The sequence below is a fragment of the Staurois parvus genome, unplaced genomic scaffold (assembly GCF_062004578.1).
Source record: "Staurois parvus isolate SC_StPar_1 unplaced genomic scaffold, SC_StPar_1.0 ptg000340l, whole genome shotgun sequence".
Lineage (NCBI taxonomy): Eukaryota > Metazoa > Chordata > Amphibia > Anura > Ranidae > Staurois > Staurois parvus.
Genome location: NW_028318136.1, coordinates 3,530,003 through 3,602,091, shown reverse-complemented (window position 1 = coordinate 3,602,091; position 72,089 = coordinate 3,530,003). Strand labels below are relative to the sequence as shown.

Sequence of the window (72,089 nt, the reverse complement as noted above, 5' to 3'; positions counted from 1 at the left end):
ACTCCACTTCCTCAAATTAAACCTTTCCAAAACTGAACTCCTAGTTTTCCCCCCCAGCCTGCCCCCCCCCTCCCCCCCCCGACTTCTTCATCGCGACCAACAACGCCACAATCCGTCCCACCCCACAAGCCAGAGTACTAGGTGTCATCCTAGACTCCAGTCTGTCTTTCCAGGTCCAATTGCTGATAAACTCATGTAGACTCCACCTCCGCAACATGTCCAAAATACGTCCGTTCCTAACCCCAGACACTACTAAGCAACTCATTCACTCCCTTCACGACATATCACGACGTGACTACTGTAACTCCCTCCGGGTTACCTCACCGCAGACTATCCCCGCTTCAGTCTATCCTGAATACTGCAGCCAGACTCATCCACCTTACTAACTGCTCCGTATCCGCCACCCCCCTCTGCCAATCCCTCCACTGGCTTCCGATTGTCCAACGGATAAAATTCAAAATGCTAACACTGACGTACAAAGCTGTCCATAACACTGCCCCGAACTACATCACCGACCTGATATCCAAATACCACCCAAAACGCACTCTCCGCTCCTCACAAGACCTCCTACTCTCTAGTTCCCTGGTCTCCTCCTCCCATGACCGTCTCCAGGATTTCTCCAGGGCTTCCCCCATCCTCTGGAACTCCCTACCCCAATCCATCAGACTATCACCTACTCTCTTCTCCTTTAGGCGCACCCTGAAAACCCATCTCTTCAGGGAAGCCTACCCCGCCCTCAGCTAATTTCCGATCTCCTCCACTCTTCCTACCACTCCATCCCCCACAGCTATTTCCTCCTGTACCACTATCCCCTCCCTCCTAGATTGTAAGCTTCAAGGAGCAGGGCCTTCAAAACCCTCGTGTATCGTATTGTATTGTTATTGTACTGTCTAATGTATTGTCTCCCATTGTAATGTACGGCGCTGAGCAAACTGTTGGCACTATATAAATACTGTATAATAATAATTATTATTGCGGATGGTAAAAAAGGTGTAAATTTCCAGTATAGGGTAAATTTTTTTCTGTCTTTAAAGCTAGCCATACATTTTGAGATTTCTCTTGTTCAGCCTTCAGGCTGAAAGAGAAGAAATCTACAGATTTCTCCATCCATGCCAAACTGGGAATAGGAATCTGCACTGCCAGCTATTCTATTCACGCAGGCAGCACCCTTAGCTACCTGAATACCCAAACAGTGACTGCATCTGATAAGATGTAGTCACTGTTGAGCTGGAAATTCTCCACCCAGCTCAGTCAATTCAGTAGTAATTAGACCAAATCTGAACCATGTTTGGCTAGCCTATGGCTTTGCTTTTCTTTGTAGTAGACAGGGGCGTAACTTGCAGCTTGTGGGCCCCCGATGCAAAAGTTGACTTGGGGCCCTCCCACTATCACCCACTACTTCCAACGTGTGCCAAGATGCTCCAAGTTGCTGCCGGCTGCACGTACACACAAGGTGGGGCCATGCAGGCCACACTCTGAGCTGCGGTGTGCTTGTATTTAAAAAAGGAAACTCAGAAGGCCCTCTGACTTCCCGATTCACTTACAAGTCCACTATTTTTCAGCTAGCAGTTCAGAATGTGGCCTGCCTTCCCCATCTTGTGTGTGCACATGTATGGTTGACCTGGGCGGGGAGGAGTTGGACGGGGTGGCTGAGCAAAGAGTGCGCCACTGGGGAAAGGGCTTGCCCCATCACCCTGTATAGGTGTAACCGGAAGTGGAGAAGGGTTAAAGTGTCACTGACTACCGATGATAATGGGATTTTTTTCTTTTTATAGGTGTGTGGGGGGCTGGATTTCAAGTTTCCTAAAACACTTTTATACAGAGTCTGTCAGTTAATGTACTCCATCAGTCACTGACATATCCAGCCAGGTGATTGGAGCACTGCCTCCACCCTGCTCTGCACATTCACAACACTACATCTTGTGGACTGGGTGATGCAGCCATAGGGGCACACATAGAGCAATTCAGACAACTGTGCCCTTAGATCAGTCCAGTTTCTGCACCATCACACCTCAGTTCCTGCACCATCACACCTTAGATCACTCCAATTCCTGGACCTTCACAGGATTTGGGGCATCACCCCAAATCCTGCACCTTTTGGCATCTCCCTCTAGAGCCAGCTGGCCTCAACACTGCTTCAGTGTCAGCTGCAGGCATGCCAAGTTAGGGGGCCAGGAATGGAGGCAGGCAGCAAATGAAGTGAAGAACCAGCCATGCTCCCTCCTGTGTAGCCAGCCGCAACTGCCCATTGGCTGGGGCCCCCAGCCTTCCTTTGCCTGCCATAATAAATGCGGCTGTGTGTCTCCCCCTGAAGTAGATTGAAAGCCTAGCGACAGGGAGGCAACACGGGACCCCCCCGGAGCATGCGCAAGGTCGCAGTTGCGACCCCTGATGCTACGCCCAAGCTAGATTTGGTCCATGGCATACACAGAGAAGGCTTAAAAGATTCAGATTACCAAGGAGTACATTTTAGGAAGTAACCAGTTATAACGTTTGATTTTATTCCTTCTTCCAGATCCCTCAGGAGCAAGTACTTAAGTTCTACCACACTATGACCCTACTCAACACTATGGATAGGATCCTGTATGAGTCTCAAAGACAGGTACGTGATTCTTTAGCTTGAATTGGGTGGAGAAGACCATACCGTAGCGACCTTTATAGCTGCCTTGGCAGGAACAAACTCCATGTCTCATATAGTTCCCCTCTATGTGATCATGCAGTGGATAGAACAGACTTCATGTGTGTCCTTCCTTGTGCATCATCCTGCAATGGGAAGTGAAGAAATGTCACCCGCACATTATTTTTCCTCAAAATGGGTCCAATGCTTTATTTCATGGTAACATGATAAAGAGAAGGCAACGTTTCGGAGCCAAGCAGGGCCCCTTCGTCAGGCATGTGACAAAGTGCTCTTCAAGTCAAGACATATTTAACAGACCATCCACCAATCAGTGAAGGCATTTGAGGCCTAACCATGCCCCCTGACGTCTTAATGATGGTGGTTTGTTTACAGGTTGGTTAGCAGCATGGAGGCATGAGATCTGGCCTCCAATGCTGTGCATGCTGGCGCGCCTGCGCAGTACACGCAATTCACTGCAGTGGGCTGTCAGACTTTGCCGCAGCAACACTGAATGCTGAAGTGGCCTCCAGTGGGTCACAAATATGAGGAGGTGGCAGAGCCCTCTAGTGTGGACAGTGAGCCAGTGCAAGGGAAATGGGATAGGAGAAACTCTAAAGAGACCAAAAAGTAAGAAAAAAAGGGGAAAGAAGGGGAGAAAAGAAAAAAGGACCTGAAGAAAAAAGAGGAAAACATAAAAGGGAAAGAAGAAACATTAAAAAATTAAAATTGTATAAGAAAATAAAAGGAAACAAATTTTAAAATATAATGAAGGAAAAATAGAGAGAAAATAAAGTAAATAAAAAAAATTGAAAAATTAAGGAAAAACAACCAAACAAAAAAATTAAAAATAATATAATATAAATAAGTAATAATAAAGAAATGCAAAGAAGAAAAACAAACATTGAAAAAAAAGGCAAAACCAAAAATGGAAAAAATTAAAAAGCAAATGAAGAGAGAAAGGAGAAAGAAAAATTGAAAAAACAATAAAGGACAAAAAATTAGAAGAAGATTGGGAAAGAGAGGAAAAGAGAAAAGGACAGAAGAGGAAGAAACAAGGAAAAGAGAAAATGAAAAAATGTGAAAAATGACCACCATGTACATTCAGTCATGAACGCATCCAATATCATCATCATCTCTCGTCAAGGAAGCAGGTGAAAGATAAGTTAGGGTTAAGGCCGCCCTCGGGCTGTACAGTGTTTAGTTTATAAATCCAGTACGCCTCCCTGTGTAGGAGGAGACCATCACGGTCATCACTGCTCGCAGAACAATCACATGTTCAATTACATGCCCCTAAGTTCATGTACCTGATGTTTTTCTGTGACAAAATGTACAGCCACAGGTTTGGTGAGGTCTATAGAATCATTCTTGGTGGCCTTCACTAAGGCTGTCCTAATGTCACTCCTGTGCCTCTGGAATATCCATTTAAAGTGAACCGGTGAACATGGGCATTTTTTAAAATGTAAGCACAATATTCAGTGTTACAGTTCACATAATTATATATACGGAATATGCAGGTGTGTAAAGATTTCACCGCATATCAAGGAGTTACAGACATTACATTTTGGAACACTTGTAACAGCCCTGTTTCTGTGACAGCCTGGAAACTGATTTGGCATATTTCGGTCTAGGATCAGCCTGGACCAGCCTGGAGATAGGTAGACTATTTACAAGGTGCCTAGGGTGCAAATATTTTGCCAGGGAAAATCCCATTCAAGTAATCAACAAATGCAAAGAAATCAGGTCCCCCACCGTCCCAAATAAGCAAAATGTCATAAATGTTCAATTTTTCCATGTAGCCTACAATCAGCTTTGTGAATGAGGGGGCTGTAGAGCTGCCCATGGCTGTGCCTCATATTTAAGTGTATTTTGTTGAATGCAAAAATATTATTTTCCAACACAAAATTTAAACATTTGATCAGATAATCAGTTGGGAGGCTCTGGGCAGTCAATTTGGCTAAGAAATGTTTAACCACTGCTAAATCAGCTGTGTTGGGTATGCTGGTATACAAAGATGAGAGATCCATAGTTGTTTAGTTGTTAATTGTCAATTAGCATCAAACGTTGCGAATTTCACAAATTTGACCAAAAAAATCACGTGTGTCTCTGACATATGCTGGTAAGCGGTTTACCAGAGTCTGAAGATGAAAATCAATCCATTGTACCAGGGCCTGTGATCGACCCAGACACTATGGGCCTGAATTTAAGAGGGTTGCTGCCCTTGTGGATTTTAGGTAACCTATAAATCACCGGTGATCTTGGATGTTCATTCATCAAAAACTCTGCCGTGTCCATGGAGACCCAACCATTCGAACACCCAATGTTGATCAAATAGTTCACATCATTTTTTTTATCCTGTGTGTAGGATCCTTAATGAGTTGCCAACATCAATAGCATGCCTTCCCTGTATTCCTTGTAATCCATGATACAAGATCCACCAATCTTTATCGGTGGAGGTTGGGGGCTGCATTCATGCAGAGTATTGGATAAGGGGCACGGAATCACCCTCCTTCTGGGCCTGATGATACAGGTTAACCACGGGTACACTCTACCTCCCTGGTAATCAAGATTCACCTGTTTGTTTGTCACATAGTGTATTCAGTGACAGTGCTCAGCATAAATGAGTACACCCCAAAAGATTTTTCAGAAAACCTTTACTTTCCTTTCAGAATCAACATTTTCTATGGAACACTACACTACACAATACTCCCACAAATGCGGGCCATTGATTGCAAATAAGATTTGTTAATTTGCACATACAAAAATGTACAAATTCATTCAAGACCATTTTGCAAAAATAAATACACCCCAATGAAAACCCCTTCCCATTTCATGCTGTCAGCAATGGCACCTCATGGATGAGAAATGTCACAAAGCCTGAGAAAATAATCTCTTTACACAAGAAAGGTGAAGGTTACAAGAAGATCAGCAAAGCTTCACTTATCAGTCACAATACTGTAGCAAAAGTGATATAAATTTTAACAGAAATGGAACTGCAACCATCTTACAGAGACATCCAGGCCGTCCATGGAAGTTGACATCTTGACAGGAGCTTCTTTTGATGAGAGGGGTTGAAGAAAATCACCATGCAAGTTCACTGCAGTTAGCTAAAGAAGTAGAAATCCAAACTGGGGTGATTGTTTCCTGTGATACAATATGACGTACACTGCAGAGGAATGACATACATGGATGTTGTCCACGAAGGAAGCTTCTTCTAAAGGCCATGCACAAAAAGCCTGCCTAAAATTTGCAGGGCCCATGCTGAAAAAGATTACTGGGGCTCTTTACTTTGGAATGATGAGACCAAGATAAACGTTTTTGGAACTGATGGCTTCAAAACTGTATGGCGTCACAAAGGTGAGTACAAAGAAAAATGCATGGTGCCTACAGTGAAACGTGGTGGTGGTGTCCTTCTGTGTGGCTGTGTGAGTGCTGCTGGTGTCGGGGAGCTGCATTTCAATGGTAGTATCATGAATTCACAGATGTACTGCTCTATATTGATCGAAAAGATGCTACCATTACTCTGTGCCCTTGGTTGTCGTGCACTTTTCCAACATGACAGTGATCCAAAACACACATCTAAGGCCACTGTTGCATTTATGAAGAAAAGCGAAAGTAATTCAGTAGCCAAGTATGTCTCCTGATCTGAACCCAATCGAACACCTATGGGGAATTTTGAAGAGACAAGTTGACATCACTCTCCATTCAGCATCCAGGTTCTAAAAGAAGTTGTTCTTGAAGAATGATAGATGTTTCAATATGTCGCCAACTTGCTCATTCCATGCCTAGAAGACTTGGTGCTGTCCTTACAAAAATGAATCCACCCCACAACAAAAACTACTCCATCTAGTATTTTGCATGACCTCCATGATTTGTATCAACTAATTTGAGTAAAACTGAAGATTTTGTAATCTAAGTTATATTATTAACCTTAATTTCATGTAATGAGCTAAACAAATGTTCTATAAAACTCAGTTTTGTCAAAATGTTGGAAATTGTTCTTGTGTTCATTTGAGATATTGTTTAAAATCTTACTTTTCAAAGGGGTGTACTCATTTTATGCTGAGCACTGTATCTCCTGGTTCATCTCTTGTAAAGCACTTGTTTGCTTGTCTTTATTGTGTAATGAAAGTTCCAGAACAGTCAGCTCGCAGTGGTCCTGGCACAACTGGACCTTCACTTCCTCAATGACCAGAGGCATATAGTTCTTTTACAAAGAATTTTATTATAGAATAGATAGGAGCAGAGAATCAGACAAAAACAGATGCATTGACCAACAGGAATAAAACATACAAGGTATTCGTTGAAAATTACAGAATACGTACTGATGGAGAAACATAGAAATAAACATCAGACTTAAGTGCCGAGTACAGAAAGAGAGGAAAAAAAAAAAAAGGAGAAAACAATAAGTTGCAAAAATGGGAAACGTTTATAGACCAATGAGAATATAAACTCAAAGGAAAAATTGTCACTATATCAGCATATAGAAAGCGGAGAACCTCTCGGAATAAAAACGGGCATTCCACACACAGGGCTCCCGATGGAGTCCAGCATAAGGATATAGTATTCTGGTGCGGCACTCAAAGCAATAATCACAATCAGTACACATAGCATGAAAACAGACTAGACAAAAGGAAAGAGAAGAACGAAGAGGAAGGAGACGAAAACAAAAAGGGCTCCAGGGGGATCGCAGCAGAAAAAAAAAGAAAAATAAACTGATATGTAAATTTTATATCGACAAAAGGGACTGGTCGAATCTCAATGGTTGGGCTATATCAAGCCAGGGACGCCATGTCTGCAGGAATTTTGTGTGGGTGTCTAACAGTATAGCCATCAGTTTTTCATTGACCATTATGAAGTTCATCTGGTTTTTGACAGCCTCGAAGCTGAGAAGGGGAGTCTTCCAAGCCCTTGCGATCGTTAGCTTGGTAGCCATAAACAGATGTGATGCCAGTTGCCATTCAGGACAAAGTCAGAAGCATATAGTTCAATGAGTTTTGGGTTGATACATTTCACCACTTCTCACAAAACTCACGGTTTTGTTCCTCTATAATATTCCAGTGAGATTTGTCCATGCAATTTGAGATCAACCTGTCTCTTCTTGAGAATGTTTAATTTCTCTCAATCGATTGCAGTGTCAGATCCAAAAGCCTTGTCAGTGTCTGGTGGAAAGAGGATATGCTGGTGACGTTTCTTCACTTGGATTGTCTATGGTTCCCAGCCTGTGGTCACTAGAGCACCCAACAATACCGAATAGCCATCTGCAGGAACGTGTGCATTAGGAATATTGCATCTGCAATGGGAGGGTTAGACTGCATTTTTCGTACCACCCTAGACAAGGGAAGTGGGAGTAGACTCCATGTTTTATAGCTTCCTCATAGCCACTTTCTGTCTGTCACCTAGCAGTGAGAGGTACAGAAACCATGTTTCATGCCTCGCTTCTGTTTGTGTCACCCTGCACTGGAGAGCACACAGTCCATGTCTCCTAGCTGTCCTCTATCTTTGTCACCCTGCAATGGGAGGGACAGACTGCATGTTCCATACCTTCCTTACATTTATGTCACTCTGCAGTGAGAGGGACAGACCACATGTCTCATAGGTCCCTTATGTCTGTCACTCTGCACTGGCAGGTACAGACTCCATGTCTGCTAACTCCCTTCCATTTGTGTTGCCCTATTGTAGAAATGCTTGTGCTGGTGAAATCAAATATTGTTATGTTACAGGGAAGAATTTCATTCTACATGACAAATTACGGTGAGGAGGGCACACATGTGGGTAGTGCAGCTGCTCTTACTGACACAGACTTGGTATTCGGACAGTATCGAGAGGCAGGTGAGCTACCATTTCTAAATATGCAATTAAAACATATAATATGCAGTCTTCTTGTAATGAGTTTCGCTGTATTTTTCTTTCTAGGAGTCCTGATGTACAGGGGGTATCCTCTGGATCTTTTTATGGCGCAGTGCTATGGTAATGCCTTAGACCCCGGAAAGGGGCGGCAAATGCCTGTACATTATGGTTGTAAAGATCGGAATTTTGTTACCATCTCTTCTCCATTAGCAACACAGATACCACAAGGTAAATTTAAGCTACCTGTTATTTCTACACGGAATTTCAGTACAACGAATACTGCATTCTTTTTGGGTTTTTTTGTGCGTAATCCCTTTTCACCAAAAAATAGAGAAAAGAAAGCATAAAGTGAAAAGACAGCATAAAAGAAAGCATAAAGGCTCAAGCAGCAGTGCTCACCCCCCCCCCACATCAATATTTACCTGAGCCCCATCTTGATCCAGGGATTGTCATGAGAGCCTCAATTGTCCTGGGTCTCTCCATCCTCATTGGCTGAGACAGCACCAAGAGCCATTGGCTTCCTTACCGTCATTCACAATCGGGTGCCCCATAGCGAGCTGCTTGCGCTTGGCAGGAGGGGAGGGGCCAGGAGCGCTGTCTGGGGACCCCAGAAGAGGAGAATTGGAGCTGCTCTGTGCAAATCCACTGCACAGCGCAAGCATGACAGGTTAGTTTATAAAAAAAAATAAAAAATTCTGCCTTTACAATCACTTTGCTATTGAAAACTAAGACAGAGGTTGGCTTGACCACAAAGAAAAAATGAGCACCTAAGTTCTGTGCCAAGAAATGATGTGTGTTGATCTGATAAATACCTACTAGGCTTCCCATTCTGACACCACTACGAATGGGTCCATAGAGTCGGCATGGCATTTACTTGGAGAGTGCAGGTGGTTGTCTGACTGCTTTAAAGCTAATCTTAGGGCTGGAGAAAAGTTCTACTTGAAGTGGGTCCCCTTTTGTACTGCAAAGAGATGATAAATACAGTGATTTACATACCATGACTGCTTGTCCTGCATTGCACATGATGATGTTGGAGAACTGTGACAGGTCTTACACCAAAAAGAAGCAGTTTCTCATGCAATGCGGAGGAAGCTTGCGGGAGCAAGGACTATGCACCTTTAATCCACTCCCTCTAGAAAAAACAAGATAACCATTGGCAATGCAAGGGTATCTTTTAAAAAAATAAAGATCCCTTTTTTTCTGGTGTTTAGATTTGTGATTTGTCTTTACCCAAATACACTCTTCACATTTTTATTTATTTATTTTTTAACACATCCACAAGCAATTCTATCACCAAAGCAGAAGCTCCACTATTTCCTGGTTCAACATTAAATTTGTTGTTTCATCTGCTTGTTTACTGGACAGTATATTGATGCTGTTTCATTGTTCGAGGACCTTCAGCCTACTCTCACCTTTTCATTTTTTTTTTTTTTTTTTTTTTTTAACCTATGTTGTAGGCACAGTTTGGATACTCATCCACCCAGCCATCAGATCCAGCATTGTCCCGTTGACATCCTTCTGTCAGCAGACACCGCTGGGTCCCGCACCACCATCTTGTGGCATCGAGAGGCCCGCTGACTCTTCTGGGTTCAGCCGGCGAGACCTCGCAATGATGCACCGCTAGGCCCACCCCTCCTCACTCAGTGAAAGACTAAAGGCCACCTGGGATATGTTGTGTGCATATCCCAGGAGGCCCAGCGTGCACTGTGCACGTCATTCATCTAGGCCAGTGTTTCTCAACTCCAGTCCTCATGGACCCCCAACAGGTCATGTTTTCAGGATTTCCCTCAGATGAAACAGCTGTGGTAATTACTAAGGCAGTGAAACTGATCAAATCACCTGTGCAAAATAATGGAAATCCTGAAAACATGACCTGTTGGGGGTCCATGAGGACTGGAGTTGAGAAACACTGATCTAGGCGAATGATGTGCATTTAGACTGGGTTCACACTAATACACCACATGTAATTCACACAGGATCTCACCGGATTCCTGTGTGAATTACATGCAATGTCTGTACTGTGCAATTTGAGCCATAGTTTGTATGGCTCAAATCATATCGCATCCTCACCAAAAAAGTGCAGGACCCCTTTTTTTTTTTTTTTTTTTTTTTTTTACCCGCACCCGAATTGCAATTCATGGGTGTTCTCACCCGTGCAATGCGACTTCTGGCAATTGCATCACGTTTTGCGATCTGTTTCAGGGTGTCATTAATTTAACATTGAAGCATGCACAAGATCACATGAATGCCATGCAAATGCAATGCGGTGCAGGAAATGCACAGGATTTGCAGCGTTTCCTGCAGCGCATCAGTGTGAGCCTGGTCTAAGGGGCGGGGGCCATGCTGTTTGCAAGGAAAAAAAGGTAAATAAAAAAAAAACCACTGCTTGATTCCTGGGGAGGAGTGGAGAAGGGGGGTACTTGATATAGAAGGTAAAGGTCCACTTTAAGTGGACCAGTGACAAAGGAAGCTGCAGTGCTGAACCTGAAATATGGGTGTTTCTTGGCTGTCTGTGCAGTGTGGCAGAGGTATGTAAAGGCAAGACTGAGTTAACAGAATTACAAATCCATTGTCTGCTAAATATTCACATAAATGTATGTCAGATGTATATTTAACAGCTTTTTTTCAGTTTTAAGACCTTGTCCTCCGCCCCCCCCCCCCCCCTCATATTTTTTGTTATAACCATCGTGTACATCACATCCTACTAGGTTATACAGCTTTTTCCTGTGTATGTTAATCTGTTATGATAATGTCTTTATAGCTGTGGGTGCAGCATATGCTATAAAACGTGAAAATGCAGATCGTGTCGTCATTTGCTACTTTGGTGAAGGTGCAGCAAGTGAAGGAGATGCCCATGCTGCTTTTAATTTTTCTGCAACATTGGAGTGTCCAGTGATCTTCTTCTGTAGGAATAATGGATATGCCATATCGACCCCAACCTCTGAGCAGTACCGTGGGGATGGCATTGGTGAGTATTACATGTAGACCATACTGTACACCTGGATCAAAATCTGATATATTGAATATATTAACTTTGTTTTGATTATTGTATTTTCTTGTTGTGCTGTTTTACTTTGTGCTCTGTAATGTGTATAACATACATGTTCCAAGTCGCAAATAAAGGAGAGTTGGTGGACTGCTAATGCTGCCTGTAAACACTGCAGCTATCTTAAAAGTTTAAAAACTTTTCTTTCCCATACTTTTTTTTTTTTTTTTTCTTTGCTCTTACCTTTTCTGCTGGGTTGTCCTCATAAAATATACTTTTGCCCCCAGTGAATCCAGCATTGTTTTGATGTTCTCCACTGGTCTGCTTTTGTATGTCAGGTCCTATGACCCCTTTCTTCTCTTACATCATCAGGGGGCTGTTTGTCTCTTCTTGGTTCCTGCAGCCATCCCCTTCATGATTCACTGCAACGCATAGGCAATGTAATGTAGATTGCCTTGAAGCCTTCTGAGATACATGATGTGAGTATCCCAGGCGGCTTCAGGCAACAAGGCTAGGCGAGAAAGTCGGGAGCACAGGGTGTGTTCCAAGAAAAAAAGTGCTGTGCCACGCTGTGAGGTGTGTGAGTTAACCAAACATTACCTGGTCTGCAGTTTTGACACAGAGAAAAAAGGATACTGACCGGACAAGTCCATAGATAAAGGCAGCTAGCTACACAGGATGAATGCCAGAATGATAAACCTGACAGGTATCTTATATATCCCCTCCTTCCCCTACCTTATTCTGTTCTGAATGTACAACAATGTACCTTAACGTTTATTCTATTATTGCAGCTGCTCGAGGTCCTGGTTATGGAATCCTGTCTATTCGAGTGGACGGAAATGATGTCTTCGCAGTGTACAATGCGACCAAAGAGGCAAGGCGCAGAGCAGTAGCAGAGAACCAGCCATTCCTCATAGAGGCTATGACGTACAGGTAATTTTAGGAATGCGCTGGATATGTGGGAGGGATGGTTGCTCAGGGAAAAGGGCTGACCCCTATGCGATTGTTATTTGAAGGATTGGACATCATAGCACCAGCGATGACAGTTCTGCCTACCGGTCAGTGGATGAAGTCAACTACTGGGACAAACAGGATCACCCCATTTCTCGGCTTCGTCACTACATGATGCACAAGGGCTGGTGGGATGATGAACAGGAGAAAGTATGGAGAAAAAAGTCCCGCAAACTGGTGAGATGATCTCCATATATAATAGTTAATGGTCATGACAACTTTCCACCTATTTTGATTTACTTTCTACATTTACAAGAACCATACTAACTTAAGTAGCTGGCTGTAAGTGAGCTAAAGCCCAATGGCACCAAACTATTACTATCAATTTTTTTTTGCATGCAGTGCTGGATGTGTGTACATAGCAGCGCACATTTTGTGTGTTTACAAGTAATCCTGCCGAGCTACATCCTTTTTCTTATTCCTCAGGAATATTTGCTAGCTTGTTTAACCATTAGCCGCCCGGCCAATGGCCGTTTGGCGGCTTCAAAAGTGCATCGGCATTCCGGGTGCACGCCATTTGGCGTGCGCCCGCACATGCGCAGTTTGCGCTAATGCAGAGCCTCGCAGCGGCGCGATCTGTCACCGGCCGTGTACCTCGGACACGGCCGATGACAGATCTGAGTACCGGCCCCCCGTTGCTGGTACCATGTGACCTGCTGTGACCAATCACAGCAGGTCACATGACAGTTGTATACAATGGATGGCTTCATTCATGCCATCCATTGTATACTAGTGCCTAGCTGTGAATGGTCACAGCTAATCACATGCACATGTCATGTGATTAGCTGTGACCAAATCACAGCTAAGCACAAAAAAAAAAAAACCTGAATGAATCGATTTCATTCAGGTAAATGCTTGCTTATAGCAAAGTAATTCTTTGCTATAAGCAAATTGTGTAAAAAAAAAAAAAAAAAAAAAAATACTGATCACTTCCCCAAAGTAGTACAGTGTTACTATGGTAACATTGTACTACTTTGGTCATAGAAAAATATGAAAAAAAATCTTAAAAAAAAATTTAAAAAATGTAATAAATTAAAAATAATAAAAAAATATATATATTTTTTTTCATACTGTCGCCAGTCAGTGTCCCTATTCACTGCCATGCCAGTTATATGATGACGCTGTACTGCACTGGTGACAGTATGTAAAAAAAAAAAAAAATTGTGAAAATAATTTTTTTAATTTTTTAATTTTCCGAAAAATGACAAAAAAAATACAACTTCAAAAAACTCGCCATTCCTCTTATGAAGTACGTCGGACTGTCTACTCTGCAAAAAGGGGTCATTTGGGGGTATCTGTACTGTTCTGACATTCTTAGACCTCAAGAAATTAGATTGGCTGTCAGTACTTCAGGATTGATCAATTTTCAGATCTATACCATAGTTTGTAAACGCTATAACTTTCCTACAGACTAAATAATACATCCTAATTTGGGTTTTTTTCACCAAAGACATGTAGCAGAATACATCTTGGCCTAAATTTATGAAGAACAATTATTTATTTGTAAACTTTTATAACAGAAACAAAGAAAAACATGTTTTTGTTTTTTTTTTCAAAATTTCTGTTTTTTTTTGTTAATTTAGCAAAAAATAAAAACCCCAGCGGTGATTAAATACCAGCAAAAGAAAGCTCTAGTTGTGTGAAGAAAATGATAAAATTTTAGTTTGGGTACAATGTTGTATGACCGCGCAATTGTCATTCAAAGTGTGAGAGCGCTGAAATGTGAAAAATGGCCTGGGCAGGAAGGGGTAAAATTGCACGGTATTGAAACTGTTAAAAAAAAATGTTTTCTGCACTCAAAAAACAGAGTAACCACTTTTCCTCTCCTAATGAAGAGAACAGCTACAGATCATTGTGGAACCTTGGAGAGTCTAAGGCAGTGATTATGTAAAAGGTCGTTTTTCATGCAAGACATCAGAAAGTAACTAGGGTAAGACTTAAAAGGCCACTTTTAAAGTGAGTCTGTGATAACACAGTGGCTAAATGGTTAGCACTTCCAGCTGGCAGTACAAGGGTCGTTGGTTCGAATCCCAGCCACTGCACCACCTGCCTGGAGTTTGCATGTTCTCCCTGTGCCTCCTTTTGGGTTTCCTCTAGGCACTCCAGTTTCCTCCAGGTACTCCAGCTACCTCCCACACTCCAAAAACATGCTGGTTAATTGGATCCTGTCTAAATTGTCCCTAGTATGTGTATGTATGAATGTAAGTTAGGGACCTTTAGACTGTACGCCCCTTGAGGGTTATGAACTGATGTGAATGTACAATAGTACAATATATATGTAAAGCGCTGCGTAAATTGATGGCGCACTATATGTACCTGAAATAGATAAATAACAGATGTAGGAGCTGCCAATGTTGGCTTATTAAAGTACAGGTTCTGTCAGCTGATTGTTCAATAATGAGTGACAGAATTGAAACTAGCAAAATAACACCCCTGGTCTCCTTGTTTATTCTACTCCCCTAATTTCATCCTGTAGAAGTTTAAAAGAAGTCTGGCAATCTATTTTTGCAGAAAAAGACTTCTCCAGCCCCCCCCCCCATGGCAGGTTCTATGACCAAATGTGTAGGCATTGGTTATGTGATCTTGACTAAAGAGGTTTAGCGAAATGCCATTCAGGCCCAAAATCTGATACTTCCTTCTAACAGAAATCTTACAATCAGTGGCCAGAAGTTTGGTGACACGACTTGTAGCTTTGGAGGAACATTTTTTCAGGACATGTATTTGAGGGTTTCCCTTTTCTTTGTTAAAAAAAAAAAAAAAAAAAAAAAAAAAAAAAACATTTAGAAGCACTTGCATTTTACCTGCATTTTTATGAGTTTTTTTTTTTTTTTTTAATCAAGTAATTTTTATTAAGGTGATTTAGCATTTTTATACAAACAAAACAGCAAACACTACATATAAACGTTACATGGAGCAATGTTATGCCAAAACCAGCTCACGTAAATCTGGAAATGATTTGAACAAGAATAAAAAACAGAGAAAATTATTACAACAGATGGGGCTATAGGCCTTCTAGCCAGAACTTATTTTTGTTCTAGATAGATATCGTGCAAAATTACGTCACTTATATGCAAGATACTCAGAGTCAGTATAGTCAAATACAACTCTTCTCCTATCTCACTATTCCAGACAAAACTAAAGACCTTTTAGAATAAGTAATACCGTATCTGATATACCAGATATCTAACTCTCCACAGCTGTCCCCATGGATAATGATGAAAATGTGGAATCATTAGACTCCAACCACAGAGACCAGACCATATTTTTCCTAAATTTTTTGGGACAGTTCCTATCCTTGTATGTTAGCTCCTCCCTCCTCAAATTAAAATTGAGAACGCCGCACCATTGACTATTATGATGGTGGCATAGGGGAGATTCATTTTTTGAAGGATAAGTTTACAGGCTAAACATAGGGATTTAATCCATAATAAGTACATCTCAATGGGGAGGATGTTCTCAGACACTATGCTCCCTAATGCAATTTTGTGATCAAACTGCACCTGCATGGAACAGATGGAAATAAGAGTGTTAAGGAGTTAAGGACCAAACACCAGTTTTGGTGAAGTTTAGGGCAGCGCCACAACATATGGATAAGTGTACTGTTATCTAAGTGACATTTTGAGGCACAATGGAGATTCTATCCTTCCCCAGGAGTGTAGCTTTAGTGGGGTATAATGCACTCTATGAATTATAAACAGTTGTGTCAGGTGTTGTGATGGGGATAAAGATACTTGTGAAAGGGATTTCAGTGTCTGAGCCCATTCCTCGTCCTCTATTATTCAAGATCTTGCCACTGCAATAAACTGTGTATCTGGGAGCGAGCACTAATAGACGTTTGTAGAGAGGAGTACAGATCCCCAATGAGACCTCTCTTTGGGCAAGATGTGGATACCGCCATAGTCAATGGTATGGAAGGGTTATATATAAATAGGAATGTTATGGCATAGAATAACTAACTGGAGATATTTAAAAAAAAATGTATTGGGTATATGATATTGGTCTATCATTGCTCTAAAGGGCAAAAATATAGCCTTATTATACAATTGATGGAGAAGCCAGAGCCCAGACTGTTTCCAAAGATCAAAACCCTCAAGCTTTGTCACTTCTGATAACTGGGGGTTATTCCAAATAGGCATATATTGAGTATACCCCTCATGCATGGCTATGGTTCAGACACAGTCCCATACCTTGTGTATGAAGTTAAAAGTAGGAAAGGAGTGTTTTTGATAAAAATTTATGAGAGAATAACAATTGTACCGGTGGGGCACTAATAAACTGAGATAGAATAATACACTGGATTTGGTCTGCGGGATCTAGCTTATTCCAGCCATACCAATTTTGCATCTGTGACACTATAAAAGTATAATCTGGCATTAGGTACAGCCAGGCCCCACCCCCATCCTTGGGCAATTGTAATGTGGAAAGCCATATTCTGGGATGTCTGCAAAAAAGAGCTGTGGAAGCAACACTGGGCAGTTATGTAAAATATAGAGCATCCTAATTAAATTAGCCCTGCTAGTGACCGTTGGAGGCAATTTACACCATGTTCCGCCCGTATGTTTTAACCTATGGAATAAGGGTTCCAAATTACATTCCATGTAGTCAGTCACCTGAGGGGTGACCAAAACTCCTAAATATTTGAAGGAGGGCACAACCGATATCTGCTTAGCAATTGAGGGTAGGCCTAATGGAAGGGGGGGGGTCCAGTGGTAAAAGAACTGACTTGTCTCAATAGTAAAACCTGAAAATGAACCATATATATTGATAAGAGACATTACTTCAATTAAAGAGGAGGAAATATCCCCCAAAAACTGTAAGCTGTCATCAGCACATAATGCTAGTTTGTCCTCCCCTGTAGACCTTTTGAATCCTATGATATTAGAGGATTGACTGATTGCTGCTGGCAAGGGTTCCAAAGCCAATGCAAAAAGGAGGGGATATAATAGACATCTTGTACCTCTATATAGTGGGAAAGAGTCCGAAACATGCCCATTAATTTGTACTCAAGCTCTCGGCACTATATAGAGAAGTTTGGGCCCAAATTTCTACAATTGATCCAAACACAAACTTCCTTTGACAATGCCATAAGAAACTCCATTCTATACTATCGAATGCTTTTGCTGCATCAAGTGATAATACTGCTCTATTGCCATCATTATTTGTAGGGATTTGCAAATTCAGGGACAATCTTCTAATATTTATGGAAGTCAATCTAGTTGGAATGAAGCCCGACTGATCTGGATGAACTATTTTGGAAGTTATATTCAATAATCAGATGGCCAACATTTTAGCCAGAAGCTTAATGTCTGAGTTAAGTAACGAAATCGGGCGATAAGAATCTGGAATGCTGGGGTCCTTGCCAGGTTTGGGTATTACAACAATGATAGCCTCATTCATAGATGGAGGCAAGGTCCCCAGCATCAAAAGCAGTATTGTATACCTCCAATAGTTCTGGTAAAAGGAAATCTCCATAAGTTTTATACACCTCACTCGGGAGGCCATCAATCCCTGGGGCCTTATTAGTAGACATACTAGTAGCAATGAATTGTAGCTCTTCTAAGGTCAGTGGCTCTCTCTCCAGAACAGACAGAGACAGTAATTTAATAGAATTAAGAAACGTCAAGTTGTCCTCAGAATAGGATACCTTACCACTGTACAGTGACCTAAAAAAAAAAAAATCACAAAAGACTCGAGATCTCTGGAGTGGAAGTTACTACAACAGCCAGGGGCCTCCAAAGCTCAGAAGCATAGGCTGGAGAACTCTGTGCTTTCACTATAGTAGCTAACAAGTGACCTGTACTTTCCCCCTCCTCAAAGTAGGGCTGTTGGAGAAAAAAAGCATTTCTGTTCTGCTTTCTTGAGGGAGACAGAGGCATAAGCCTTCTGCGATTGTTCCTATTCACGTTGGTTAACCATCGTGGGGTCAGTAATATATCTAACCTCGGCCTGTAGAACTGGAGTAGTTAAATCATGTTCCCGCTGCTTAGATCGCTGCTTGATACTAGAAATTTGTGCTATAAGGACACCTCTTGGGTAGGCTTTCAATGAATCCCAATATATTAAGGAGGGCACGGTTGGTTTGTTGATGACACTATATTCTTGGAGGTCAATCAGTATACCTTCTGGCAGGGGAAGGAGAGTCAACTAGTAAGGATTCACTTTCCAAAAGATCCGAATCAGATTTGACCTCAAACAGTTTTAGGACCAAAGGGGAGTGATCAGAAAGACCTCTAGCCGCATAGGCAATATCAGAGATCAAGGGCAGTAGTCAAAGCTGTCTATTCTTGACAGGGTTTTATGGGTATGTGAGAAGCACGCAAAGTGCTTCTAAGTATGGTGTCGTAGCCTCCAAATATCTACCAGTCCAGTCTCCTGATTATATTTAGCAAAGGTAGTGGTTTATGATGGCACTGGTCCCGCGACAGAGCCTATACTTATCCAGAGATGGGTCACCATAATTATTGAAGTCCCCTACTAACAACCAAGGGACATCTGACTTATCTGAAGTAAACTTTAGGAAGTCACCAAGGACGTCAGGTGAGTAGGGAGGAGGATATAGATATTAGCCACCAAATATGGTTTCCTAAATAATGTACAATCCAAATAAATATACCTCCCTTTTTGTATCCTGCTGGTCCTGACTGCAGGAGAAGTCCACCGCATTAGCTATTAAGATAGACCCTCCTCTAGAATAAGAGGTATAAGTAAAATGATATTGTGTACTATAAGTAGAGCGTTTCAGAGTATCTAAGCAAAGGTGGGTCTCCTGCAAACAGATCACAGAAGGAGAATGACATTTTAGAGTAGCAAACACAGTCCTCTCACATTCCAGGATATTAAAGTGTCAGTCAAGGTACCCATAACCGTTAGCAAAAATCAAAGTATGATAGAACGGGGGGCGCTCGTGAGCAGCAACCAGGATGGCTGCTTTTTAAAATCCCACCTCGGCCGCCGGACACATCGGCCGATCTTCGCCCTCCAGGGGGGGTCCCCCTGTCTCCTCTCTGGCCCCCTGTCTCCCTGGTGCCCTGATGGGCAAAAAAACGCCGGCCGCCCGTGCCTCCAGCTCCCGGCGGGCCGCTCCGGAGTTTGCGGCCTACCCGCCAGAGATCGCGGCTGAAGCCGCGGCCTCGATTTTTGGCCGGCCGCCAGACACTTCCAAGACCCCGGCCGCAGATTCGCGGCTCCCGCCGAGGACCTCAGATAGAGCCCCAGACGCAATTTTGGGTCCCTCGCTGTCACCATCCCTGGGTGGGTCGGACCCTGGCAGTGGGGAGGACCTGGCACCAGAGCCATCCCTGCAGTCTCCGATCCCGTCCCTGCGGGATGCTGAGCTCCTACGCCGCTTTAAGTGCATGTTGCAGTCCGAGTTGTCCTCCGCTACCTCCAAGCTGGCCGATCGTCTTTCACGGGAAATTCGGGAGTTGGGCAATCGGACGAACGACCTTGAAGATAAGATGGACACGGCAGTCACGGTCATGGAAAATCACGAACAGGATCTGTGCGACCTCAAGAAAGAATTGGCGGACACGCTACTACGGCTTGAGGATTTCGAAAACCGTTCCCGCCGTGGCAATCTGCGGTTAAGGGGTATCCCGGAAACGGTTGCAGATCTTACTTCTACTGCTACTGCTCTGTTCCAGGAGCTGACACCCGCTATTTCCATAGACCGGCTTGAATTTGACCGCATACATCGTGCATTGGGCCCCAGACGACCGGAGGGGCCCCCCAGGGACATTATCATCAAGTTTATGTATTACCGCACTAAGGAAACTATCCTCTTGGCGGCTAGGAACAACCCTGACCTCAGCTTCCAGGGGCATCGCTACCAGCTCTTTGCGGACCTCTCCCAGACCACTCTTCAGAAGCGCCGCCAGTTGAAGCCCTTCACTTCGGTCCTGGTGAAACACCGTATTAAATACGCCTGGGGCTTCCCGTTTCGCCTCACCTTCACCTACCAGGGCCGCAGTCACTCTGTGGCTACGCCGGAGGAGGCCCATTCTCTGCTGGAGTCCTTGCGCCTTCTTTCGCCTGATTCTGCGGATCGGAGCCCGGCTCATTCATCAGGATCTCCGGCACGGCTGCTTCCTCCGGGCCGCACCTGGGAGCGGTCGTCCGATAGGAAGAGGGCTCTCCCCCAGACCCCTTCGCAATCAAGTCCTTCTTGTTCTTCTCCGGGCTGAGGATGTGTCTTGGACTTCCCGTGTGTCATCTCAGCGATGGACTTCTCTGGCGGGACCGTGAGTTTGGCCCTTGGGGCTCCCCCGGTTTGTCAGCATTCCGGGTTGGGACTGATCTGGTTTACCCCCTTGGGTTCCTTCCCTGGTTGGGTGGGAGGGGGTCCCCTCGCGGACTCAAGACTTATGACTTTCCGCTGCCGCAACCTATCTTGGGCCTGGGTGAGGGTATTTTGGTTTCCGTTGGTAGCATGGGGTGAGGGTTCCCTCGGGCTTCGGGGTGGGAGGTTGATCTTGCGGGCCCGGCTGGCCCGGAGGGGGTTGGCCCCAAGGTTCTTTGGGTTTTTATGGGAGGTCATCATAGAGGCCTCGCTCCTGGGACCCTTAGTTTTATAGCTTCGGACCCCGTTCGATTATGTTTGTTGCCTTATTGCCCTTTTGCCCCCTGGGGGCTTTAGTTTCTGATGTTTTTTCATTTGCAGCCATGTGTCCGGTGGTAGAGCCACCCCTAACTGGTATCCTTCCTTTTGTAGGATGCGCGTCACCATTGGCGTGACACAATTGCACTATTGTATATACTTTTTGTGTCTTTTTCCTTTTTTCTTTCTTTGTCTTTTTTCTCCTTTGGTTTTTTTTTTGTTCTTGTTTTCTGCAGGGTTCCAGGACGCCACGGTCCGCTCGCCATTGGAAGCGGAACTTGCTAGCTGCTTTATGGGTTTTTCTGCCGAGCGTGTTGCGTTGATATCGCCATGGCCTCGCCCCTTTTGAAAATACACTCGCAGAATGTTCAAGGCTTCAATTCGCCTCAGAAGCGGGCTAAAGTCTTTCATCACCTTAAATCGCAACAAATTGACGTGGTATGTTTACAAGAGACCAGGTTTTCGCAGTCCTCCGCTCCGCGTTATCTTTCACCTCACTATCCCACCTTTTACACGGCCTCGGCTCCTGAGAAGCGTCGGGGTGTACTGATAGCTTTTAAACGCAATCTTCCCTTTGTCTGTGCTCGGAATATAGCGGACCCCACGGGCAGGTATTTGCTTTTGCAGGGCACTCTCTGGGACCAGGAGGTTACTTTTGTCTCTTACTACGCACCCAATTGTTTTCAGGATAAATTCTTTTCGCATCTTTGCACCATTGTTTCCCGACACTCCAAGGGTCTCATTCTTGTTTTGGGGGATTCAAATGTTACTTTGGATTCCACGTTGGATAGGCGCTCTGCACGGGGGGCGGCCCCTTCCCATGACTTGGTGCTGGAGGAACGTATGCGCTCTCTTTTGCGGACAGCGGGGCTAGCGGAAGTCTGGAGGGAGTTTCACCCGACTGAACGCGACTTTACATTTTATTCCAGTCCTCATGATAGTTTTTGTAGAATTGATCATATATTTATGCCGGTTCAGCAGCTTCCCTTGGTCAGGCGGATAACTATTCCCTCCTCACCTTGGTCGGATCACGATCCCTTGGTACTTCTCCTTGCCCTCTCTGGGTCAGAACGGCGCCCTTTTCATTGGCGCATCAACGATTCTTTATTGACCACTCAGGCTACCTGAGTGGCTACAACAAATAGAATTTTTCTTGCGTACATACTTCACGGAAAACTCGGGATCGGTCTCCTCGGCAGTGCCCCTATGGGAGGCGCATAAGGCCACGGTGCGGGGTCATGTTATACAGCTGGCGGCGGTCCGGGAGCGGGAGCGCCGACTTTTGGAGCTTCATTCTTTCCTGGCTTCTGCGGATGCGCACTGGAAGTCGTCTCCATCCGCAGCCCATAAACGCGCTCGGGACGCTCTGGCGACCGAATTAGACTTACTTGCCTCTTCGGAGGCGGAACGGGCTCTGCGTTGGACCAAACACAAATTTTATTCCTGTGCTAATAAACCGGGCCCGATGCTGGCTAGGAAGCTCAATTCCGTGGGGAAACCCCATAAACCAATCCGACTGCGACTTCCCACAGGTGGATGTACTTCTAATCCTCGGCAGATTGTTTCCCGATTTTCGGACTTCCTTTCGCGCCTTTACACTACGCCTGATCCCTTCCCTGTGGCTCAGGCAGAGGCATTTTTTCAAGATCTTCGTCTTCCGGGATTATCCGAGGCAGCACAGGTGGCCCTCAATGCCTGTGTTACCGTACCGGAAGTGCTCCAAGCCATCAAATCTTTGAGGTCCACCGCGGCCCCAGGTCCTGATGGCTACTCCGGTCTCTATTATAAGAAATTCTCGGTCCTGTTGGCGCCCTTCTTGGCTGACTATTTCAATGAGTTACGACAGGGCTCCTTGCCCTCCCCGGACGCGCTTAGAGCACATATAGCCATGATTCCTAAGACGAACGAGGATGTACAGGAACTGCAAGCCTTTCGGCCCATTTCTCTTCTTAATGAAGACCTGAAGATATTGGGCAAGATTCTTAGCTCTCGCATCAATAACTATTTGCGTAGCCTGGTCCACAGGGACCAAGTGGGGTTTATCCTTGGGAGGCAGGCGGGTGATAACGTTCGTAAGGTGGTCCATCTTATATATCTTCTGCAACAGCAGAAAATCCCGGGATTCTTACTGTCCTTAGACATATATAAAGCTTTTGACTCTCTATCCTGGGAATATCTGCGGTTTGTGCTGTCTCGTTGGGGTTTCGGGGATTCTATCCTTTCTTGGATTCAAGCCTTGTATTCGTCTCCTTCGGCCTCCGTTAAATATGCTGGGTATTTCTCGAACCCCTTTCCTATTGGGCGAGGGACGAGACAGGGCTGCCCTTTGTCCCCGGCGCTTTTTATACTGGCGCTTGAGCCGCTGGCTTTAGCGCTCCGGACCGATTGCAATATATCGGGGGTTTCATACGCGGGACAGGAGTTTAAGCTGAATCTTTTGCGGACGATGCCCTCTTGACTCTTACTAAGCCTCTGACGACGCTTCCTAATCTGCAACAGGTTCTTGAGCGCTTCTCTTTGATTTCGGGTCTCCGTATTAACTTGGATAAGACTGTCGCTCTTAATATTACTTTGGATTCCGATTTGGTTTCACGCCTTCAATCCTACTTCCCTTATAAATGGGCTTCCTCCTCTCTTGAATATTTGGGCATCCGCTTGACCCCCACCTATGACTCCCTCTTTGCTGCGAATTATTACCCATTGCTTAGTTCTTTATCTTCTCTTCTGCATTCCTGGCAATTTCCGCACCTGTCTTGGATAGGGCGGGTTTATTCGGTGAAAATGACCGTCCTGCCGAAATTGTTATAATATTTCCGTACTCTCCTGGTGCGGGTTCCCCCTCATTTCCTTCGGTTGCTTCAGGCGAAGCTTATGCGTTTCATCTGGGCCAATAAGCACCCCAGAGTATCTAGAAATACGCTCTTTGCTCATAGACTTCAGGGTGGCCTTGGGGTGCCCAATGTAACTAAGTATTACCAGGCGAGCCAGATTGCCCCGCTGTCTATGTTGCACGCTTCCTCTGACGTCCCTTTCTGGGTCTTGCTGGAGCTACCTAACTGTGCCCCTATCCAACCGTCGGCGCTTCTCTGGCTTCCCCCTGCCCTGCGCCCTATATCGCTGAGCCCGATGTTGCTCCATGGCTTACGAGTCTGGGACTCGGTACGTTATTCCAGTGGCCTGATGTCACCCTTTCTGTCTTTGCTTCCAATTGTTAACAACCCTCTTTTCCCACCGGGTTTAGATCACCCAAGGGCGTTCTCTTGGTGGGTGGCTCATGGGTTTTCGCAGGTACGACACTTTTTGGTTTCTCGGTCCTTCCCTACCTGGGATCTTCTTCGGGAGTCCCGGGATGTTCCCCCGGCGGAATTTTTTCGATACCTTCAATTGCGGCACTGGCTACTCTCGCTGCGGGGCACTTCTTCTTTTCCATACCAGAAATCGGCCTTTGAACAGCTTTGTCAGCGGCGCCCCGGGCCTTATCTCCCTTCTTTATGCAGCCTTGAACAGACGCCCGTCGCATACTTCTCTTTCATATGTTGTTCAGTGGGAGCGTGACCTGGGGGTGGATGTGGATCCAGAGGACTGGAATAGGGCCTGGTCACTCATAGCTAAATGCTCATTCAATACCACCACCCTGGAGGCAGCCTATAAGGTATTGTTTCGTTGGTATTGGGTTCCGGCTCGTTTGGCCCAGGCTAATCCCGCTTGTAGTGATCGATGTTTCCGGGGTTGTGGCCATCGTGGCGATGTCTTGCATATCTGGTGGTCATGCCCGAGACTGGTCCGTTTTTGGTCTCGTGTATTTGGCCTCCTTTTCACGTTGTTTCATCTATCCATACGCCGGGATGCTCGGTATGCCTTGCTTCATTGCCCCATACCGGGTCTCTTTGCTCATCAGCAGAAGCTGGCGTCCTATTTGTTTCTGTCGGCCACCAGAACAATTGCTCAGACCTGGAAGAGTCCGTTTGTCCCTTTTCAGGGGGTGCGGGATCGTATGACCAATATGATGCTCAATGAGCAGATGTCGAGCATATGCAACGACTCCCAATGTAAATTCTCGAAAATATGGGAACCATGGTTGCAATATGCCTTTCCCACGCTTCCTTTGGCTAGTATGGGGATGTACTGGCGTTAGGCACTGGCGTTTGATGGTGGCGCTCCTGGATCTCTGCCCCCTCTTCTCTTTTTTTTCTTTTTCTCTCCTCTTATTTCTCTTCTCTTTCTTTCTTTCCATTTCTGTCAGTTTTTTTGGGTGATAGTTGACAGTTGCCTTTAATTGCAGTTAGAATTTCATTACCGTCATTGTAACCTATGTGCCATTGATAGCCCCTACGTGGGCGTACCTTCTGCCTTGTTGAAGTTAGAGCACTGTTTTTCTTTTATGTTTTTTATCTTATCGGTGCAATTGATAGCCCCTGTGGGGGCATGTTTTGTCGCCTCTGTTTTATACTGCTTAAAACTAATAAACACTATTGAAATACAAAGTATGATAGAACTAGGAGGCCACACGCCATGGAACAGAGTGAGAGTTCAGAGCGTATACAATCACCGCTTTGAAGGGACCAACTCTTACTGCTTTGGAGATTATCTGGCTCATAAACCTCTGAGAATGGCACCGATCTCTGGTCCCTACAATCAAATATTTTGAATGATCAAAAAATACAGCAAACCAAAAGTCATCAAAAAGGACAAAATAACTGAAAAACATTAAAAAGAAGAAAAAATATAAACAGCCTATAAAATAACTCACTCCTTGCAGGAGCCACTGCCTGGGGGGGGGCCATGTGACCAGGAAGAGAACCTGTGTTGCACGCTCCTTTACTGGGCACTGTATACAAAACCTAGAACAGCAACACTATTTGCAATGTTGCTATCCATCTGCCTAGGCCGAGCTTTACAGAACTTCTGAAAGAAGCAGAAGAAAATCTTCATCGGGGTAAAAGGTGGGTTGGAAGAGCAACAGAGTCGCTTATATTCATCTAGCCACTGGGCAGCTGCAGCTGTCGTATCAAAGTAGGTAGTATTATGAGCAGCAACCCACAGCCTAGCCAGATATAGTAACTAAGATCCAATTGGCGCATCCTTCTCTTCACATCGGAATACTTTGCACGTTGGAACTGCACTTCCACAGAAAAGTCAGGAAGAAAATTTGTGAACCATCTTCAGAGATAGACCCTCTCTGTCTTGCCTTCTGTAGAATGATGTCACAAACTTGATAATTAAGCATCTGTATGAGAGAGGTTCTAGGAGGTGCTCCCACTCTATGCGCCCTCTCTACAGCAAATAACGGAAAACTTTCAGCTCCAAATGTAGTTTTTTAAGCCAGTTTTCCACAAAGTCCATCAGGTTCTTACCCTCCGTTCTTTCAGGCAGACCCACAATTCTAACATTATTCCGGCATAAACGATTTTCAAAATCCTCCAATTGGAAGTCATGAATGGCTGGCTAGTTTCTGGGTGGTAGATTGCATAAAGAGAGTCCTCCAACACACAAATTCTGTCTTCCACAGCAGTAACCCTTTCTTTAAAGTTGCGTAAATCTTGTCCAAGTAAAGAAATATCTTTCCTCATGCCTTCAAAGCCCTGGCTTAGAGTAATAAGAGAGCTATTACAGGATGCGACCGCTGACATAATATCTATTAATGTCAGTTCTATATCATCACTAGGGATGGAGTCGGAGTCTGCAGCAGGGTTACTTACTGCACCCTCAGGAATAGGCCATGTGGCTGCGTCCTCCTCCCAGGCCAGAGAATCGAAGGCCGAGGAAGTAGCTAGCCCTGCTGGGGGTGCTGATGTACTGGGGCCGCCAGAATCCTTAGCTGTGTCTGGGCAAAGCTTTGGTTGTGTCACACAGCTTCTCCTTGATTGCGCGCTGCAGCTGAGGTCCGGCACCACCTTGAGCAGAGCAGTCGGCCGCCAACCCTTCTTCCCTGTTCTTCTTTGTCATGAGTCCGGAGCAAGAAAAATGAGCACTAGGAGATCTGGGTGAGTCAGAAAATTGAGGGTGTACAATCTAGCCCGGTAAATCAGGATGTAGGATGAGGAATTCAGGATGGGAAAAAAGAGCTCTAGCTCAGACGTCCACTCACATCGCTGCCCAAGCCACACTCCCCCCTTTATGCACGTTTTCCTTTCCTTTTCATAAAAAATACAGTAAAATCATTTTTAGCAGACACAAACACAACATAACTTACAAAATGCCTGCTTAATCTAAAAAATAAAACTTTATTGCGTATGTGAATGGGTGCTGTGACCTGAACAGCGTGAAGCAGATTTTTTTTTTTTTTTTTTTTTTTTTTTTATGGCTGGAACTGCTATGGGGACACAGCAACTGCAAAAACACAGCCGCAGGCCCTATTTACACGTGTGGAGATGCATGTGTATGGCCCCAAACAGACATTTGGGGCCACTCACCCATACATGCATACCGGTCAAATTAGGACCTACAGCTGTACAGCTGCTGCATCCCTATAGAGTAACAGGCTTCTTTTTTTCTTTCATAATGCTTTAGGGGGGGGGCAGTGGATGGTGTCAGTAGGTCAATAGACCATGTCAGTAATTTTTTTTTTTTTTTTTTTTTTTTTTTACAAGTTAATTTTATTATTTAATTTCTTTTAAAAGCCCTGTTGGGGGGGATGAATGAAGAGGGGACAAAGACTCCTGAGCATTCACAAATTGAAGCAGAGTAAACAGTTTTCTATGCTTCAGTTATGAATGAACAGTCTGTGATCAATACCAAACTTCATGGAGAGCCATAAAGAGAGATCAGTGCTTGTAGTTGCCCTCCCCCCATGCCACACCAGTCAGCTTAGATTGTCCGACTCCCCCCTCCTGCACAGGTTTTCTGTGTGTTTTGGCACAGTTCACATGCAGAGTGGTGTGGAAACCTGCAGCAATGGTGGCAACAGCTGTGAACAGGGCACTCTCTGTGTGCCCGTACAAAGAGCTGCGTTTTTCTCATGCACAAAATGTAGCGCTCTGCTATTGTTTGATTTGGGCCGTATAGGTTGTCATGGCTATGTGGGGGTAGTTTTGGAGTTGGCGATTAATAGTTACTAACCAGGTGCCAATTGACTATGGAAGCTTATTTTTGCTGTAGAGTTCAGCATCTTTGCATCCCTATGCCCATGACAGCAAATGTATTTTTCTTTTGTAGGTGATGGAAGCTTTTGAAGAGGCTGAACGTAAACGTAAGCCCAAACTCGAATACCTTTTCAGTGATGTCTATGCAGAGATGCCACAACATATTAAAAAACAGGAAGAGGCTCTGGCGAAACATTTGAAGGTGTATGGAGAGCATTACCCTCTGGACAGCTATGAGAAATAACCAGACCACAGATCTATCTGTATAGTTACTGTTACTCTAAGATTTTTGTTACAGATGGCACAACACTCCGGGCCATGTCACCTCCTCAGGGCAGCCCATTCCGCCTTTTCATTTTTATGGAGTACATTTTTGTGGAAGCTGTATATAAAGGTATATGGGGTGTGGACTGTTTTTAACATAATTAGGTATATGGAGGTGTAGAGACTATGAGCCGTGTCTGACAGTTGGAGAGAAGAGTTGCTGCTCTGAATAACAAACTAGTACTGAAGAACATTCTAAATATCTAACGGTGGAGGAACTGTAAGAATGTTGCTGTGAATAAATTTCTTACAGTGCTTGTGTGTCATTTGCTGTAAATCCTAGCTCAGTTATTTTCATTCTACAACTCCTTAGTAAATGCTAAGTTCACAACTGATATACATCGCTCTTAAATACAAAAGGATGAGTAAGATAATCAAAGAAGAGACCACATTGAGTATATGCAGGAGTCTTCTGACTCGGGGGTCTCCAAACTTTTCAATATGAGGTCCTCCTGATGTACTTTTGCAAGAATTTGTGGGGTGATAAAAAAAAATTCATATGAGTGTGCTCACCAGATTCCCCCTCCCTTACAGTGGGGTCCTCACCAGAGATGCCCCCCCTTACATCAGAGTCTCCATCAGAATCTCCCCCTTACATCAGAGACCATCAGCAGTCTCTGCTGACCTTAGTCCACAATCGGTGCACACTGAGGATAGGCCAGTAACCCTAGCTGTGGTCTGGATGTGGTCCACAAGCCATAGTTTGGAGACTGCTGTTCTAAGTAATATACATTCTTAAAGCGGAACTTCATTCTTTCAATCAGTATTGACAATTTTGAATCCTTATGCTGCTAGCATTAGTAAATAGATAAGCACACCCTCCTGCCAGAGCTAAGGGCAGATGGATTCCAGGAAGTAATTGCTACATGAATCGTGCACTTACTCAAGATGGCCAAGGACAGAACTGCTAAGGGTGGTTTTCAAAGTGATTTCTTAGCAAAAATAAAGCATGGAGACATGGATGGGTGAGTTTTTTTCTTTGAATGTAAAAAATAAAGTTTTGGTTTCTGATGTTTATACACCGTGTAGTTCCACTTTAAGGCTTAGTATAGCAATTACAAAAATTATATCTGAAATGAGGATGACATAGTGTATTAGAATATTTTTATCTTGTTAAATTTGTACCGTGATTTTTACTCATTTCCTGGACTCTGGGAAATAAAGATTGCCCCTGGCAGTGGGTTCCCCTCCCCCCTGCAAGGGTTATTTTTGCCTAGGATATAATGAATAAGGTGACTACTGTCCATATTCCCTGCTCCCTGACTGTCGGTGCTCTGCACTGCTGTCCAACGCTTGAATGTGAGCAGGCCCTCGGCATTCTCCTAGACAATGAAGGACTGTTGGTCCTGTATTGTACGGTATGATGTCAGACTATGGACATAGAGGACAATGAAGAAAAAGGCTTTAGTGGGCTGAGTGCATGAAGAGGAAGAAGCTGGGGGAGCAAGGTAAGTATATATTCTTAGGCAAAAACAAGCAATTAACCCTTGCCGTTGGTAGAAGAAACCTACTGAACTGGTAACTTTTTTTTCCCCCCATGGAGTTCAGCTTTAAAAAGTGAAATGAGGCATTTACTTAGTCAGCCATAGAAAAGATTGGGGTCTTAAAAATTTTGAAACCACTCTCACAATCCAGAAATGTTTATAGTTTCCTGTGAAAGAACATGCTTTAGGGTTAAATGTTGATGGGTGTTCTAGTCATATGCATACACCAATTAACATTATAACCACCCATCAAGGCATGGACTGTGCTAGACCGCTGAAGATATCTTGTGGTATTTAGCACCAAGCCAGCAGTAACAGATGCTTTAAGGCCTGTAAGTTGCGAGGCAGGGCGTCCATGGATCATTGTTTTTCAAGCACATCCCATAGTTTGTTTGATTAAGATGTGGAGGCCAAGTCAACACCGTGATTACATTGTTGTGTTCCTCAACCTGTTCTTGAAATTATCAGACCAGGCCATCTTCTTCCATTGCTCTGTGGTCCAATTCTGATGCCCATTGTAGGTGCTTTTGGCTGTTGAGACAAGTCAGTCTGGACATTCTAATCAGTATGAGCTATACAGCCCCATACACAACAAACTGCAATGTACTGACAACACCTTTCTATCAGAACCAGCTATAACCCCCCCCAACACATGCATCAAGGAAGCATGGCAGTCCATGACTGTACACAGGCTGCAGCTGTGATGTTTTGCTTTGCAGCTATAACATTTTTAATTACGGCTGCAGAGTTTAACAGGCAGCATCACCTGTCAAACTCACCTGATGAGATCAATGGGGCCACGCAGCAACTAAGAGCCAAACGCTTAGCTCACCGGTGTGCTTCCACAATATAAAACTGTCATTCTGCAATTTAAAATAAAATAAAAAATTTGTAAGGAGGTGGGAGTAGCACTTCCTGAATGGCTGTCAGCTGCTGCTTTACTGCCCTGCAGTAAGTGATCCACAATAGTGTGAAAGAATCCTGACTGATGGATTGGATAGACTCTCACATAGTGGTGGAATCAGAGGACAGGCATTCAGAGCTGACGTAAAGCTGGAAGCACCAATAGCAAATGAGTTGTTCCTAGAACATAGTTGTTGGCAGCTACGGGATGATTTACTAAAGACAAAGAAATGGTGCACTTTGAGAGTGTAGTTGCTTCAGCGCTTAGTAAATGAGGGGAAGCTTCACTTTACAAAGAATAGCCAATTGCATGCAGGGACATTTTTTTTAAAAAAATTAATTTTTGCCTGAACATGCCTGGATGATGGAAATCAGCAGAGCTTCCCCTCATTTACTAAGCTCTGGAGCACCTGCACTTGCAAGGTGTACAGCCCATTTCCCTTTAGTAAATCAACCCAAATGAGTTGTACACTAAGGGGCAGTCTAATGAATTCAAGCAATGCCAGGGTAAATAAAAATTAAAAAGAAAGGAAATAGAGCAACTTTTTATGATTCAGAGCTTGACTGGAGCTAATCTTCAGGTAAATAAAGATAGTGTGGACTCATGCTTTGATCATCAAACCACACTAGAATTTGGAATTTAAAAAATAAAATAAAGCAATTTATTTTATGGAAGCAAAGTCTGTGTTCTGTTCTTTTTTTCGGTTCATTTCATGTGCATGCTGGTACAAAGTCCATATACATCCTGCAATATAATTCTAGAGTTGTTATAAAGTATTCTCTTTCAAACCTCTACTGTAGAGAAAGAGACTTATGTACTGACAAACTGCTGGCAGGAGCTGAATGAAGGCACCTAGTGGTATCTAAACAAAGTCACATCCTTCAGCCCCAAAAACCAGGATCTCTATCATACCAACACTTCCAAGACCTGAGGATGAGATGAGGCCCACACTTTGCTGCCCCCTCACTAGTTTTCTATTCCTATGATGGATAGCGCACTTGCCAAACAGGCAAAAGAAAGTGGGACGGGGCCCCACTTGGCATGGGTTCCTAAAGCTAGGTTTGAGCAGTTAAAGTGTTACTAAACTGACAACAGTAAAATTTGTGTATGCAGTAAAGCATGCTTGTTATACTCACTGTGGAACCTAAGGGGTTAATCCTCTGCAATGTGTAAAAAGACTGTTTGATCCGGTATTCTCTGATCCACCCCTTCTGTCCTCAGCCCATATGCTGCTTGTATAGAGCTCTAGGAGGCACTCTGCACATGCTCAGTTTATTGTGTATTGCTAGAGTTTTTTTCTATGGGAGGGTGTGTGTGATCAACACAGGGCCAATCAGCACTGTCCAGACAGAGGGTCTGGCATTATGCAGCCTCATAGGACAGTCAGAGGAGAATGAAACCTCCTTCTCCAGGCCTAACCAGTGCTCAGATGGACACTGATAAAAGCCACAGGACTGCTATATACTGCTAATAAGAAAAGATATTTACTAAAATAATTGCACTTCCATGTTCAGTGTACTGTGGGAGACCAGATATAGTGAATGCAGGGTCTGGGGTTTAGTAAAACTAACTTTATCCTGCAGTTTATTAATCTTCAGTACAGGTACACTTTAAGCTGTTAATAGTGATACAATGACAGAATGATCTTTCATAGCATGGTGATGCAATTGATTAAGGCAGACTGGAGCCCTAGACACTGTTGAAGTTTTATCCCCACGCCTCTGATTAACATTGACAAGGATTGCAATCGAGTACACACTGGGAAGCAATCACATTTGGATTGTCAATACTACCATGGTCTCATTAGATACCAGCTGCCTACAACTGCATCATCCCATGTAAAGCGCCAAGCAGGTGCATAGCTTAGTCCTGTAGTCTTCAACCTAAGGCCTGCAAGCCAGCTGAAACCCTTTGCTTGCCTTTATCCCTTGATGTACTATTCCTTTCACTGACACCAATGATAGGGCATTATTCCTTCCACTGACACCAACAGGACTATTACTTTCACTGATATAAATGATGGATTCCTCCCTTTAATATCAATTATGAGACATTATTGCTCCCACTGACACGAACACAGGGAATTATTCCTCCCACTACTAGCAAAGATGGGACACCATTTCTCCTCCTGCTACCCACAGGCATTATGTAATTTTTTTTACTCCCACTGTCCGTCAAGACTGAGGCATTGTTTTACTCCAACAGGTGCTTGGAGTATTTTCTTTTCCCACTAGCCAGTCTGCCCTCCCTACAGGCTGAAGGACAGTAATCTGGCCCTTTGTAGGAGTATAAAGGTTGTAGCTGTGCCCCCTGGACTTTCACCAAGCACCCACCTAGGATGGCTTGTAAATGATTTGGTGCCAGGGACTCTGTCATAGCGGCAAGGAGCAGGTCCTCTGGCATCATAGCAGGAAAGGGATAGGGCCTCTAACAGCAGCGTAAGGGCGGCAGAGGCTTTGAAATCATAGCGGGAAGGGGGCTGGCCTCTGTCAGCGTAAAGGTGGCGTAACCTCAGGGGTCATGGGAAAAAGTGGACAGGAACTCTACTGTTATAGTGTAAAGATGGCAGGATCTCTGATCTCATAGTGTAAAGGGGGCGGGATCTCTGATCTCATAGCACCTCTAATGTTATAGTACAAAGGAGCAGGCTTCTGGTGTCACCGCAGCAAAGGGCACAGAGGCTCTAGAGCAGTGGTTCTCAACCTTTCTAATGCCGCGACCCCTTAATACAGTTCCTCATGTTGTGGTGACCCCCAACCATAAAATTATTTTCGTTGCTACTTCATAACTGTAATTTTGCAGTGGGAGGAGTAGTGCCACGTCATTGGTGTCAGTGGGAGGAATAGCGTCCCATCACTGATGTCAATGGGAGGAATAGCGCCCCATCACTGGTGTCAGTGGTAGGAATAGCGCCCCATCACAGGTGTCAGTGGGGGGAGCAATAGCGGCCCCATCGTTGGTGTCAGTGGGGGGAGCAATAGCGGCCCCATCGTTGGTGTCAGTGGGGGGAGCAATAGCGGCCCCATCGTTGGTGTCAGTGGGGGGAGCAATAGCGGCCCCATCGTTGGTGTCAGTGGGGGGAGCAATAGCGGCCCCATCGTTGGTGTCAGTGGGGGGAGCAATAGCGGCCCCATCGTTGGTGTCAGTGAGGGGAGCAATAGCGGCCCCATCGTTGGTGTCAGTGGGGGGAGCAATAGCGGCCCCATCGTTGGTGTCAGTGGGGGGAGCAATAGCGGCCCCATCGTTGGTGTCAGTGGGGGGAGCAATAGCGGCCCCATCGTTGGTGTCAGTGGGGGGAGCAATAGCGGCCCCATCGTTGGTGTCAGTGGGGGGAGGAATAGCGGCCCCATCGTTGGTGTCAGTGGGGGGAGGAATCGTGCCCCATCGTTGGTGTCAGTGGGGGGAGGAATCGTGCCCCATCGTTGGTGTCAGTGGGAGGAATAGTGCCCCATCATTGGTATTAGTGACACCAATGATTGGGCACTATTGCTCCCACTGACACCAATGATACTTACCTTGCTGACCCCTGCTCCAGCCTGGGCTCGCTCGCTCCCTCCCTCTCCCATGGTACAGACACTTACCGGTCAGATGTCTTCCTTCTCCGGCTGCTCTCCTCCTCTTCACTCGCTCGATCTTCGCGGTTCCGCTCGGCTCCTCCTTTCCAAGCTCCACCTCCTCGCCGGTGATTGGCCGCCTGTGTGCATCTCCTGAGCTACAGTTCCGGCGGCCAATCACCGACGAGGATTGATCCCGGGGGTGTGTCCAGATGACAGGGACGGCATGTCATCCCGCCCACACCTGGAGTCGGATAGAGGAGCGGTGTCTCGGTTCCTAAGGCCATCGGAAATATGTGTTTTCCGATGGTCTTAGGCGACCCCTGGGAAAGTGTCGTGCGACCCCCAGGTTGAGAACCGCTGCTCTAGTGTGTCCCTCCTCCCCCATCCTTGGTCTTATCCATATTTTTCCCCTGCTCTAAAGACTGCTCTGCATAGTCAATGTAACAGGTTAAGCTAGCCACAGATGGCTCAAAATTCAGCTGGTTCAGCAGGGACTAGCCAAATTTTGATCCATGCGTGGCCATAACGACCAACTTCTGTCGAACAGGAATGTTGGCAAATGTTTCACAATCAGTGCCTGCAGCACTGGCAAGTATACTGTGCACTGCAAGTTGCTCTATATTTGAGGGGAAGCTGTGCTGATTTCTATCATCTAATCATGTGCAAGCAAAAATGCTGGGATTTTTTTTTTTTTTTTTCCTTGTAGCTGATTGGGTAATCTTTGCAAAGTGAAGCTTTAGCTCATTTACTAAGCTCTGGAGCAACAGCATTTGCGATACCCACCCTATTTGCCTTTGGTAAATCAACTCCAATGTCTCGAAGAAGGATTTCCCTACCCCCCTCAACTGTGTGGATGGTGGAATCTGTTCAGCCCTCTAGCTGAATGAATGAAAAAACAAAAAGAGATCCCTCTGTGCATGTCAGCTTTGGACATGGAGCATGCAGTGTGATTGTGCAGATACACTTCCAATGAGAAAAAAAATTTTTTTGGTCAGAATCCCAAAGCAAGTGAACCTGGTAGCACATCAGAAAAGAACACTGCTTTATTAGGTGTGCTGAAGGAGGGTTTATGGTATGTACATACTTTTTCATCCTGTTGAAATGCACAGCTCATTAAGTCCTCTATCCCTACTCTGAAAAGTCATTGCCTATTTTTTTTTTCCTTCCCAGCCAAAGGGTAAATTTTGCACTGAAATACTGTACCACAGCTGCTAACCAAGCAATTAGCTGTTGTGATGTGGTCCAATTGACTGCAGTAGGCGAGTGTGACATACAGTGCAACCTGTTAACTCAAAATACAAAGCTAAAATTGTCAAATCTTGAAACAGAACACAGAGCCCATGCCCAGGTACATTCCTACCTCCATGTACTTTTTTTTTTTTTCCATGTGTCATGGGGTGCCATTGATTTTACTCAGGCAAACTCGTATAGCACCCTCCTAGTTTGGTAGGGGCAGCTAGAATCCTGATTGTTAGAGAGGAGGGCTGAGTAGCAGCCTGGGTGCCATAATCAGGTAAACTTGTGGTCAGGGCTGAAAGGCTCTGCAGGTCAGCCCCTCTGGAATTTCCCACTGCTCTAAAGCTTTGGAGAAAGTTCTAGACACAGTGAATGGATCTGAGGAGTGGCTGGTTTGCACTTTTGAGGGGTCCTGGCCAATCCCCAACAGGAGGGGAAAGGCGCTAAATCTGACACATAGGCATTGTATGAAAAGAGAGAAGGGCTGGTCCCACAGCTGCTCCAATAACCATTAGGTAGGAGTGATGTATGAATAAATAAAAACAAGAGAACATAGTGCTACACATTATGGTAACAACATCATGACGAGCAACTATTGTAAACCCACAGCAGGTAACTTTTACCTACATTACAATAGTTGCCACCATCCAGCCTGGCGAGACAACAGCCCCAGTGGCCAGTTCCATCGTTCGAGGCGCAATTGCTCAAGGGTAGAAGAATATCTTACACAAGTAATACCGTGATATAAAAATTTTCTGAAAAAGGCTATCCAGATCGCTTGATTTTAGAAGCACAGGCTAAACACTTTTCTGTTTCATCAAAAAGATGAAATCATTTTCCAATAACTCTAATTCAGTTAGATTTATCAGTGTGTTTAATAATAGGTATAAGGCCATCTCGGGCATTTAACCTGTCAGTCCATTCGTCACTGACTATCCAGATTTGAACATAGTAAGGGGAATCAATTTGTGATCAAACAGTTTATGACCTGGTCTTCTGAATATGTTCTTTATGTTTTACACTGTCCGTGTAAATTGCAATCTGATGGCCACACTGAGCACACATTACATAAACCAGTCATGGAACATCACCGACTCATAAATGGCAATGACCAACACAGTCTGCCTCATCAGTTTCTCCAATATCATAATAAAGATTTCAAGAAAATGGAGGTCTTAGCCATAGAGTGCAATGATGACAGATCTTTGCAAGAGGGAAACCTTTAGAATATTTTAATTAAGTACAATGATACCGGATGGGTTAAATGAGGACCCTGAGATGCCTGTATATTGTAACATAATTTATAGTGTGTCTATATTCTCAGGATATACTGAGAGACAGGCACCTAGTGCATTTATCATGTTTGGTTCCTTCTTTCTTAAGTTGTAAATGTATCTATTACCAACATACAAGTAGATTGGGTGCCTTGAAAGAATCTATAGTATATACTACTAGTGCAGAATCTATAGTATATACTACTAGTGCATTATATAAAGTTTTTTTGCATTGATTCATTTGTTTAACTGCACCTTTTATACATTTCCTGTGTTCAGCAATAATGGTTATGTATTATGATGGTGGTTTATGAGACTAGCTTACATTGTTGTTGTTTACATTAGGTATGTATGCCTTTAAATTTCCAGCCTCAGTTCCCTCTGTGTTCTGTCCCATTCTTATGCTGAGCATTTAAGCACTTGCCCTCCTGAGGATTTACCCCCCTTCCTGACCAGGCCATTTTTTTAAGTTTCAGCGCTGCGTTATTTTAACTGACAATTGTGCAGTCATGCAATGCTGCACCCCAGTGACACCAATACAGTGATCAGTGCTAACAAAAAAAAAAAAAAGTACCGACACTGTACTAATGGCACTGGGCAGGAAGAGGTTAACATGAGGGGTGATCAAGGGGTAAAACTGTGTGCAGGGAGTGTTTTACTAGGGGGTGGTGTCTGTGTGCTTCACTCAAAGCACACTGCTCTGGATGGCTGTGCACAGATTTAGGGGTAGGGGAGGGTGTGTGTGTGGTGTGTTATAGGTTGCGCAAGGGAACCGATAACGGAGGACAAACCTTCTGGAACTAATCACAAGGTTCTCTTCTGCAACACAATCTCTGTTGGAGCGCTAGCAAGCATCTCCTTGATGTACCACCCCCGACCCTAGCTGGAATTCTCTTAACCCAGCAATCTTGTGGTTTTCCTGAGCAGGGGATCTGGCTTCTGTTCCTTTAAATGAATTAACAGTCACTAGAAGGTGATTAATCTGGTTTTCCACTAGAGTGCTCCTTCCTATATTCGCCCAGGGGGGGTGCAGGTGTACTCACTCAGATCCTCTTCTACCTGCTGCTCCCAAGCCTATCAGCTAGGCTGCTCCTTCCCTGCCATACAGGTGATCCTTTCCCAGGGGCCAAGTGAGCACAAAGTTTTCCTCCTTGCCAGCTCAAGGCTCGCAGGCAGGCCAAATCGCATTAGGTCTCCTGGCAGCCTCACATCTTATCCACACTCCTCTCCTTCCACCTGACTCCTGCTACGTTGCAGGCTCCTATACTTTTCAAGGGAGTCCCAGCCTCTTGCCAAGCTTCCTATTGGGGACTGGCTGAGGTCCCCCAAGAGTGCAGCCAGCCACTCCTCAGATCCACCCACTGCCTCCAAGGTCTACCAAATTCCAGAGGGGCTGGCCTGCAGAGCCTCTCAGCCCTGACCACAATTTGACCCCTCTGGCTATTACACCTGAGCACCTAACAGCTCCCGTCTAACCATTGGGATCTAGCATCAGAAACTGCTGTAAACAACTTTTGCTTGCAAGCGTACCATATGTAAGTGCATGTATGAGAACCATATAGGCAGGTACAGGTTTCTTATAAGATTTTTTTATGCTGTACCAATTATATAAAGCAAGCCTAGTTTGCATTAAGGATCACTGCATACAGGAAACATGTGTCCAACTTAGTGCAGTGTGATTCATTTAAAAAAAAAAAAAAAAAAAACCCACACACCTCAACACACAGATGTGAACCATCTGTGCACTGTGGTGCCACTGCAGGTCAATCAAAATATGCACTGTGAGGAGCAGTTATACGTCACAATAGTCAGACTCAGCCTTAAGAGAAATATCTAATGTGGGCCAAGTAAACCCCACTAGCTCAGGCACACCATGAACAGGGGGGAAAAAAAGAAAACAAATTGACATGAAAAAAAAAGGACAAATCAAGAAAGCAAATTTAGATTTAGAAAAAAAAGCAGTCTCAAGAATTTATTTCATATTACCATTCACTGTACTCAGTCTGTACAGCAAATAAATGAACATATCCAGACCACGATAAAATCAAACAATGCACAATCTATACTGTGCAAGAAAAATTGCTAGCGACTGCCTCGTTGAAACAGAAGCCTATAGAAATAAAACATTCCACATATTGAAATTATACAGTAAACCGACTTCTGCAATTGTCTGAAAGAAAACACTAACAATCTGCTTTTTCCACACCTTGGGAAAAATTTATAAGCAGTTAATGTGATTTTCAGCATTCGCTGGTGATGAAACACTCATTTAAAAATATACACTAGGAAGATTCCCGTACAGTGAATTAGTGGCGATGTCAGATTCGCAGCTTTATAAAATATGCCCCCTTGGGTTCTATCAACAAAACTAACTGCTGATGACAGTGGTCTCCCAACTGGAAACTAAACATTTATAATCCTTATAAAATTCTTTCAAAAGAAAAGTGCCTTTCTTTAAAGCTATGTATTTTATACATCGAGAACCTGCTTTCATCTCAGTGATCTCTTGAAAGAAGTGCAAGTTGCCCCTCGATATACTTTCCCATGGTGCAGACTGCAGCAGCAGACACCTCAGTAAGATTGAGTTTACTTCTGGTTCAAGCTTAGGAGTTCACCGAGAAGGTACACATCTATTGCCATTGAATTTACACCAAAGTGAATAAGCTTACAGGACTGGAGAGCACAGTGATTACTTCAGCAATCTGCTCTTTCATTGTCCACTTAGACAGGGGCAGATCCCAGACCAGGCTGCTTTGCTTAATTGCAGTGTAGTCAGCAGGGAGAGTTAGGAGCCAAAATGTGATGCCTGTATCAAAACACTGGCTGAGCAGAATTATTATATACTTGATAGGCAAAACAGTTCAACTTTGCATTTAATTGCTTGCTTGGAGTTCAGCTTTAGAGCTGAATACCAGGAATTATTTGTTTGCAAGCTTATATTGGGCCAGCTTGGTTGGATGCAAGTATGCATATCGGATATCCAGAGGGCTGCTGGAGATACTGTAAATCACTTTAGTAGCTCACACTTAATACAGCAAGAGCCCTAATCTTTTGGGTTCTGTGCAAGTGGCTTCCCTTGTGCACACAGACCACAGGGAGACCCTTGCTCAGTACCTCTACCATTCATAGGACACCTTGTAATTTTTTTCAATGAATACAAGGTGTTCTTGTATTGAGTGAAAACAATACAAGGTGTTCTATGAATGGCAGGTGCTGAGGGAACAACTTCCGTCATCAGTGTGCAGAGAGAAAGCCGCTCTCAAACAGCCTGTAAGATCACAGCTCTCGCTGTATTTAATGCATGCTACTACAGTGATTTATGGCATCTATCCAGAAACCAGATACACATGCTTGCATCAAGCCAAGCTGGCCCAACGTAAGTATGCAAAAAACATAATTCCTGGTGTTCACTGTACACTACATGCTTAAACCTGATCATGTGTGCAGTTGTACTTCCCATTCCACTATAAATATTAAACCTTTATAATTGCATTTTTAATCAAGTTAATCTTTGCTTTGAAAACTATCCTCTAGCAGGCAAAAAGCCTTCCGTAAACAAGTTAGTGGCTGATCACAGTTCCCAAATTGTACACCATGAATAGATGTACCTGTAGTCCTTATTGTAGGCTAGACATAGTGTTTTATTTCCTGCTGTTAGTCTGTGAATTAGTGCTTTGGAGTTGGTTGGCCTGCTCTGGGGAAGCACTAAAAAGAATGAGGTCTGCTTCAAATGAGTAACTAGTCACTAGTTGAACTCCAAAAATTCTTCTATTTTGACAACTTTAAGATTCCAAATCTGGAACTGCTGTCATTAATATTACCTGCTTAGCAGGTAGAAAACATGCAAACAGCCACTACCTGGCGCTGGTAGTTAAAAAAAAAGTCTTAACAAATTTTTCCCCAAGCATAATCTTGGCAGACAACAGACCACCAATAGGAAGCCAGAAACAAATTTATCTGCCACTCATTTCTTTTTTCGTTTGTTTTTTTTGCCCCACCTCTGATGCCCACCACCTCCCTCTCTTCTTTCTCCCCAAGATGGCATAGGAGGCTCGATTTCATTGGGTCTTCCTCCTCGATCAGGCACATTACCTGTCATTAGTACCTGTTATCAAAGCAAAAAAACAAATAAATAAATAAAATGATGCAAATACATTTAGGATCATTTAAATTATTAAAGTATTAAAGAAAACATCACTGTTAGTTTCAGCTCCAGAGCCAGTACACAGCTGAGGATCACTAATGTATGAGAACAGCAGTCTCTCTGTTGCAGTGAGATGCACCCACTGGTTAACTGAAAACTACAGATATACAAATCAGCAATGTTTACATTCCCTGCAGGCTACAAAGCTATAGGTCTTACCCAGCTTGAGGAAGTTGGCATCTGAATGCTGCAGAGAGACTGCTGTTTCCACACAGAACTCAGACTACTAACAGAAAGCAGGCTGCCACAGTAGTATAAAGCCAAAATATTACTCCCTCCCAATGCAATCTACATTCTAACAAACAGAGAATCCAGCTACAAAGAGTGCAGGCTACGATAATGTTACATTAGCTCACCAGCATTAAGTTAAGAAAATTAAAATCTGCTCTAGGTGGAGTTTACCATTTAAAAAGTGTACAAAAACATTCCCAAACTTGGATATTTATCAGTCCTGAAGGTTACCTTCTGGATGGAGCAGCGGGTTTTTTGGCAGGAAGAGGCACTGCAGGTATGGACAATGCGTGAATAGTCTTCCCGTGCTGCCAGTAGATGGGGGATTGTGATAAAAGATTCTGTTATAAGAGCCTTTCTGATAGGCCAGAAGACATTATTCATAGAGGGTCCTTGTACCTGTGTCAAGCAAGACAGACATAGCATTACCAACCAAGCAGTATCGTGCTGCAGTAGGTTACAAAGACTTGTAGCCCGCTTCTTTCATTGCATCATATCCATTTATCTGCAGTTTGAAATCTTAAGGCAATGCTTCCCCTGATTGCTAGTCTCAGGAGATTTGGCTTGAGATTTCAGCATGTCACTACTGTGCTGCTCGCTGTTCTCCTTGCTGGAGGCTCTGACATAAGGAAGCAGAGCCCTGCCTTCACACATACAGTGCATAACCAGGCAAGGTCAGCAAGTAATGGGGAGAGATTAAGCGGTAGGGAGACCACAGGCAATACTGCCGACTAACTCTTTGTGTCCCAAATAGAAGCAGGCAGAGGGCAGCTTCCAGACTTCAGTTACTCTTTAACCCTTTCACTGCCAAATATATACGTTGTATGGACCTGACAGCATTTGTTTATTTACAGCCTCAGGGATTGTGTGCACATCTGACAAGCAGATCAAGCCTGTCAGATGGAAGCATTCATGCGGCTGTGATGCCATCCGACTGCTTCCATGCACACACCCCACTATGTATCCCGGGCTCCGCTTGCCTATCTTCGGGCTTGGAAATGGCATAGTGGGTGCAACCGGATACAGTGGAGGGAGCAGAGCGGGCACAAGTCTGCTCTCCTCCCCTTCTTGTTGCTCACCAGTTGCTAAAACATCACTTCCAGTTCCCCACGTCAGTGTCCCCAGGTATCTCATGAGAGAACATGGCACAAAAAAAAAAAAAAAAAAAAAAACACAACACACCTATCACATAGGGGACTTTTTATCCTGTATGTGATGGGGACAAAAAAAAAAAAGAAAAAAAAAAAAAGTTTCTTCCTACACTCCCTAAGACATGCTGGTAGATCAATTAGCTCCTGTCTAAATTGGCCCTAGTATGCAAGTATGAATCTAATGTCCCTAGGGGCACGGACTAATGAGAATGTGCAAAGTATGTGTAAAGTACTGCGTAAATGGACGGTGCCATATAAGTACTTAAATAAAATAAAGCGTTAATTACCATACAGGTTACATATTGCTGCGCACACCAGGATGAGTACAATATTTCTAGCACCAGACCTCCTTCGTAACGCCAAATGGATGACCTATAGGGTGTGGGTGGTGGGGTTTAAAGTGTCGCCTATGCAAGAATATAGGCTGCTGAAGGTTTGTCACCTTTTCATGGGCATCTATTTACTCAGTACAACCTCATCCTTTATATTTTACAAAAAAATGGGTAATTTATTGTATTTTTGTGCCCTAAAAATTAAACTTTAGCGTATTTTTTACTGAAACTTTGCATTTCCTAGACCTTTGCTGTAATATTGTGTGACATAAATTGCAACTACCACTATTTTTTACTCTAGGGTGTCTGCTTTCAGAAAATGTATAAATGTTTAGGGGGTTTATGCAGTTTTCAGGCCAAAAAAAAATTTTATTTTTATTTTATTTTTTTTTAAAAACGTGTGCAAAAAAACAAAAAAAACAAAACAAAAAAAAAAAAACGCAAAGAGTGGCTCTGGCAGCAGAAAGGTTAAAATGGGGAAAAATATTTTTATATATTTGTTTGCTGCACTGCAAAACACCACTTCATTAAATCAGAAATTGTCCCCTGAGGTTTGCTTGAAAGGTTAAAAAAAAAAAAAAAAAAAAAAAAAAAACTTAGGAGGTTGGAGAGCACTGCAGTGATCAAACACTCAGTGCTGGTTTCCGAGCAAACTTCAAGGGAAAAAAAAAAAAAAAAATTTCTTGCTCTGTGGCGAGGGCAGCAGGAGCAACTTTTTTTTTTTATTTATTAGAGAAAAAAAGAATACATACCTAAATATATAAAAATGAGCCGAGGGGTCATAGTCCGCATTCCAACACTACAAGGAACGAAATAAGTCTAAGGGTGCAATCAGGGCAGCTTAAATAGTCACCAGGACCAGATGGCTTACACCCGAGAGTCCTCAGTCAGGTTATAGCCAGACCGCTATTCCTAATTTTTACAGACAGCTTACGGACAGGAATGGTATCAGTCAATTGGCGAAAGACCAGCGTGGTACCAATATTTAAAAATGGACATAGATATATTCCTGGAAACTACAGGCCTGTGAAATTGAGGCCTGTTGGAGTGGACCATACGGTATATATTTGCACTGAAAACTGCAATGCAATGAAGGGACGGATGCCGCTCAAGACAGCCAAGAGTTCAGTGTGTAAAATGGTCTCAGCTGCTACTACGGCCATGCTCTGATGTGTTTTGCCCACACTCACTGGGGCTTTATCACATGGGCAAGGCAAAACAAGAGGGCGTGGTCAGAGCAGCAGCTGAGGCCATCTTACACACCGGACTCTCTGGGCTGGTTTGAGTGGCATCCATCCCTTCATTGCGTCGGAGCTACTGGAAGCTTTTTGGGATGCCGCTCAGTCTCTGCACATACCAGCTCTCTTGCTTTCCAGTTTGAAGTGGCGCCATAAGGTCTTCTCTGCAGTTTGCACAGAAAACTGGTTACAGTTGAGTGCATCCAAAGGTTGGAAAGCAAATAAATGGCGTGTACGCAGACTGGTCTGGAGTGGTAAGTTGGGTTCCCCAAGGCTGTTCTGTTTAATCTATTCATAAAATGACAGAGGTTGGTATAAATAGCTCAATCTCAGTGTTTGCCGATAAAACAAAGCTAAGCAGGGCAATAACTTCACAGCAAGGTAGAAAAACTTTACAAGAAGACCTCAATAAAATAAAAGAGGTGTGGGAAACTACATAGCAAATGAGGTTTAAAATGTTGAAAAATGTAATGCATTTGGGGCTAAAAATATGAATGCAAGTTACTAACTAGGGGAGAACCTTTGGGGGAATCCAGGATGGAAAAAGATCTGGGGGTCCTAGTCGATAACAGACTCAGCAATGGCATTAAAATGCCAAACTGCAGCAAGCAAACCTAGCTGAATAAATTTGCATGCATAAAAAATATTTACTCAAGAGATAAAACAATCCTGTCACTTTATAAAACTCCGGTTTGGCCACATCTCGAGTATGCCATCCAGTTCTTGTCACCAGGCCTCATGAAGGATGACCTGAAACTGGAAAGAGTCGAGAGAAGGGCAACAAAGCTAATAAGGGGACAGAAGGACCTCAGTTATGAGGACCAACTACAAAACGATAAACTTATTCTCACTGGAGAAGAAATGTTCGATACCGCAAAGGTGATTCTAGCATAGGAAATAAACTAATCAGTGTCTGGGAGCTTAAGAAGACACAGAGCCACTCAATGACACTGGAGAAGTGGTTTAAACCGTAGGGGGATCTTTATTATCAAAATCAGTAAGGATGTGGCACTCCCTTCCACAATTGGTGGTGTCAACAGGCAATATGGATAGTTTACAGTGTGAATTCGCCCACAGCACTTTACAACTGTGACAGCTCTGTTGCTGGTTGCGCTAGGGGGCAGTGTGGTGCGTCATTCCGCCCATCACACGTCTCCGTTTTTGTTTTGTATGAGCTTTATTTGAAACGTACAAAACATACACTTCATTCACTACACTGTGCTGCTGCCCGACACTGCAGTGCGGGGTGAATGGGACACAGGAAAAAGCACATAATTGGCCCTTCAGGTCGGGGCCTCTGAAGTCAGAGGAATAACTATTCAGTCTTAGGGAGCTTAAGACGACATGGGGCCACTGAATGAAATTCCAGGAGAAGTGGTTTAACCTTAAAGCGGAGTTGCACTCAAAGTGGAAGATCCGCTTATTTACCTTCTCCCCCCCTCCCCCTACTGCCATAATTTGGCCCCTTTTGGGGGCAGTGGATACCAGTTTTTGGTAGGTACCCGCTCCCACTTCCGGCTCAGTTCACCGCGGCGAAGTGAGCCAGAAGTACGGCCCCCTCTTTCTTCCCACAGTCTCCTGAGAACCTTCACAGGTCCCAGAAGACTGCCAGAAGCAATGAGAATGCACATGCGCAGTTGGCACCAAGCTGTGAAGCCGCAAGCTGTCACAGCCTGGTGTCCACAGTTGTGATGCCAGCACCGAGGAAAAAAGAAGAGGCAGAGAAGAGACCGCGCGGGTGAGCATATCGCTGGACCCTGGGACAGGTGAGTGTGTTTATTATTGACTTTTAATAAACACAAAAACTGCCTGGAACTCCACTTTACTGTCATCCGAGTGTTAAGGATGTGGAACTCCCGCCCCTTCGGTGGTGTCAGCAGGAAGTAAAATCAATAGTTTTAAAGTTTTTAGGTCCAGGCCTCTGCTGTCCTAGGGGAAAGGGACGAGGCCTCTGATGTTATCATGGCAAAGGGGACGGGGATCTCAAAGTTTACATCTGTTTAACTACAAATTAAAATGTTTCTTATGTGAGGACCTCTGACCTTTGCTCTCTCAGACCAGTGAAAGGATTGCACAGTGACATCAAATCTTGTGATCAGCATCCGCATTCTACACTCATACTCTCTGAGCATAGCCCAGTGTAAGTCTTGCAGCATCTCCTGTGGAAAGAGTAGAATTGTGTTACTCAAACCCAGTGGCCAGTGCACAGTGGTTGCTTTAGAAAGTACACAGTTCCATCTAATCAAAAAACAGAGGCCTCAGTTGCATACATTTGCAGAAAAAAAAAATGTGGAAACTGCACACAATGTCGAAGAGGGGTTTATTGCAATGGATATAAAATCTTCTTCAATGCAGTGCAACTGAAGTGGACAAGAAAAGCACCATCCATGGACACTGTTGTGTGGCCTTTTCCAGGCAGTGCATATGCACCCCCCATTTAGGTCAATCTAAACCATACTACACAGCCCCATTTACAACTTTCCAGGTTGCACTGACTGGAAACGTCAGGGTCTCCAGGGCCCCTAATTTCAACAAAAAATTAATCAGGAAAGACAGCAGCAGAGACAGAAAATCTATGCCAACTTCCAGCACTGCAGAAGAGTGCTTAAAGTGGTCATACAGATTCCTCCATCCACACTAAACAGAGCAGATGGTCAAATTTCTCCTGCCTGTCTATTGTATTCAACTCCAGAGGCTGTCAAGAATATCTAAGCAGTGGCTGCATCTGAGAGAATGACAGTCAGCTGACACCTTTTCACCTGGCTCCTTCAACAAAAGTGGATTGTTAACGACTTGAACTGGATGATGCAGAAAGGATCAGCCGTGGCTTGAATTTCAGCCAATTCAGCATGAATTAGCCAAAATTCAAGCTGTGTATGGCAGCCTTTACTGTGTGTAGTTTAACCACTTAAGCTTCAGAAGATTATACCCCCCTTCATGACCAGGCCATATTCTGCTATTCAGCACTGCACTAATTTAACTGGCAATTGCGTAGTCATGCAACGCTGTGCCCAAACAAAATTAATTCCCTTTTTTGTTTTTTAAACATTTCTTCATAAAATTTAGGCCAAAATGTATTCTGCTACATTTCTTTGGTAAAGTAAAAAAGACCAATAAGTGTTTATTAATTGGTTTGCGTGAAAGTTATAGCATCTACAAAGATTAGGATACATACTGGAATTTCTTTTTCTTTTTACTAGTAACAGTGGCAATCAGCAATTTATAGTGGGACTGCAATAGTTTGCCGAGCAATCTGACAATTTGACACTTTTTGAGAACTGACAAACTCCAGTGACACCAATACAGTGATCAGTGCTTATAATATACACTGTCGCCATACTAATGACACTGGCTGGGAAGGGGTTAACATCTAGGAGCAATCAAGGGGTTGTGTGCTTAATAAGTGTTAAAGTGTGTACTATATGCTGCTATTGACACCACATCCATTTGTTTCTTTTCCCTGCTTAGCAGGAAAAAGAAACCAACCAACCATTCCCTCTGTATAGAGCCCTGTTTATCAACAGGGCTCTAGGCTGTGATTCGATACAGCTGATCAGCAGGTCCCAGAATCATTGGCCGGGATCAGATGACAAACTTCTACTGTGTCAAATCACAGGGAATTGGGTGGGGGCGTCAGCCCGAAACAGGCTTCGACATACCAGTACACTGCTGTGCCTGTAGCTGCTGCCCCAGAGCATTATATGTACTGTGGCGGGTAAGCATGTGGTTAAGCAAAGACTGCTCAACATACAGCTGCACTTTAGCAAAATATTAATACTTGAGCTGAAAAGGTAATAGAAAAATGTAATCTGCTTCCTCCTTACCCACTGTTCTGGTCGTAACTCTGTTTTCAGCAAAGGAGGAGACATAGGTACATCTGTAGACAGCGCAGTTACCTAAAAAAAAAAAAAAAGGAGAAAGATAGATTGAGAATATATTTTTTTCTCTCTTCTGAAAAATGAATGAAAAATTATTCTGTTGCACATGGCAACTATATTGCAGCAGTCAATGTTTTCTAATGCCAGTTAAGTAACTTAACACCTGACCAGTTCCTTGGATGACAACCCAATCCTTTTCCCCAGGTTCTACACAAAGTCACTATATCCTAACTGTCCACATGGTCTTGAAACAACCCAAGCTCTGCTTTATGGAAGCCAGGAATTCCAACTGTAGCACAGCAAAGGACTTTCAAATCTGAAAACAGCTGCATGCAAACTGGATAAATGGTTCTGTCTTGCTGGCCATACACAGCTAGAAATGCATTCAATACACTTGATCATTGGAAACATTAGCGGGCTAATTTTGATCAAAATGCAAAGTTTTATGCCCAAAAAAAAAAAAAAAAAAAAAAAAAAGGAAGGGGTCATGTCTGATTTTTTTGAGCCAAAAAGGATCAATTTTCTAAACATCAGTAGTGTAATAAATCGAAAACAGTTTGAAAAAACCTACAGCGCATGTGCATGTCCAAATGTAACCCCAGAAGTACAAACACCGAAAAAGTAGCATCTGCTTTTTAAATACAGTTGATGAGTGGGAGGGTTCACAAAAGGGTGAACAAAAATCTTTGCATCATTTTTACTGATTGACGAAAAATGGACCATTTAATGTTGTTGACAAGCGATAATACACTGCGTGCACAATTACGAGGCAAGTTGTATTTTTGATGATTATTTCATTATTGAACAACTACAGTCAGCCAATCCAAAATGTTAGCAAACATCAAACCCGAATCAATCTCTCTCTCTCATAGCCACCCTTCTTTTCAATAACAGTCATAACCGTAAATCTCCCATTTAAGAAGGGCCCACAAGTTCTCAATAGGGTTTAGGTCAGGTGAGGAAGGGGGCTACGTCATTCTTTAATCTTTAAGGCCTTTACTGGCTAGCCATGCGGTGTAATACGTCAATGCATGGGACAGAGCATTGTCCTGCATAAATATTGTGGTCTTCTTGAAAGATGCAGATTTTTTTTTTTCCTTGTACCATTGCATTAAGAAAGTGTCTTCTAAACCTTCATAAATATCTTGGCCTTCTTGAAAAATGCAGATTTTTTTTTTTACACTGTACAACTGCATGAAGAAAGTGTCTAAAAACTGGCAGTAGGTTTGGGAGTTGATTCTGAGTACATCTTCAAACCGAAAAGTTCCAACTAGCTCATCGATAATACCAGCCCATACCAGTACCCCACCTCCACCTTGCTGGCATTGGAGTTGAAGTGCTCTTTGCCCATTACTGATCCAGCAACACGCCTATCCATCTGGTCAATCAAGAAACCCTCTCATCAGTCCATAAAACCTGTGAAAAATCTGTCTTCAGATATTTCTTGACCCTGGCTTGACATTTCAACTTATATCTTGTTCAATAGTGGTTGGGTTTCAGCCTTCCTTACTTGGCCATGTCTCTGAGCACTGAACACCTTGTGTTCTATCTCTCCAATCTAAGCATTGAAAGTGTGACCTCTGTAATTTACAGTTGTGATGAGATAGCGATAACTCCAATCTCAGTTGGATACCACAGTCAGTGACTCAAATCGAGCTGATATCTTTTAGATCTTGTGAAGTGTATTCCATAAACTGAGAGAATCTTACAACAATGAACATCTGATAGGTCAAAAGATCATAATGTGACCTGCTTCATGACATGAGGCTTACTGCAATGCCTTACTGGGAAAAAGGGGTGGGCTATCTATATAGCATTAACTAAACCAAAGGAAAGGGAGGAGCAGAGACAAAATATTGAAAACACTTAAAGGCATATGACAGTCATGTGAAACATGACACCTTGTACTCCAGGTAGGTTGTAATTCTGCAATATGACAGCACTGGAGGATAATAGGTAGCTTCACGTTTGAGGATTCTCAAATCTTTGCCAGTTAATTTGTGTGTCTCTCAACACATTTCTTGCAACCCTGTTGACTATTTGCAACACAACGTTATATCTTAGCAATTTCAAGAGTGCTGCATCCCTCTAACAGACTTTTTACAATTTTTGCCTTTTCAGAGTCAGTTAAATCTTTTTTGTCCCATTTTGCCTCAGGAAAAGCTGCCTAATAATTACGCACACCTTGATATAGGGTGTTGATCTCCTTCGGCCACACCCTCTCTCATTACACATCTTCTTATATATGCTTAAATCCAATAAGCATTGAAGTTTATACACCTTAGAGTTGGACAATATGTATAAAAATTATGATTTGGTCAAAATACTCACTTGCCCAATTGTGCATGTCGACAACTGGAGGAAATGTTTCAATACAATGATGGTGTTATCACATGCATGCTCAACAGACCTTTAAAAATCCAACTTTTTTCCCGAATTAATTTTTAAACGGTGTATAGCCAGCATTAGATTGAGGCGGAGCTATAATCCAATAGATCTGTACTCTAATTGGTCATGAAGCCAAAAAGGAATCATTTAATTTACTCGGTTCTCTCCACAAACTCTTACAAAGGTTATTGTGTTTTATGCATTATAAAAAGTACCTTGTCCTCCAACTGCTTAATTAAAGTAGCCACTGGGACCTCTGGAGAAGTCTCGGGTAACTCGAAAGCTTTTCTGATCAGCTCTAGCTCGTATAGGACTTGTGGATCTGTAGGCTCAGAATCAGGAATGCTGTGCAGATTTAGGATTCTGGCTGCTTCCAGCTCTGTGCTTAGGAAAACTGAAGAAAACCAGGCGTTTAAAAAGAAAAACAAAAAAACACAAAAACAAAAAAAGAGTTTACATCCCAAAAATACTTTAAAAGTGTTAAAAGGCCAACTATACAACTAATTTTTTTTCTATAAACGTTCCTTTGCCCCCTTCCTTCAATCTAACCTGCACAAAAAAAAAAAAAAAAAGGGAAGGATCTGTGTACTTTTTTAAATCTGGTCCAATCATGTGATCCAGGAGCTCTAGCTCCCATGTGTAAGGGACTGCTCACAAGAGCTGTGGAATTCCTCGAGCCATGACATCACCCATAGCACATCTGCTGTTGGCACCCCTCCTCTCCCCTGCAATAGAACCTCACTGACAACACAGGGGAGCCAGAGCGGTTAGATCACCTGACCAGACCAGACTACAATAGTAAGTACACAGACCAATTTAAACAGAGTATGCAGGATAGGGAAGGGGGGGGGGGGGTCTTTAAAAAGAAATAATCATACTTACCTATGTGGATGCAGCATTGGTCCAATGTTACATTTGTCCCCCATCGGCTCGAAGGGTGAGGACTCAGCAGTCACATGACCACTGATCACAGAATTCTCAGTCGCTCTGAGGAGAGGGAGAGACCGACCTTATCCGATGTGGACACCGATATGGCTGCTGCAAAGTGGAAGCACGCAATGTGCACAGACACAACCTTAAGTTTGTGTGCGAGAAGGTAGCAGAGATCAGGGCATGGGGAGGTGACAGTCAGGTGATTTGGTGGAAAGCTTCTCTTGCACGTAAAGAACATACTGCAGCTTCCAGTCTTGCTCCCCCCCTCCTCACAGGATTTCACCCAGGGCAGTAGCCTTTTCTGCCCACCTCTCCTCCCGGCCCTGCAAGCAACAGATGGATGGGGACCCGTTCCCCATCCATCTAGCGGATCAGATGACAGATGTAAAATGGTCAAGCTGTCCGTTTACATCCATCTGCCCCATAGAGAACAGCAGGCTGTGTCCATGTCCACTGAACCCCACTGAGCAAGCGGATCCGCTTGGGGGGGCCCCATGTCATATTTGAGCAATAGCAAGAGGTTTTACGCACACACTCCCGGCTGCAAATGTGTGTGAATGCTACAGGCCAGCTGTTGACTTCAGATGAAAGCAAGCACTTCATGGATCCCATGCGACACCTCTCCCTTCTACTATGTATCCTGGGACCAGCAGGGTGGGTGTTCCCAGATAGAGAGGAAGACCAGAAAACTTATGTTTGCTGATCTTCCCTAGCTAGTAAGAACCTCAATGTTGACTTTGTCACTTCTGAATTCTGCAGTCACTTATCCTGGCTGCTGTGGATGGGGTGATGCTAATGGAGCACAATCGGCACTCCAATAGCTTCAGTGGTGTGCATGTAGGATTTCAAACAACTGCCAGTGTATTTTCTGGGTCTGCAGGCTATTATCACAACAGTTAATGTCAAAGTGCATGCAGCTACAATCAGGAAGAGACAGCACCAATTCAACCACTGAACATATAGGCAAAGAGATTCGGCCATGGACTACTGAATCAAAAAGATGTTTGGCCACAGAAGCAGTAGATATGTTTGGTGGAAACAGAAGACAGCATTTCAGGAGAACCTCATACCAACCAAAGCATGGCTTTAGGTCCTCAGGAGCTTGCAGTCATGAAGTAAACTATAAATTCTGCATCATATAAAAAGTGGAAGATGTAAAAGCTCTCTGTTCAAAACTTGAAGTTGAATTGGAAAAGGATCAGCATGATAACCATGCAAAAGCACATTAACATTAGCAAATCCACCAGGAAATGGCTCAAGGTAAAGAACAATCTTCTGAAATTTTAATATTACAAATACATTTTAAACACTAGCCATTTTTACCAAGAAGCTGCAGGCAGTTGGAAGAACTGTAGAGTCTGGAGGTAACATTTCCAGTGGTCAGGGATGAGTATGGACAGTGGAGCTCGTTCATCACACCACTTATTTCCAGCTGAAAGGTCTCCGAATCAGTCGGGCCTGGGGAGGTAATGGACTGTATTAGAGAGAGAAGAAAACAAGAAAACCCTGTGAATTCTCTTTCCCATCCTGAGCCAATAATCCCATACACAGAAATTGTGCATTTAAACTACAGGCATTACAAAAAAAAAAATTCCATAAAAAAATAAATAAATCAAACAACTGCACTTTAGTTACATTTCTTTAAAAACCATAATGTCCTTATGATATTACCTTGTGATGCAAGTGTGATTAATATTTGCAGTTTGTTTTTTTTATTTCACATGCCTTTATCAGGTTTAGATTTTTGGCAGTGTTTAGCTGTCATAAAGAGAGGTATTCCGGTAAGTAATGCGTATGCTTCCCAGATCGCTTTTTCCTGCATTTAAATGTTCCTGCTATAAAGCGAATCTCCATGTTTTATTTAAAATTAAATAGTTTTTTTCCCCACCACGCTGGTCCAAACTAACCATTTACTTCAACAGCTGCAGCAGCTGTGTGTGCTGTATAAACTGTACAATGCATCCAGAAAGTATTCACAGCGCTTAACTTTTGTCACATTTTGTTATGTTACAGCCTTATTCCAAAATGTATTAAACTAATTTTTTTCCTCAACATTCTACAAAACAATACCTCATAATGACAATGTGAATGAAGTTTGTTTTCAAATCTTTGCAATTTATTAAAAATAATTTAAAAAAAAAAACACATGTACCTAAGTATTCCCAGCCTTTGCTCAATACTTTGTTGAAGCCCCTTTAGCACCAATTACAGCCTCAAGTAGTTTTGAGTATGATGCTACAAGCTTGGCACACCTATAATTGGGCAATTTCTCCCATTCTTCTTTGCAGTGTCTCTTAAGCTCCATCAGGTTGGATGGGGATCATCAGTGCACAGCCATTATCAGATCTCTCCAGAGATGTTCAAATCGGATTCAAGTTTGGGTTCTGGCTGGGCCGCTCCAGGACATTCACAGAGTTGGCCCGTTGCCCGTCCTTTGTTACGTAGGCTGTGTGCTTAGGGTCTTTGTCCTGTTGAAAGATGAACTATCACCCCAGTCTAAGGTCCAGAGCGCTGTGGAACAGGTTTTCATCAAGGATGTCTCTGTAAATTGCTGCATTCATCTTTCCTTTGATTCTGACTTGTCTCCCAGTTCCTGCCACTGAAAACCATCCCTACAGCGTGATGCTGCCACCACCACCATGCTTCACTGTAAGGATAGTATTGGCCAGGTGGTGGGCGATACCTGGTTTCCTCCAGACATGACGCTTGGCATTCAGGCCAAAGAGTTCAATCTTTGTTTCATCAGACCAGAGAGTTTCGTTTCACATCGTCTGAGAGTCCCTCGGGTGCTTTTTGGCACACTCCAGGCGGGCTGCCATTTGCCTTTTTACTGAGGAGTGGCTTCCTGTTTGGCCACTCTACCATACAGGCCTGATTGGTGGAGTGCTGCAGAGATGGTTCTTTTCGAAGGTTCTCCTCTCTCTCCCCAGAGAAACACTGAAGCTCTTTTAAGAGTGATCATCGGGTGCTTGGTTACCTCCCTGGTTAAGGCCCTTCTCTCTCAATCGCTCATTTTGGCCGAGCGGCCTGCTCTAGGAAGATTCCTGGTGGTTCCAAACTTCTTCCATTTACAGATGATGGAGGCCACTGCTCACTGGGACCTTCAATGCTGCAGACATTTTTCTGTACCCTTCCCCAGATCTGTGCCTTGATACAATCCTGTCTCGGAGGTCTACATACAATTCCTTGGAGTTCAAGGCTTGGTTGTGCTCGGACATGCACTGTTAACTGTGGGACCTTATATAGACAGGTTTATGCCTTTCCTAATCATGTCCAATCAACTGAATTTCCCAAAGGTGCACTCCAATCAAGTTGTGGAAACATCTCAAGGATGATCAGTGGGAACAGGATGCACCAGAGCTCAATTTTGAGTGTCATGGCAAAAGCTGTGAATACTTACTATATGTACTTGTACACGTGTTCCGTTTTTTATTTTTAATTGCAAAGATTTAAAAATTAACTTTTTTCACGATGTCATTATGGCGTAGTTTGTAGAATGCTGAGAAAAAAATTAATTTAATCCATTTTGGAATAAGGCGGTAACATAAAATGTGGCAAAAGTTAAGCGCTGTGAATACTTTCTGGATGCACTGTATGTGTCCTCAGCTTCATATAGTATACAACACTGTGTTCCACCAGCAGGATGAGAACTTCCTTTTCGGAACAAAATCAAGTCAAACTAAGCACTGTTCTGCCATTCAAGGGAAGTTTTTTTTTTATCTCTCTGCCTGGAACAATTAGAGGCAGCTTTGCATTGTATTCATTTGTAGTATACAAAGCATCCTCTGAATGGATGAGCAGTGCTAAGCCCGACTCAATTTTTGTTCCAGGAGAGGGGCAGGAAGTTCTTAGTTCCAAGTTTATCCAAATGAACCACTAAGTTTTTTTTTTTTTTAAACACACTACATAAAGATCAACTTTAAAGCCCTCTCTAAGCACAGCTAAACTGACTGCACCAACATACATGTAAAGACCCAGTGTAAATGGCACCATTAAAATATTACATGCATTTGTACATACACTGCTCCAAACAATTAAAGGAACACCTTTTAAATTAGAGTATAGCATCAAGTCAATTAAACTCCTGGGATATTGATCTGGCCAGTTAAGTAGCAGAGGTTTTTTTTTGGTTTTTTTTTTTAATTTAAATATTTTATTACTTTTCAATATTTCCATTTAACATCCATAACTAATCATATTATTCAAATATACAAAAACATTACCATTTAAAAAATCCCCCCCTCCCCTCTCCCCCTCAGGCTCCATATTCTTCCATGTTCTCTTCTATCCATCTCTTTTTCTTTCTCAATTTCCTCCTGATCTCTCTTCCATTATATGGTTTTCGATACACCTAGCATTTTTCTTGAAGTAATTTTATCTTCCTCTATATGGCAGAGTTCCTCCATCTTATATACATAATCTACTCTACTTATCCAGTCCTTTATTTACGGTACTTCTTGTTTTTGCCAGAATTTAGGTAGGAGTCCCTTTGCCGCATTTATAAGGTGAAATATCACCATATTTTTACATTTTGCTACTGTGATCTCCGTTTTATGGAGTCAATATGTACCTGGTTCTGTCGGGACACTAACCCCTATAATCTCCTATATTTTGTGTATTATTTCACCCCAGTACTTCTATATCTTAGGACACTCCCACCAAATATATATCATTGTGCCTTCTCTCTCACGTCCCCTCTAACATAAGGGCGATTTATCGATTTGTATTCCCTGTGCCACACTAGGTGTAATGTACCACCTAACTAAACACTTCTAATTAATTTCTACCACCTTCATGTCTACATCCCCATATGCCAATCTATATATTTTCTCTCTCTGCTGCTCATCTAGTACAATTTCCAAATCCCTGTCCCACTTTTTCATATCCGGGGAGTTGGAGCGATTCCTGATTCTACAGTGAGGATTTTTATAAATAAAAGTACCGTTTTTGTATCCCTCTTCTAATGTACAATTGTTCAAATGGGTTAAAATCTGCCACGGTCCTAAGGGACTTGGAGAGTGTTACTACAAAAGTGTCTTAGTTGAAAATAATGCCACTCATCTAACCTTGAGAACAACTCCTTTTTTTTTTTGTAGCTCCTTAAAAAGGAGCATATTTCTTCCCCTTTCAATATATCTTAACTGTGCATCATCTTTTTTTTTTATCCATTTACGTGAGATATTTTCTCTTTCTCACCAATGGCATCAGTATAGTATTAAACTCCCACCCCTTTTGCTTCTGAATTATATCCCAAACGCTAATTACATTTTGTGTGTAAGTGCTTGTGCGCTCTGCCATCTTACGATACTGGTGCCGTAACCATACCATCTTATTCAATTGTGTCCCGCTTAACATGTTTATATCCACCCAGCATTTCCTTAGTGAATGTGTCCAATCAAAAATACGTGACAATAACACAGAGTGGTAGTATCTCCTAAGATCCAGCACGTTTAGTCCCCCGCTCCCCTTATCTCTACATAATACTTCATAACTTATTCTCTGTCTTTTATTCTTCCAGATAAATCTCAATATCAATTTTTTAACTATCTTAAATAGATTCCCAGGAGCTGTATAGGTAGCATATGGAATTTATATAACATTTTCGGGACAATTACCATTTTTACCAAATGTATTCGTCCGATCCAAGATATAGGTCCTACCGCTAATCTCCTTAATTTCGTTTATTAATGGGATATAGGTTATTTTATACAAATTCTTTGGAGGAGGGGGTCAATTTTATTCCCAAATACTTTTGTTCTTTTTCCCTCCATTGAAAAGGGAATTCTCTATACAGAGCATCACTTTCAGTTGTCGAAACACTGATATTTAAAAACTCAGATTTTACCTTATTCATTTTTAAATATGACTGCTCTCCATAGTATTTCATTATTTTCCTCAGATTAGGTAGCGTCAGTCTGGGATTAACCACATAAAATAGCATATCATCAGCATATGCTACTTTATGTTCCGTCTCCCCTATCTTTATTCCACTCATGTCTGTACTATTCCTAATCATTGCCAAGAGGTTCCAGAGACAAAACAAAACCAGTAACGGTGAAAGTGGACATCCTTGTCTTATCCCATTATACATCCTGAAGAACCCCGACAACAAACCATTGACCTTTACTGCTGCCGACGGTCGACTGTATAATTTTCTTATCCACGCTCTCATTTTGGGACCAATTCCCAGCTCTTCCAACGTTCCTAACAAAGTCCCAATCTACCCTGTCAAAAGCTTTCTCGTCTACTGATAGTATCAGGACAGGAAGTTTTTCCTTATTACTTTTTTGAATGTGGAGTAATGACCTCAGCCCATTATCTCTACCCTCACTTCCAGGGACAAACCCCACCTGATCTAGGTGGATCCAGTCCAGCATTAGGTCTTTCAACCTACTTGCCAAGACCTTTTTGTATAATTTAGTATCTGTATTTAACAGAGAGATGAGTCTATAACTAGCACATGGAGTTCAATCTTTCCCCTCTTTCTGGATGATTGTAAAATGGGCTTGCAATGATTCCTCCCTCATTTCCGCCCCCTCTCCCAAAAGTTCATATACAAGCCCAGTTTAGGGACTAGTTGTTCCTATAATTTTTTTTAGACTACCTCACGGTATACCCATCTGGCCCCAGGCTCTTCCCTGTCACTGTACGTTTTACTGCCACATGAATTTCCTTTTGCGATATCTGTTTTTTTCCAGGCCTATTAATCATTCCTCTTCCACTCTTGGTAGTCCCGCCTCTTTCAAATACATCGGTCTCTTTGTAGTTCTTACTTCTTCCCCCTCTTAACTGTTTCGGTTTATCATATGATTGACTATAATATTTTTTAAATACATTAGCCATATCAGTGGTTGAATAGACCATTGTTCCATCATCTCCTTTGATCTTCTCGATGCAATTCCTTTACTTCTTATTTCTCAAAGCTCTCATTAATTATTTACCCGGTCTATTCCCCCACGGATATCTCTCTTTTGCCATCATATTAAAATGTTCTCGTTTCTTCTTCCATTAAGTTATATAATTCCTCTCTATTGTTTGTAATATTCTGCTATATCCCTTTTGTTATTCTCTTCTTATGTAGCTGTTCGAATTCATATAGTTCTCTTATAATCATATTGATTTTCTTTTGCAGTTTCTTTTTCTTCTTTACTCAAATTGCTATCAAAATTCCCCTGATATATGCTTTATGTGCTTCCCATATTGTAGCCATCGAACGTCCCTCAGTTTAATTTCTTTCAAAGTATTGTTCGACTTTATCTTTTATTTTTAATTCCGTCTCATGATCCTGAAGGAATGTCTCATTTAATTTCCATGTATTTCTTTTATCCTGCTCTCTTCCCTATCTTAATTTCATTGTGAAAGGTGCATGGTTTGATATAGTTGTAACTTCTATATTTGTTTTAACCACCAACTCCATTAGTCTATGTTCTACCAGTATGTAATCTAATCTAGAGTAAGTCGCATGAACCTGAGAGTAGAACGTATAGTCTATCTCTAGGATGCTTCACCCTCCAAGCATTCAAAAGCTGACATTGAAATAAAACTTTCCGCACATATTTCAATTGTCTATCTTTCTCTCTGTGCCCATGCAACATTGTGTCAATCTGAGTAACCATGCAGAAATTGAAGTCTCCTGTCACAATCAAAACACCCGTTTTGAAATCCATCAACCTTCTCAAAAAACACCTTTCAAATAAGTCAATAGGTCTCTGTTTGGACAGTAAATATTTGCCAGTATACACTCTGTTTCTTGTAATCTCCCTTTCAAAAATAAGAATCGTTCCTCGGGATCAATCACCTTATCTTTCAATTTAAATCTTACATGCTTTGCAATACCAATTGCCACGCCTTTAGCACGTCATATTGGAGAATCTGCATAGTACCAGGTTGGGTAGCAACTAGAGTAAAGTTTTATATTTGTTTCCTGTGATCAATGGGTTTCTTGTAAGAACGCTACTATAATAGATCGTTGTTGCAGTTCTATGAGAATGTAAAGTCTTTTCCCTGGGCTATTCAGCCCTTTAACATTATAGGTCATAAAACAAACTTTCCTCCATTTCTGATGTATAAATATTTTTTCTTGACATAGATATCATCATCATCATCCCTCCAGAGGAACCCGGGGCTAACTCCAACACATTTCCCCCTCCCTTCCCCCTCATATAGCTACCCATTCCCCATCCCTCTACCCTCCCTAACCCCCGTTAGGCTTTTAACTTGCCTACGAATCATCTGTGGTCCTAATCCCACCATCGATTCAACACTATGGTGGGGCTCCGATCACACACACACACCTCTCTAGTCTGCATTCTTAAAACCCCGCCCTCGTTTCCAAGCATCTTTCCCACATCCCGCCTTTCTAGGAGAGCTGGAGGGGTAAGAGGGAGAAAAAAAAAAAAAAAAACCCACACACCCCTCGCCTCTCAGTCCCCCCTCCCCCTCCTCCTATTTTACCTCTGAGGTCTTTTCCCACTAGGGGCTGGCTGCCAGCTCTCATTTTCAGTTGCCCAAGTCTCATTTACTCCTTCCTACCAAACTGCGATATCTATTTTCTGTAGTTCAAGTCTCTCAGATCTTCCGGAAACCGCAATCTTGCAGAACGACCATTTTCATCCAATCAAACATTCTGGGAATCCCCAGCTGTATCAAACATTTTGCTTTCTCATCTGTTCAGATAATGGTTTCAATATTATCCTTCTCATCAGAGTTTCCACTGATATATCTGCGAAAATCTGTAGGCTTACTTCTCCGTATTTTATTATGGATCTTCCTTTTATCTTCTTCCAGAGCTCCTCTTTATAATTATGGAATCGTAAACCGCATCCCTTGAGTTTCCATTTCTACTTTCTTGGAATTGTCCAATTCTATGCACTCTATCAATCTTAAGAAGTTCTGTTGCTGGTCAATCCATTATTGTATTAAGCATTTTTACCATTTTTTCCGTCAGATCTTCCCCTTGTAAAATCTCAGGCGGGCCTCTTATTCTCAGATTGCACCTTCCATCTCTATTTTCCTGATCTTCCAGTTTATATAGCAGATTCCTTTGTGCTTTTCGCACTTCTGTTTTTCCAATTTTGTTATAACTTGGGTATGTTTATCCAATTTCTCCTCGGTTTCCTCCACCCTTGACAATATTTCCCCAGATCCTTGTGTATTTCCGCAGTCTCCTGTTTTATAGATCTTTCCAAGATCTTAAACATTTCTGCTATTTCTGCTTTGGTAGGCATATGTGAGGTCTTCTCTTGTTCTTTGGAATTCTCAATAGCCACTACATTTTCTAGATCTTCCGCTTCTATATTTTGACTAGTATTAGATATTACCAGAGACAGAGACAATCACCAATTGTATTTTTCCATCTCCCTTCTTCCACTTATTTCTTGTTGCCTCTCTGGGGTTTGTCCCTCTAAGTTTTTTTCTTGTGAGGGTATATATCTTTTTGATAGAACTTGTTTGGGATGTTTTTGCCCCTCCCCTCTTTGCCGCTTTAAATTTTCATGATGGTATTATAATTTTCTATTTTTTCCTGGCTAAGGGGTTACTTCTATGGAGTAAATTAGGGTTATGGCTCAAAAGGAGATAATGTCCCTTTAATTTTTTCCTTCTTCCTTCTCCTTTCTACTCCGGTCCCGACTAGGGGTCTTCTGGTTCTCTCTTTTCTCTCCACCTCTCGTGTCTCTGTGATGACTTCCTCTTCTGAACCCCTTGGGTGACCCCCCCAATAAACTTTAAATACAAGTCCACCTTTAGATTTCAAGTTTTTTTAACTCACCGTCCCCTGTAGCTCCTCGTGTACCTCCTTCACATTACCTTCTTCCACTGCAGTGGCTAAAGATAGGTTTCCTCTTACCAAATCAATCAGGCTGTCAGAAGAGTCCCTCAACAGCAGTAAGCTATTGGGGAGGGGGGGGGGGGGTCACCTCTCTGGGGTTTCACAGAATCCTGGGCAGGCTTGCAGTGAAGCGGTCCGATTCTCCACTGTGCCGGACCAGCCAGCGTCTGTCTCCCACACTCTTCCGCAGAGGCCACGTGACCGCCCGGTGTCCACCGTTCCGGCCCCAGGCAGGTTCCACCTATCCTCCGGTCAGCTGACACTTCTTGCTGCATCCTCCGCCACCATCAAGGGAGCACACCCCAGCCAGACTCACCCCCCCCCAGGCAGTTCTGCGCCCCAGGTGTCTCACAATCTCCTGGGCATCACTTTTTGCGGGACGCCAGGAACGCCTGGTGTCTGAGAGCTCTCACATTGAGCTCTCAGTCGGCACCATATTCAGGCCCCAGCAGAGGGGGTTGTTAATCAGTTTTAGCTGCTTTGGTGTTAATGAAATTAACAGGTGCACTGGATGGGCAACAATGAGATGACCCCCAAAACAGGAATGGTCACTGACATTTTTTTCCTACTCATCTTTTAGGACTGTTTTTCACTAGTTTTGCATTTGGCTAGGGTCAGTGTCACTACTGGTAGTATGAGGTGACACCTGGACCCTACAGGAGGTAGCACAGGCAGTCCAAATCTTTCAGGATGGCACATCAATACGTGCCATTGCCAAACGGTTTGCGGTGTCTCCCAGTACAGTCTCAAGAGCATGGAAGAGATTTCAGGAGACAGGTAGTTACTCTAGGAGAACTGGACAGGGCTGTAGAAGGTCCTTAACCAATCAGCAGGACCGGTATCTGCTCCTTTGTGCAAGGAGGAACAGGATGAGCACTGCCAGAGCCCTACAAAATGACCTCCAGCAGACCACTGGCGTGAATGTCACTGACCAAACAATGAGAAACAGACTTTATGAGAGTGTTCTAAGGGCCTGACTTCCTCTAGTGGGCCCTGTGGTCACTGCCTGGCACCACAGAGCTCAATTGGCTTTTTGCCATTGAACACAAGAATTAGCAGGTCAGCCACTGGCGCCCTGAGCTATTCACAGGTGAGAGAAGATTCACCCTGAGCACATGTGAAAGGGTCTGGAGAAGCCATAGAGAATGTTATGCTGCCTGTAACATCGTTCAGTAAGATCGTTTTGATGGTGGGTCAGTGATGGTCTGGGGATGCACAGACCTCTACAGGCTAGACAATGGCACCCTGACTGCCATTAGGTATCGTGATGAAATCCTTGGACCTATTGTCAGACCCTATGCTGGTGCAGTGGGTCCTGGGTTCCTCATGGTGCATGACAATGCCCAGCCTCATGTGGCAAGAGTATGCAGGCAGTTTCTGGAGGATGAAGGCATTTATACCATTGAATGGCCCCCATGCTCACCTGACCTAAATCCAATAGAACACCTCAGGGATATCATGCTTCAGTCTATCCGATGCCACCAGGTTGCACCTCAGACTGTCTAGGAGCTCAGTAATGCCCTGGTCCAGATCTGTGAGCAAATAACCCAGGACACCATCTGTTGTCTCATTAGGAGCATGCTTCGACATTGTCAGGCATGCATACAAGCACGTGGGGGCCATACAAACTACTGAGTACCATTTTGAGTTGCTGCAAAGAAATTTCAGCAAAAATGGACTAGCGTGCTATATCATTTTTTTTCACTTTGATTTTCGGGGTGTCTTTGAATTTAGTCCTCTGTAAGTTGATAATTTTCATTTCCATCAAACGATGGGGCATCCTTATGTTCCTAACATTACCCAGTCCATATCAGTATATACATCCAGCATGATATTTTTCCCCATTTAGATCTGATGTCATGGTGTGACTTCAGTTCCAGGTAGCCTTTATCCAGTCATGATCCCTGGTGTCTGTGGAAGCCCCTAAATGTATAGAGTGAGCCCTTGACTGCCTAGTATCTAAAACACCATACACCTAAACAACGTTCCCCATTTTGTGATAAAAAAAAGTGAACGTAAGGAAATCCAGTAGCATACATCCACTCCTAAAAGTCTGACAAATGTTATAATCATTCTCTATTCAAACCAAAACTACAAAACAAAACAAAAATTTTGGCTATTCATATACTTTAGCTGCTAGTTAGGAGGTGACGCAAAATGGGCATAAAGACACCGATATATGTAAATGGCTCTTACCTTCAGTAGGGCTGACATTTTCCACTAGATAAGACACAGATTTTAGTTCTGACACAAGCCACACACAGAGTGCGGTAAACTGCTGACATGCAGCTCCTAACTCACAGGAATCCAGCAGAGCATCTTCATCAGACAAAGGTCCCGTGTATCTAACATGAAGAAAAGAGCAAGTTAATAACTGCAGTATTTCTAATGAAGATTCTCTTTCCACAAAAGCGCATTGTCAGTGATAAGTCTGTCTTCAGGGTCTACCCCCCAGCAAGCTATATTCTCTGACCAGCGCTCATTCTCCACCTCCGGGTATGGGAGAGCATGTGACCTCCATGTGCCAATGCTTGAGCTCCGAATGGCTAATCACCATAGTCTGTGACAACATCCACCTGATGGACACTTGCAGTGAGGAGGTGGCAAGAGAGCATGGATCTGTAAGGATACCTTCCTGTTGAGGTGAGCCAACTACCACTGTGGGCACAGAACAAATTAGCAGGGCCTCTTCAAAGAATAAGCAGAATAGATTTTTGTCTACAGAGGAAAACTTACTTTAATCATGCAGTATTTCCATCCACTTGTTACAGGTGTAATGATCAGCCCCCAGAATGTGCCTTTATGGCTGTCTGACTGGTCACCCTACTTGCTCACATCCATTGCCAGTCCTGTATTCAACATGGTGTTGGAGGACACATTCACATTCCAGCATTGGAGATAAGAGGACTCTCTGTATTAGATCCTCTTAGACAAAAAAATAATTATATTCTGAATATGCTGGGATCAGATATTTTTTGGGCTAGCCAAGAGTTACAAAGCAGAACTCCACCCAAAAGGGGAATTTACTCTTGTCTACTTCCCCCCACCCAGCAGTTTTTGGGAGGAGGGTTTGGGTGCCTGGTTTTGACAGTTACCCACTCCCACTTCCGGGTCAGATCGCTGTGGCGATCTGAGCTGGAACTTCATTATTAACCCGTCAACCCCCCATCCCCTGCAACCTTCTGGAACACTTCTCAGATCCCAGAAGACTGCAGCTCATTCAAAAAGCGCAGTGCCGCTCATGCATGCGCAGTAGGAAACCAGCTTCACTTCCAGTTTCCCCTACTTAAAGTGTCAGCACTAGCACCCAAAGCCGATTAAAAAATTGGCTCGGGTGAGAACATTGCTGGACCCACGGGCCCTTATATTAAAAAAGTCAGCAGCTACAATATTTGTAGCTGCTGAATTCATTTTTAGAGTTATGGTGGCAGTGCAGTGGTACCGATAACGCGGAAGAGTGTGCAAAACGTTAGATTTGTTATGGAAGGAACACCATCTAAAAGCTGCTCTAAAAAGTTTTCATAAGGTCTATAGAAACCTTTTCCCACCTCTTTTCAAACTAACATTGTTAGTAAAAAATATCACCAAAAGAAAGCTTTGTTTGTCCGATTACCAGCATAAGCTATGTCACTACAGGGCACTGTTGGGGACAAGGAATCAGTCACACCTAGAATCATCAGATACCAGTGGTGCTTGTAACTCTTCAAAAGCGTAAAGACTTCACTCACTGCCTGGTGCAATAGTTAATATTTAACATGGCTGTGGGTGAAAGGAATCAGCCTATTTCTGTAGCCCCTGTCCTCGTTATTAACATCTAGAAATGGAGGAATTATACAAAATGGATGCCACTTAATAAAACATATTTCCTTACAGTAGGTGTGTGAATTTTGTTTACTGTAGCGACCGGGCTGCTTTTAATAGACTACAGGGATGCTTGGTATGCAAGTTAAGTACAGTGCAGTCAAAGTATTCAGACCCCTGTTACTTTTTTTCCCCAATGTTATGTTGCAGCCTGATACAACAGTTGTTTAAATTCACTTTTTCTCTTATTATTCTACACTCAGTACCCCATAAGGACAAAGTGAAAACAGAATTTTAGAAAGGTTTGCAAAATGTAAGAAAGAGGAAAAACTGAAATCGCATCGGTACGATTATTTAGTCCCTTTGCAACAACACTTGAAATTTAGCTCAGGTGCCTCCCATTTAACTTGAACATTGCAGAGATGTTTCTGCGCCTTGATTGCAGTCCACCTATGGTAAATTAAATTGATTGGACACGATTTAGAAAGGCACACACCTCTCTATAAAAAGCTTCACAGGTGACCATGCATACTGTATCAGAGCAAAAGCCTTGAGGTTAGACAGGATTATTGCAAGGCACAGATCTGGGGAAGCCTACAAACACACACACTGAAGGTTCCCAAGAGCACAGTGGCCTCTATAAGGGGAGATGGTCGCCCAGCCAAACAGAAATCAGGGGAGAAGGGTCTTCGTAAGAGAGGTGGCTATGGTCGGAAGTACAAAACACGTGAAAGCCCACTTGAAGTTTCACACACACACACACACACACACGTCTGGTCTGATGAAACCAAGACTGAACTGTTTGGACTCAATTCTAAAACTTTATGTCTGGAGGAAACCAGCCACTGTTCATCACCTGTCCAATACCATCCCAACAGTGAAGCATGGTGGTGGCAGCATCATGCTGTGCGGGTGTTTTTCAGCAGCAGGGACTGGGAGACTGGTCAGGGTTGAGGGAAAGCTGAATGGAGCAAAGTACAGAGATATCCTCAATGAAAACCTGTTTTACAGAGCTTAGGATCTCAGTCTGAGCCGAAGGTTCACCTTCCAACATGACAATGATCCTAAGAACACAGCCTAGACAACACAGGAGAGGCTTAGGGAAAGCTCGGAATGTCCTAGAGTGGCCCAGTCCAGGTGTGCAAAGCTTGTTGTGTCATACCGAAAAAAATTCAAGGCTGTAATTGCTGCAATAATTTAAATAACTGTAGTATCAGGCTGCAACATAACATTTTAAAATGGGAAGGGGGTCTGAATACTTTATGAAGGCACTGTGTATATTTACTGACACAGATGCTTGGTATGCAAGTAAAAATAAGAGCACACCCCAGATAGCATACAGTTGCATTCATGGAATAGTCAAGTTTCATGCACACCAAAAAACACAGCTAAAAAGGTTTGCAATGCCAGTGATTTTATTATGGGTTTGTATCAGTGCTATTCTCCTACTGGTACACCATGAGACAGTGTGTGCTTTAGGAGCTGAGTCATAGCCTTATTACATTGATAGGGCAGAGATTATGGAGTAAACAGGTCGATCATAATGCAGTGGGTTCCTGCTGATAATGGGAATAGACTGTGCTCAGAAACAGGGTATTTTAGTTCTAGGAACATATACTATAATATTTTAATTATATTTGGATATATTACTGACAGTTTATCTGAACTAAAAAAAACCCTCTCTCTCTCTTTCTAGTTTTAGACAGAGTAGGTAAAGATTAAAATGCCTGTAGGGGTGTTTACTGATATCTAGGACTCCACTGGAGAGATGTATCTAGAGACACATTTAGAGATTTACAGCAGGGGTCTCCAATCTTTCTAAACAAAGGGCCAGTTTATGCTCCTTCAAACTTTAGGGGGGGCGGACTGTGGCCAGTGGGAGAAGAAAATGCCCTGGCATCAGTGGGAATAAACCGTGCCCTGTAGTTGGTGTCAATAGGAGGAATAGTGCCCCGTCCTTGGTGTCAAAAGGAGGAATAGTGCCCCATTGTCTATGTCAGTGGGAGAAACTATGGCACACTGCTGCTTGCAGTGGGAGGAATAATGCCTCGAGGGCTGGATGAAAGCAAGCAAAGGGTCACATCTGTCCCCAGGGCCGCAGCTTGGAGACCACTGATTCAGAGATCCACACAAACATTGTCACTTCTGTATCTACTTCATCTGCAGGTCAAAAAAGGAGATGCTGTCAAGTACAGCAACCCAATGATAAAATAAAAAATACCTAACCTCCAAAAGAAAAAAAAAAACCCTTAGTTTACCCGTAATTAATTCCCCTTGCTCCTTCAACCGTTATTTTCCTGCTGCTTGTTTCTTTACCATCACTATGTAAACCTTTTTTGTTTGTTAATGTTTTGTGTCCAAAAAAAAAACAAAACATTATTTTTTTTAATAAATTACATTTTTAAATAGCCTTGCAATCAATCCTTTAGTGTCACATTGAACAAGAAAGAAAAGTATAGAATTAAAAAAGCTTTACACAAATTTGTATTCTAATTCTAAAATAATTTCAAAATTTTTCAAAAAAAAAAAAAACACATACCACACACACAGAACAGTGCTCCTGTGTGAATCAAACATGTTGATAAACACACCACACCAAGGAGCACTGAATTGCACTACTTGGCTGTAGAGCTGCAAGACATTGATAACAGGAGTCTTGCAGTGGGACTGGACAATTTTCAATAAAGAGGAACTCTACCCCATGTCTCTTTTTTTCATGATTAGCACAAAGACAGGAAAACAACACTCACCAGCCCAGTAAATCCAGCAGTATCCTGCTTTGATCCACCACTCAGCTGCCACAAGCCGATTCTTCTGACGCCATCTTCCTCGGACATCATTGGGAGCCAGCTGCCTCTTTCTAGTTCCCCAGGTAGCCCCCTGATGACACTCTGCCAGGTCCACCCTCTCCATCTGCTGTGTAGGATCCAAAACCTCTTGGGATAGGTGTTGTGCATATCCCAGGAGGCTTGAGCAGGGTCCACACTATTCTTACTAAATTTATTTTTCCTTTTAGTGTGACGGTGCACTTTAAAGTATTTGTGTAAGTTTTATTTTGGCTAGTATACAAGTTGCTTTAAAAAACAACCTCTTTGTAAACCAACCCCTTTTGTCATAACAGTGTGGGCTAACTTTTTTTTTGGTCCATCAACACAGCTTCCTCTATAAAAAAAAAAAAAAAAGGGGGGGGGGGGTTACAAACTATAGTTTGCTCCTAGGTAAATATCTGCACTAAAGCCACATACACACGGACCTAATTTTGCCTGAAATCAGCCAGTACAGTAGACACCAGCTGACATTTGGCCTGTGTGTACAGGTCATTGTTTGACAGAAGCCAATCTCTGAGCCAGCTTCTGTCAAAACAAGCTTGCTGGAAAACCAGCAGCAGATCAGCATCCGATCAGTGATCTCAGCCAATAACTGTGAGAGCTGACCAGTGTACACAGGGGCGGTTCCCGTCAGAACACAATAGTTCAGCAGGGAGATTGCTGTACTAACATCACGTCATTAGTACAGAAACTTCCTGAAAGCTCCTCAGCCCAACTTACCGTGTGTACCAGGCTTAACACGATCGCATTGTGGATAGGCCCAAAACTGACTGCAGTCCCACTCATTGTGCATGAATACACATTGTAGCAGTTTGTTCCAACTACACTTCTGAATTGCTCCTTGAGGGGGGGGTTCACATATGGAAGACTTATTTCAGTGGGAACGATCATTATACCATAGCATGTACTGAGCAAACCACATAAGGTAAAGAACGCTCACAATCGTGAAAGAAAAAAACAAAACAAAAAAAAACAAAAACACACCCAAACAACCTACAGTCAGCATGTTAATGTGTAATTATCATCCTTTATCTTTTCAATGAACTGCAAATATATTATGAAGAAAATCCCATCTTTAGTTAAATTTCCTCGGTTTCTCGCCTGAGTGAATCCTAATTTGTGGGCATTTAAATTGTTGGCAAAGCCCATTTGCCACCACCCCGTGTAGTGTGCGCATGTGTAGATGTCATTCATACAGACAAGTCCAAGAAGTATCCCCGCAGCACACAATCAACACTGATGGTGCAGGAGCTCTGCTGTGATAGCACCTGTCTGGGTGATGTTTTTCTTTTAAGGGGACTGTAGCAAACAAACCCTCACTCTCTGCATACTTGGTGATGGCGCTCATCTCAGGGAAGCATCGGGTGCACGATAAACGTGCTGCTAGTTAAAGGCCAAGTTTATCTTTAGGGAAAAAAAAAATATATATATATATATATATATATATATATATATATATATATTTATTAAAAAATATTAAATGCACATATTTTTGCAGTGAAAAACAAGCGCATTACTTAACATTTTCACATAAGCCTGCAGAACACTGCACCCCTGATCAGTGGATCTCTTGTGCAGTGTCAGGATCCTGCATACACTGCCTACATCTCTGTGCCACCAATAACTATGCATGGGCTGTCAGTTTTAGAGCTGTAGGAAATGTCAAGTGACTATGAGGGCACTCATTGGTGCCACTGCCATCCACTGAAAACTACAAGTCATCTGCCACAGTGACAGATAAGACCTGTAGTTTCTTCATTTACAGATTCCTGTAAATTAATGGCATGGCTGGACAGGTGGAGCCCTGGCTAACCACACTGATTTTAAAATATGACAGCAGCTGCAAGGTAGAGGAACTTCCACCCACTGTTACAGGGGAATCCGTTGGGGGGAGAGGAGGGCAGGAACTGGAATTTTTTTTTTCCACAAGTTACACCCTCAATACAGGTGTAACATGTTCTAAAAAGGTGAACTTAGTCATTAAAGCCAACTCTGGGAAACTTAAAATGATCTCTTGCAGTGGGGCTGTGTGCCTGAATGTCAAAGGTTAATTGCTCATTTAAGTCTAGTCTTCATTGGCCTGAGGTTGAGCTTTGCAGTCACTTCTGCAGCAGCTGTTTTCCTACTGCAGGTCACAATCCTGCGCAATGTCCATTTGTCTCTTTCGGTTAGATGACCTTGTCGACCACACTTATACTTATCAGACGACATTTTCCCAGAAATGGTCGGCACAAGCAATTTGCTCTTTGAAGATCAGTAAGGTCTGACATGACTGTGTATTGCTAGCAGCGCACACAGTGAATGAGGAAAGTGAGGCTTCCCACTTGTTAGCTAGCGGTCTCATCCCACAGCAGAAGCAAAAGAATGTTACATCACTTCTGCTTTCAGCCTGAAACATGTTGTCACTTCACACCTGCAAATCATGTAGAGTTTCCATGTTTTGGTCTAACATACATGCATGCATACACACACACTATATTGCCAAAAGTATTGGGACACCTTTTAGATGCACATGAACTGTAATGGCATCCTTAGTCCGTAGGGTTCAATATTGAGTTGGCCCACCCATTGCAGATATAACAGCTTCAGCTCTTCTGGGAAGGCTGTCCACAAGGTTTAGGAGGGTGTCTATGGGAAGGTTTGACTGTTCTTCCAGAAGTGCATTTGTGAGGTCAGACACTGATGTCGGACGAGAAGCCCTGGCTCACAGTCTCCGCTGTAATTCATCCCAAAGGTGGTCTATGGGGTTGAGGTCAGGACTCTGTGCAGGCCAGTCATGTTCCTCCCCCCCAAACTCACTCATCCATGTCTTTATGGACCTTGCTTTGTGCACTGGTGTGCAGTCATGTTGGAACAGGAAGGGACCATCCCCCAAACTGTTCCCACAAAGTTGGGAGCATGAAATTGTCCAAAATGTCTTGTTATGCTGACGCCTTAAGAGTTCCCTTCACTGGAACTAGGGGGCCAAGCCCAGCCCCTGAAAAACAACCCCACACCAAAATCCCCCCTCCACCAAACTTTACACTTGGCACAATGCAGTCAGGTAAGTACCGTTCTCCTGGCAACTGCCAAACCCAGACATGTCCATCAGATTCCCAGACAGAGAAGCGTGATTGGCCAATCCAGAGAACATGTCTCCACTGCTCTAGAGTCCAGTGGCAGCGTGCTTTACACCACGGTATCCGACGCTTTGCATTGCGCTTGGTGATGTAAGGTTTGGATGAAACTGCTCAGCCATGGAAACCCATTCCATGAAGCTCTCTACTCACTGTTGTGCTAATCTAAAGTTTGGAGGTCTTTAGCTATTGACTCAGCAGACAGTTGGCGACTTCTGTGCACTGTGTGCTTCAGCATGCTCTGTCATTTTACGTGGCCTACCACTTGGTGGCTGAGTTGGTGGATTATTGCACAGGTGACAACCTATCACGGTTCCACACTTGGAGTCACTGAGCTCCTGATAGCGACCCATTCTTTCACAAATGTTTGTAGAAGCAGTCTGTATGCCTAGGTGATGATTTTATACACCTGTGGCCATGGAGGGGATTGGAACACCTGCATCACATGATCTAGAGGGCTGGCCCAATACTTTTGGCGATATAGTGTGTGTATGTATGTAGGTATATATATATACACATATTCAAAGTTCTAATACTCCATACATATATTGCCACACACAGTGTACAGGATAGCAGGCTGCCCACACTCACCCTAGCTCCCTGAGCAGCCCCGCCGCCTGTGTCAGTAATATCTTCCGGTATCTATCCTCTTCTCTCTCAGCCTCCATCTTTCTGTCAGACTTCTCTCACCCTATCACTTCCGCCTTATCTCCTAGTAACCGGCGCCGACGCACGTAATACACGTCAACGGGAGCCGCGGCCAATCAGAAGGCAGTGCCGTGTTCCCTATCAGGAGGAGAGTTGATGCACATTCTGGCCCCTCCCCCTGTACACAATGGGAGGAGATGGGTCTGAGTTCCCGTTAGCACGTCATGGCTGGCGGACTGTCCTCGGCGCAGGGACAGGAGGGAGGACAGCCAGGCATCTGAGGATTGGAAGTCCCTGAGTTTTTGTTGAATGGTAGAGGTCAGGATGGAAGAAGGAAAACCTGTAGATTGGGAACTATGGGGACTGGCAGTCCTGAGTCACTGGAAGACAATGAAACAATGACAATAAAGGAGAGCCCGGCCATGTGACCTGTCAAAGCAATCCCACCATTCATTATGAGCCATATGCAGAGACCACTTTGTGGGACGCCCACAGTCTTTACACTGCAACCTTTTTATGAATGGCGAGAAAAATAACGGCAGTGCGGGGAATTTATCGAAACTGGAGCAACCGTGCATGGCGGCCAATCAGCTT

General features: G+C 43.4%; 2 protein-coding genes across 4 annotated transcripts in view; one reads left to right on the top strand and one right to left on the bottom strand.

Moving 5' to 3' along the window:
* The window catches only part of BCKDHA (branched chain keto acid dehydrogenase E1 subunit alpha), a 39,730-nt gene extending 11,012 nt beyond the window's left edge, over positions 1-28,718 (top strand). Inside the window, exons 3-9 of the mRNA XM_089684251.1 lie at positions 2,516-2,602; positions 8,338-8,446; positions 8,531-8,692; positions 11,226-11,432; positions 12,242-12,383; positions 12,467-12,638; positions 28,213-28,718. Of these exons, the coding sequence (XP_089540377.1) occupies positions 2,516-2,602; positions 8,338-8,446; positions 8,531-8,692; positions 11,226-11,432; positions 12,242-12,383; positions 12,467-12,638; positions 28,213-28,383 (1,050 nt within the window). The 3' untranslated portion in view covers positions 28,384-28,718. The remainder of the gene's footprint in view (positions 1-2,515; positions 2,603-8,337; positions 8,447-8,530; positions 8,693-11,225; positions 11,433-12,241; positions 12,384-12,466; positions 12,639-28,212) is intronic.
* Positions 28,719-38,857: 10,139 nt separating this feature from the next.
* On the bottom strand, positions 38,858-71,590 carry LOC149456958 (protein FAM98A-like). Of its 3 annotated transcripts, XM_089684247.1 has the most exons (8): positions 71,439-71,590; positions 63,299-63,447; positions 52,597-52,731; positions 50,556-50,734; positions 47,899-47,970; positions 46,117-46,233; positions 41,585-41,752; positions 38,858-41,023 (listed from the first exon to the last, which is right to left on the bottom strand). In XM_089684247.1, the coding sequence occupies exons 1-8, from the start codon at positions 71,513-71,515 to the stop codon at positions 40,883-40,885; spliced, it is 1,038 nt and encodes a 345-aa protein (XP_089540373.1). In that variant the 5' UTR covers positions 71,516-71,590; the 3' UTR covers positions 38,858-40,882. The 3 variants fall into 3 exon arrangements, with proteins under 3 accessions (XP_089540373.1, XP_089540376.1, XP_089540374.1); XM_089684250.1 differs by lacking the exon at positions 71,439-71,590 and having other exon boundaries at positions 52,597-52,747; positions 63,299-63,442; XM_089684248.1 differs by lacking the exons at positions 38,858-41,023; positions 41,585-41,752 and adding an exon at positions 44,101-44,362.
* Positions 71,591-72,089: the final 499 nt, after the last annotated feature.

Bases quoted from the DNA above. Each gene is read 5' to 3' on its own strand.
- LOC149456958 (XM_089684247.1), bottom strand. From the start codon at position 71,515: ATGGAGGCTGAGAGAGAAGAGGATAGATACCGGAAGATATTACTGACA. The intron at 63,448-71,438 runs GTGAGTGTGGGC...TCTTCATGTTAG, and splicing joins GGGCTGCTCAGGGAGCTAGG to ATACACGGGACCTTTGTCTG. The intron at 47,971-50,555 runs GTACTTTTTATA...TTTTTTTTTTAG, and splicing joins TTAAGCAGTTGGAGGACAAG to GTAACTGCGCTGTCTACAGA.